Raw genomic sequence first — 72,089 nt, forward strand, 5'->3', positions numbered from 1 at the left:
CTAGCCGTCACATACTCACACATGCTTCACTCAGTTCACTGCTTTAGAGACAAAGACGAGACGTCTCCTCTCCTTGTCACTCCTCAAAGGTGAAACCATCAGTCTCGTCTCCTCTCCTTTCCTTCTCGAACATCCTCGACCGCCGACCGCCGACCGCCGCGTCCCACCCTCTGGGTCCTTCAGCGCCACAATCTCGTCTCCTCTTCTCTCCACTCCTCCTCGAAGTTCAAACCCTCAGCCCCTCCTGTCTCCTTCTTAAACACTGCCAACTGCCGCCTTCCAACCCCTGAGTGGCTCGGTCGCTCCTTGCAGGTCTCGATCTCACTGTCGCGGGTCATCGTCTTCTCCTCTTTGCTGTTCGTCCGCCAAATCGCTAGTCTTCGCTGGTCTGCCCCTCTTCACCGTCGAGTAAGTCAGTCTTGTGGTTTCTGAATTAGGGTAATTAGGTTCTGAGTTTTGAATTTTCTGATTCTGATTTCTAATTAAGGTTGATTTGATTCTGAATTTTTGATTTAGGGTAATTAGGTTTTGAGTTCTGAATTTTCTGATTTTGATTTCTATTTAGGGTTGATTTGATTCTGAAGATCTGAATTAAGGTAATTAGGTTCTGAGTTCTAAATTTTCTGATTCTGAATTTCTGAATTAGGGTAATTAGGTTCTGATTTCTGAATTTTCTGATTTTGAATTCTAATTAAGGTTGATTTGATTCTGAATTTCTGAATTAGGCTAATTAGGTTCTAAGTTCTAAATTTTCTTATTTTGATTTTTAATTAGGGTTGATTTGATTTTGAATTTCTAAATTAGGGTAATCAGGTTTGATTTGAAAAGGGTAGTGCAAGATTTAGTTTTAGAATATACAACAAAGGAAAGAGAGAGAGAGACCAAGCTGCTCAATTAGATATGTCGCCACCACCATCAAGTCTTTCAAGTTCAAAGGGGAGGAAGTTCAGTCATGAAGATTGGCAAGCTGATTTTGCTGCGCATGTAAGGGAGGAATCCGCATTTATTGGTACAAAGAGTGAGTTGGATTTGTTAAATGGAACGGCGTTGAATGGAGCAAAGTTTCCTACTTTGCAAGCTATTGCTAGAGATTTTTTGGCGATTCCTATCTCTACCATTGCCTCTGAATCTTCATTTAGTAGGGGTGGTCAATTTGTTATGCCACATCGTAGTAGGCCCGAGCACATTAGAGGCTCTAATGTGTAATCAAGATTCGCTTTGGAACGAACTTGGCACCACAACTAACATAGAATTTGAGTGCTACACAATTCATAACATTGAAGGAGATGTTGACGTAAATAAACTATTAAATTACATCTACCATTATGTTTTTATATTATTGACTTATTGAGTTATTATATGATTTTAGCTTTAAATTGTTTTCTTGTCGATGTAGGATTCAAGTAAGTCGGAAGCTACCATCACTACCATTACGGGATGAAAGGAAGATTGAGATGGTGGAATTGTGTTTTTATGATGTGATGAACTTTGTTTGGTTGTTTATGAATATGGTTGGTTGTTTATGTTTGTTGTTATTACTATTTAAGTCTTTAAAGACTAGGGATATTATGTTTTTAATGACAATTGAGAATTATTCTTAATTTTCTATAATTTTTTTCATTTTTTTCAATTTTTATTAATTTTTACAAAAAATCAACGGATATCTGCGAAAACCTAGGTCCCCTGCGGATACGGGGTCCCCGTTACCCGTCGTGGGGACAGGGCGGAGACGAGGACAGATATTGGGGGCGGGGGGCATGTCCCCGCCTCCATGGGGACCCGTTGCCATCCTAGTGTTAGCCTACAAATGGCATCCAAGGTGCCATGAGAACTATAGTTTGGAATTGTCGGTGTTTGGAAAGACCCTGACAATTCACTCCCTAAAAGGAATATGTAAATCCCACTCCTCCAAGATTGTATTCATAAGTGAAGTGAAACAAAGAACCAATCTCGACAGGTGGAAGCAAAACTTCGGGTATGCGACTACCAATCTATGAGGGTTTCAGTGGACAAAAAGTCAACATGAACAAGTCTGCCATTTTTTTCAGTCACAACACACTTCGGGACACAAGACTAGCTATTATGCAGACACTAAATATTGAACTTATTGGATCTCAAGACAAATATTCGGGGCTGCTCTCCATAGTTCAAAAATCAAAGAAAACAACTTTCGAAGCTATCAAGGATAAAGTTCAGAAGAGGATTCTAGATTGGAAAAAAAAGTTTATTGACCTCACGTGGCAGACACACGCTATTGAGAGCGGTAGGGGAAGCAATTTCTATTTATACACTCTTGCTTCAAGCTCCCGGACACGCTGTTGACTGAGATTCATAGCATGCTCTCGCAATTTTGGTGAGTCAAAAAGACAAAGCGAATAATGGTATGGGCTAAATCGGGCACAATGACGAGACTGAAGAATGACAGATGACTGGGAATCAAAGACCTAAGGGAGCAAAATTTGGCTTTATTGGGCAAGTAATCTACACTTTCACAAATGCTCAAAGCTAAATATTTCAGATATAGAAATTTCTTACATGCAAAGATAGGTAGCATACCGTCGTGGGGCTGGAGACCTGTTTTTGAATGGCGCAAGGTGAATGAGAAAGGCTTGTTATGAAAAATAGGTTCTGATGCTAATATCCGCATCTTCCAAGATCCCTGGCTCCCACCACCATTTTCCTTTAATGTCCCTCAATCTGCAATCACAATCCAACTGAACCTACAAGTATATTATGTTAGTGTGCTACTAAGTCCTGATAGAAACTAGAACAAAAACCTGATTGAGTCAATTTTTCCAGTTGATATATGCAATAAAAATTTTTCAATCAAACCATCAAAGGAGGAGGATGAAGTTAATTGGTGTTGGACAAAATCTGGTATATATGAAGTTGGGTCAGGATAGAAGATTGCTTATGAGTTCTTTCATTCTCCTACTTCACTGAGGCCTCAGAATATACAATATACAAAATAACAGCGTATTGAATAGCATTTGGGAATTGAAATTACCTTATAAAATTAAGATTTTTTGTGGAAGTCTTCGTGAAAAGCTTTTGGTGTTGCAACAAATCCATAGCTGGTTTGCATCCACCCCTGCCACTTGCTCAAGATGCATGCTTAAAGATGAATCAATTTCTCATGCCTTGTTTCAATGCCCTCTGTCTTCAATAATATGGTGACTAAGCTTAATAACCTTAACCTAAGAGAAGAGGAGACATTTTCCAATTGGTAGCAACGAGGTTCATCTTAGGTAGCGGCTCCAATCGCCGGTAGACAAAAGATCCTCTTCATTGTGGCGCTGTGTTAGAGCACTTGAAAGGTGAAAAATCGGTATGTCTTTAAAAAGTTAATAAGCTCGACGCCAAAAATAGTGCAAGAAGCCAACAATTTACTGTGAACTCCATAACCATACTTGATGGCTGATGCTATTTCCCTTTTATTCTTACTTTACTCTTTCTTAAACTATTTGTCTTCTAATCACGTTTAGTGATGATTTAGAAAACCCAACTTCTTTTGTAATTCCTTATGGAAATACCTTTATTTTGTACTTACCACACAATTTTTTATCACTACCAATCAACGCGGGCTGGATTGGACGAAGTCAGCTTGTCCAATCAACTAGGGCCAGGGCCAGGGCCGGCCAGTGCAATCAGCTAGGGACAGCTGAATGACCTTTTACATTTTAAATACACCAAATTATTTCACATTCAACCAAATTCTTTAAAAAAAATGAAGAGATTTGAATTTAATTATAATGAAAATCTATAGAATTCACAAATCAATTCAATTTTTTTCTCATTAATTCCAAACAAAGAATTTGATTTTGAAATAAAAACAATTCTAATTCCATGGTGTTCCAAACAACCTAAATGATGAAATTGCTTTTTCAATCATAATAAAAGATTGGTTAATTACCAATTGAGGTTTATTCTTGTAGTAAAGTGTCTAGTCCACCGCAACAAGGGGAACCAAAATTCCAATCTTGGCTATGAGAATCGTCCATGTTTAAGAGCCCCATGGTACTCGAAGAGGATGTCACCACTAGGAGTAAAACCTATGAGCAAATAAAAGAATAAAAAGTTAAATCTTTGGACAAAAATAATACACTAAAATTAGTCACTAAAATTAACTACTAATATATTTGTGTATAAATACATGTGTAATTTAATTTATTTTCAATGTATATTTATATTCCAACATGTATTTTATATCAGTGTCTGATTTTAGTGGCTAATTTTGTTGCATACGTAACATAGTCGAAATAAATTAGATCTCTATAAGAAATTTATCGATGGAAGTGAAATGTTCTAAGAAATCATCCTACATCTTATGTACTTCTTGAGTTGGTATCTAAGAAAATTTCTGTTCTTTTCTGTTGAGTAGAGCTTTCTAGGTAAGATGGAGCACATCATTCCAAGTACCTACAAAAGGCAAACCAAAGTTAGTTATACCAAAAATTAATTGTTGAATAATGGAATACGGTTATAGTGGCTATAATCACTAAGGATCATTTTTTTTTCTTTTTCTTATTTTACAGAAGATAATATTTCATTTGAGAAAAACTCATATAATACTTACATATATATAAAAAAATTAGGATAAAATATACTTTTTTTTTCTAGGAGTTTGTTAAAAGTTTAAAATTTAGGAGTATTTTTAGGACAGTGATGCATCAAATATATCTCTGACAGCTAAATTTTTGTAAAATTTAGAACTAATCTAATAATAATGCATGACAATTATGTCTAATTTACTTACGGTAAAAGTTGTTATTGTGAAATTGTTCCTGAACTAGTCCTAAATATTTTGAAAAATTAGTCGTTAAGGATATATTTAACGCAAATAAAAATTTTGAGACAAAATTAAAACAAAATAAAATTTGGAAATATTTTTTAAACTTTTAACAAACTCCTAGAAAAAAAAAAGTATATTTTATCCTAATTTTTTTATATATATGTAAGTATTATATGAGTTTTTTTCAAATGAAATATTATCTGCGTTGTCCACCACTGTTCGTCGAGTCCTTTTTTGTTGAATTTTCTCTTTGAAGCAAACAGTGAATTCAAATTATCAAGAGAAACATTCAAAACCAAATGAAAAGAAACATAAAAAATAAAAATAAAAAACAAGCATTCAAAGAACATCCGAAAACTAAGAAAATGAACATTTAAAACTATTAAAAAAAATCATCTAAAACCTAAAAAGAAAAAAAAACACTTAGTATTGTATTCATTAGCATTGGAGCAGGTAATCAATTTAATTATAGTTGAAATTCAACCATGATTGTAGAGATGGTTGTAGATTTCATTGGACATGAAAACTAAATCAAGAATTCAAGATACATGTGTAATTCTCTCTCTCCTTTCTCTATTCTTTAATGATATTAGAGACAAAACACAAAAAGTCTCCTACATAAATACATTTCTGTATTTCTGATAAAAAAAAGTTACAAGTTTAAAACCATTTTAATTCAACCCCCTTCTCAAAGTTTAGTAAAATCATCAAATAGAACATATTCAATCGCCCACTTTAAACATACCAGATATAATCAAACTAGTAATTGCCATTAAACTTAAACGGAACATAGTCATCTAATTTAAGCATACCAAAATCAAGTCAAGCAAGCTATAGTTAAGTAAAAACTTGCTATCCTAGAAAATTAAACATACCAAAAGAAAGTTAAGCAAATCATAGCTTGCTATCTAAAGAAACACCAAATACAAACTATATATTTCAATTACTACATCACTTAATGTTCAGTGCCAATGAGAGAGAAAACATAAGAATTAGAACTTGTTGAATTTATAATAAGAGTTAGAATCCCAAATAGATATATGTACCTCTATAATTCATGAAGCCAAGTGATTGAAAAATAATATTTGTGTGAGACTTTAGACAGTGTTTGGTTAGTAGATATGTCCATCTAATATATAGATAGGGGTGAACGCGGATCGAATCAGATATGACTAAAATTTCGATCCGATTCGCACTAAAATCATCGGATCAGATCTAATATCCGCAATTTTTTAAACTTGGATATATCGTAAAACATAAAAATATTTTTAAAAACTTATTTTTATTAAAAAATATCAATTAAATTCATTTTTTCTACAACAACAACAACAAAGCCTTGTTTCACTATATGGGGTCGGCTACATGAATCAAACGACGTCATTCAACTCTATTATGTATCATGTCTATAGAGTGATCATTTATATACAGATCTCGTTTGACCATTTCATGGATAATCTTCATAGGTCTTCCTCTGTCTTTCATCCTTTGTCCATCTTCCATCTCATCTACTTTCCAAACTGGGTGTTCTGTTGGTTTTCATTTTTTTTATTCTTTTAAATATGTTTACTCTTAAAATAATATTTAACATACTTTTCTTAAATAATAAATTAAAATAATACAACATATATGATAATTATTAGTTGAAATAAAACATAAAAAGAATATCTATTTATTTATTTCTTTATTTTTGCGGATACGCAGATATACAGATTAGGTATGCGGATACCTACACAAAATCCGCAATCTGATCCTGTTAGTGTGCGGATCAAATCCGATCCGATTCGATAGCTTTGCGGATCGGATCCATATCCGCAATTTTCGGATCGGATTCAGATAAACACACGGATATACGGAATGGATTCGATCCATGAACATGGTGGCACACATCTACCGTTTTGGTTGGAGAGATTTTTTAAGGCTGCGTTTGTTTTGTGTATTCTTTAATACAGAGATATATACACAATAAGACACAAATTTTTAAACTTATTTAGTATACAAGTACAAAACAAGACACAAATCACAATCTTGTTAAATTTCAATATTATTCTTATTGTAAACTATTACCAGTAGCACCACTACAACACTACCATCTCAACCAAACTACCACAGTTAACAATCAGCCACTATCTCAACAACAAATAACCACCAATAATAATCTAAAACTAAATAACAAATTTAATCCAACAAATATCAACAAAAAAATCAATCCAACAAAATTAATACAAAATTATTTAACAAATTTAACAACAAATTCAAACAACTAAAACATTAAATTATACAAAAAAAATAGTGCCAGAATGGAGAACAGATCTGAAACATGGTAACAGAGTACGGATATGAGAGAACGGAAAACGGATCTGAAAATATTGGTAGTGATTGCACCAATGTTTAAAGAAAAGTAATAAATTGAAGTGGAGACAATGATGAAAAGAGAAGAATAATATTAATATTTTAATATAATTGTGATTTGTGTCGTGTGTTATGTATTATTTACCAAACAAACAAAAAAAATTATGTATGGTTATGTCTATGTCTATTTGTATCTATGTCTTATTTTCTTCTACCTATTAACCAAATACATACTCAAATACATACTCGAGAACACACATTTTGTCTAATCTCCTCAAAGGTGGCAGAAGTGTGGGAAGGTGTGGATCTTTCCCTTATAATATGTATATAATGATCAAGACGAAGAATTAAAACACCAAATAGAAGATAACTATATACATACCTCTGTAATTGAACAGGTCAAGTGGTTGAAGGATAATATTTGTGTGAGGCTTTGGTGCTTGAAAACATATGTCCTATCTAATCTCCTCAAAGGTGGCACATGATGGATCCTTTAGCTATCGAGAGAATTAGACAAAAGTGGAGTTAATACTTAAAATAACCCTTGAAATTTGACTGCCAACTCAATTTGATCTTCTAATTTTTAATTGACTCAATTTATACCCTGAAATTTTAAGGCGTGACTCAGATTGGCCCTTCCGTCCAACTCCGTCACCAGAGTGATGACATGGCACGCAAACCTCACCACATGCCTCTCCTTCTTCCTCTTATCATCGCCATCACCACTTCCCCTCTACCAACACTCTCCCTCCCCCAACAAACAACAACATTCACAACCCACCAACACCCACACATTTCCACCGCTATTTATTAAGGGCCTTTCTATTATTTGATCCTTCTCTTTCTCACCATCTTCCCTCTACCAACGTCTTCCCTCCCCAACAAACAACATTAACAAATTGAAGAGAAATAGAAAAAGAAAAAGAAACACAACACCACACTTTAGATCCCTCTTAATAGGAACACAAAGATGGGTGCAATGGGTGAGGGTGATTCTGAGGGTACTTCGAATTTGGGGCAATGGGTGGTGTGACCTGTGATTGATGGTAACATTTGGAATGCATTGTTCAACATGTATGCTAAGTGTGGTTACATGAAAATGGGGTTCAAGATTTTCAACATGATTGTGCATAAGGATGTTATTTCTTGGGGTGCCGTTATTTGTAGCATGGCGATGAATGGTCATGGTAAGCAAGCATTGCAGCTCTTTTCACAAATGGTGGTTCATAATGTTGCCCATAACGATGTTAGGTTCATTGGTTTGCTGTCTGCTTATAGTCATGAAGGAATGATTAGTGTAGGTGTTATGCTCTTCAAAGAAATGGCGGTGAAAATATGTGGGTGTTGGTGGATTGTGAATGCTGTTGTTTGTTGGCGGAGAGAGAGTGTTGGTAGAAGGAAGGAGGTGATAGCGATGGTAAGAGGAAGAAGGAGAGGCATGTGGTGAGGTTTGGAAGCCACGTCATCACTCCGGTGACGGAGTTGGACGAAAGGGCCAATTTGAACCACGCCTTAAAATTTCAGGGTATAAATTAGATCAATTGAAAATTAGAGGATCAAATTGAATCGGTGATCAAATTTCGGAAGTCATTTTGAATATTAACTCGACAAAAGTGTGGATCTTTCCCTTATAATATGTACATACAGTGATCAAGAATTAATCATCAAAGACTTAAATCACAAAGATCTTACACTATTATTTTATCTCATCATGTACACTAATAATTAAGTGTACATGGTGACATCAAAAATTCTAAATGAATCACTCAATCACGTCTGAACTTATAAGAATATTAGGCTTAAACATTCAACCCGTTTTCACATAAACAAAAGCCAACGATCAATAAAAGCCTACCACAATGTACTTTTGAATTTTTTTAATTTTTTATTAATAGTTTTGCTAGCCTAAGTGTGTTTATTTTGGCTATTCTTCCGTAAACAACATAAAATAACTACGATAGGTATATATTAAAATCAGTATAATATAAAATAGGGTAATGTTAGATAACCAATAACTTTTTTGAACAATATGAACAATCACCAATTAAATTAAAACACATTATACCTCCAAATTATTCACCTAAATCTTAATATTAGAACAATCATCTGCACACCTAGTAAAATGAACATCCAATATATTTATTGTTCATATTGTTTAGTATTTTTATTGTTTATTTATACTTTTCTTATATATTAAAAAATACAAATACACAATCAAAATAAGTTAAATTATATATAGACTAAAGTATCAAAACTAACCATAAAAGATTACGACGCTAACAAATCTCTAAAAAAATTAAAATTAACTTGTACCATGAAGGAGTGGTGGCCATTGTTGTCAGCTTTTTTAGAGTGCCGGGGATGAGTCACGAAAATCGGTGATGTTGAAATTGTTGCTATCATTGGTGGTGGTGTTGTTCATGGCAGAATTAGAGTTGAATTTTGGGGAATTCAAGGGTTGAAGGAGGCATTGTTGGTATCCCGCTTTGTGTATGCAGTAACCTATTGATCAACGATAAATTCTTAAATGGAATGCAATACTGCGGCAAATTAGTCTTTGTGAACGGAAAAATACCATGAAAAACCAAAAAATAAAAGTGAAAAAAAACAATGTAAAAGTAGAGGAAGTGGAGTGATGAGAGAAGAGAGGATTTGGAAAAGGAATTGAGAATAATTAGGTTAGTTTAAAAGAGTAGATTGAAAATTTATAATAAATTTTTAGGATTTAGATAATTTTATCTATGAAAGCCCATCTTTTCTTTTTATTAGAAACAGGACCCAAGGCCCAAAAACGAACAACACTAAATAGCAAACTTCCTCAAGAAGCTAACACCCATTTCATTATCTTGAAGATTTGGAATTACAATGTCAGGGAGTCCATATTACCCATCTTTTATGAAAAGATTATAAGTTAGTTTTTTTTTTTTTTATGGTCAGATTTATCAACATTATAATTTTTTTTATATTTTAGTATTATACATATATTTATACACAAATATGCGATAAACATTCAATATTTTTGTTCGATAAAAGTATAATAAAGTGTCATTACGAAATATAAGTAGATTAAAAAATAGTGGCAATCAAAATCATGAAAAAATGCAACACTACCAAATAATATTTTTACTTGGTAACCATCGAAGGCTAATTTTTTTTGTATATTAAAAAAATGTTGGTGTAATACTCAATCATTGGATTTTATGGTGTTTTTTAAAACTGTAGGAGCAGACAATATGTTCCCTTATATTGACAATAAGTCCACAATTTTAAAAAACACCATAAAATCCAATAATTGAGTATTTACACCAACATTTTTCCAATATACACAAAAATTAAGTACTATCGAACACCAAGTTATTCGATAAACAACTATTTTCATTTAACTTAATTTTTCACACATTTTCTCAAACACCTCATCTGCAACACATTTGCTTCCATGGAGACAAGTCTAACATACATCTGTTTGAACTCTACTTTCAAATTCTTTTTCCAGTTATATAAAGATCCAACCTCAAACTATACATCTTGATCCAAACTAAAACTATGAAATTTCAACACTCAGTTCATTTTTCACAAAATTTGAACTTTTTAACTCCTTAACTTAAATCCTTGGTTTCAACATCCATTTTGCTACCCACTCAACAAATCTCGTATTTAAGCAACAACAAGAAATAAATGAATGTTTTTATGCACAGAAATTACCTTCATGTACCAAAGAAGAAGAGTTAGAAGCATGGACGTTGCAAATCATCCTAAACTCCCAAGGGATTTGTATTTTGCTAAGGAGATTTTTGGGGTTGGACTATATAAATTGAAGAAGAAGATGAAGAAGAGAGGTGTTTTATAATGGGTGTGACGTGTGAGTGGCACGGAGGCGTGGTGTTGTAAAGTTTTTGAACAGTTGTTTGACAGTAGTTTTTAAATGAATAGGAATGCTTTTACTGTTTTACAACCATTATGGCAATCGTTTTTTTTTTAATTAATTTGTGTTTATTAAAATAAAAAAAATTAATATATTTTTATATATTAATATTTTTTTAATTTAATTTTTATATTTATATTTATTAAAAATTATTTTTAATTTAATTCATTAAATATAAATATTATAATTTTTTAAAAACTAGTATTAATAAATTATGAAAAAGTATCAATTTAATAAATTATTTTTTTAGAAACGATTGTGAATTATAAGAGGTTGTTGAGGTGTTTTGAGCTAATGTCGGGTCTGAGTATCAATTTTGATAAGTCGAATTTGATCTCGGTGAACTACAAGCAAGGATGGGTTGATCAGGCCTGTGGTGTACTGGGATGCAAGCAAGTTGTCTTACCTGTTAGATACCTAGGGATTTCTCTAGAAGCAAATCCGCACAGGTGAAGACTTGGAAACCGATCATAGAAAAGGTGGAAGAGAAGCTTCGTTTATGGAAGGCGAAAGTTCTCAACAAGGTAGATAAGCTTGTCCTAATTAAATTAGTGTTAAATAGCCTACCAATGTACTACCTTAGTCTGTACAAGATGCCGAAGGCAGTTGCTGATAAGCCGATTAGTCTACAGAGGCGATTTTTATGGTGTAAAGAGGATGGCAATTATGGTATACCTTTAGTTAAGTGGGAGCTGGTTCAGGCACCAAAAAAGGTTGGAAGCTTGGGAGTTGGGGATCCAGTGCTTAGAAACACAGCGCTCCTGTTTAAATGGTGGTGGTGGTTCTCAAATGAGGAGTGCCCGCTGTGAAAAAAGATTATTTGTTCATGTTATAATTTGAACCCGAATGTGATGCTAGCATACCAGTACCTACCGGCAAATAGAGGGCCATGGAAAGATATATGCCAGTTGAATATAAAAGAACAACGAGTACGTCAAAAAATGGTTAGCATCCTGGCAATGGAGGTAGGGAATGGAAGCAGTACCCTATTTTGGGAAGATAACTGGGTTCAAGGCGGTCCTCTGAAAGCGAGTTTTTCAAGACTCTTCTCCATTTCAAACCAACAAGGTGTAGTGATACGGGACTGTGGGTTCTGGGATGGGTTAGAGTGGATTTGGAATTTTTATTGGAGGAGAGAGTTGTTTCAATGGGAGTTGGAACTAGTGCATCAACTTCATGAGAGACTAAGGCCAGTTAAGCTATCAGTGGATCGGGAGGATAACGTTGTGTGGAAGTTTGATAAGAAGGGTGTCTTTTCTACTAGCTCCTTTCTGCAGGTCATCCAATCGAAAAATCTGATCGATGAGATCACAAGTTATAGTTTTACCAGTGCGATATGGAGAAGCGTGGTACTTTCGAGAGTGGAGCTATTTGGATGGTTTGTGCTATTTGGTAGAGTAAATACCAAGGAGCAGTTGAGCAGATTGGGTATTATTCCGAATAGTGATAATGCTTGTGTTCTGTGTAAAAAGAAAATAGAATCTGTGCAGCATTTATTTCTACTTTGTGAGGTTACATGGCAGGTGTGGTGCACATGGTTGAGACATTTTTGTACAGATTGGGCTGTTTGAAAGTTGGACTGGAATGCACTATAGAAAACAAGAGTAGAAGAAGTGGCTGACAAGATTCTTTGCAGTGATCTGGAACATTTGGATGAAACGAAACGATAAAATTTTCAAAAATAAAAAATCATATGTTGTGGAAATACAAAGCAGGACAGTTTTGAGCTACCAAGAATGGGATGATCCTTGAGGGTGTTGACGGCAATACTTGAGAGGCCAAGGGAGTTAATTTCTCTTCTATAGGCAACTTCTTTTATTTTTGGTTAATTTGCTCTACTCTATTGTGTTGAGCTTCCTTTATTTCAAAAAAAAATAAATTATGAAAAAGTATAAAAATTAATGTATATACTAAATAATGCGAATAACGAATTAAAAAAGAAATGTGAAATTAATTTTAAATTTTAGATTTTTAATTAATTAAATACGGTCAAATTTAAAAATTTAGGATTAGCATCCCAAATATATTCATATTACGTACGGTTTCTATTATAGTTGTTAGAATCGAATTGGTAATCGAATCGATCAGACTGTTAGTTTATTAGATTACTGATTGAATCGGTAGATTATTATTGAATCGATAAATCGGTTCTATATAAATTAAAAATATAAAATAGTAAAAAAATTTAAAATTAAAATTTAAAATACACATATTCACTAATATTTTAAGAATAATCAAGTCTCAAATCTAAAATAACTAGTACAAAGATAAACATAAAATTAATTAGTGCTACTACAATAATATCTTAATTTAATACAATAAAAATAATAATCCATAAATTATATTAAATTGTATATAAATTTTTTATTACAAATAATTTTTATTTTATTTTTATTTTTATATTAAATTGCTTATTTTTTATTTTAAAAATTTATTAATTAATTTATATCTATTACATTGTATTATTCATATGTAAATAACCATGTAATTTATTTATTTAAATTTATAAATCCAATTGAAATTGATAAATAAAGATTATTGTCTATAGTCTCTAAAAAATTAAAGGTTTATTTTTTTTGTCTTTTACACTATACATCCATATATACACTCACACGTTTCGTTACTATTATGGGTTCTATAACCTCTTGATTTTAGTCAGAATTCGAACTCTTTTATAATTCCTTGTAAAGCAAGGATTCTAAAAAGATGAAAATCATGAACTTTTTTTTTTATCGATAGATTAGACAACCCCAATCCTAAGTTACACACTCACACACATTAACCTAGCCACTGCTAGGATTTAAACTTGTGTGGCTTTTGATTGAGCTAAATACTTTTGCCACTAAACCACATGTCTCAGCCAAAATCATGAACACTTAAACAAGTCGAACAATAGTGAAAAAAAGCAATATTCGTTGCCCAACTCTGACCAAAAAGAGGGCCCAATTTGATTATAATTGTTTGGCATGTAACCTATATCTAAAGCAACACATATAACACAGTGAAGCCTGTGGGTTTAAATCCCGAGTTAATACTCAAATTGGCTCCTGAAATTTGACTTCCAACTCAATTTAGCCCTCAAGGTTTCAATTGACTCTAATTGTACCCTGAAATTTTGCATCGAGCCTCAATTTGGTACTTTCGGCGTTTTCCGTCACCGGAGAGCTGACCTGAAAAATTTAAATGACACCTGACAGTCTCAAAACGACGCCGTTGTACTGTTGACACCGAAATTGTTAGAAACGACGTCGTATCCCTTAGGAAGGGGTTAAATGAAAATCCAAACACTAACCACTCCAAATGTGAGACTCAGTTGACTCTTTCTTTTCCTCCACTTCCTCTCGTTTTCCTTCCCGTCATAGAAGCACCATGGATGTCACAGTAATGGAGCTTTGAAGCTTTTCTTACTTCTTTTTACCCCATTGTGAAGATTAATTACCTGGGAGTTATCTTTTGAAAAACAGGTTAGTAACAAAATCGATGCTCTCAACTATCGTGCTCTGTTTTTATCAAAATATTGGTTGTGTTGTTTTTCATTTTTTTCACCCTACTTGATCAGTGAAACTTTGGGAGAATGTGGTGGATTATGGTTGTTGATGATGATAGAATTTTTGTATGTTAGGGTTTAATTTTTTTGCATGTGTGTGGCTGTGATCAACCGAATCGTTCAATTTTTTATCCGTTTGAGCAGTCTTTGATTCGTCATATTCCATTTTAAAATAACAATTATACTCCTTCATATCCCATTTTTAATTTAATTGTTGTTTGGATAATTTCTTGTAAAAATAAAATATTTTCTGTGCTGAACATTGTATGCATCAATGACCACCATGAATGTTTAAGTGATAATCATGAACTGAGGATTTTGTATTTTGGCAGTCAGTGCAGTGTATTTAACTTTTGATTATTGTTTCGTTAACAGAGTTTATGCTAATTTTTTTCATTATGTTCGTCTTGTTCTAGATATTCCTTTCTTCCCTTATCCTGGCATAGTTTTCTACGGATCCTTATCACATTAAAAAAGGAGCTTGTTTCCATATTTTTATCTAATGTAGCAGAACACATAAATTGCTAATATAGGACAATTCTTAAACTCAGTTGAACACCATTGTCAACTTATATTATATTGATAAGTTTGTAGATTATATTAATAATAGGGTTGAATATATGCATGTGTGAATTCTATGGATGAATCTTGTGTTTATTTTAGTAGGTGCTTGATTAACATTAGTTGACTTCAACTCTTTGCATATCAGTTTGTTAAATGGAAGAATGTGCTTTTTTGGTAAAAAATATTTGAAGAAGTTTGAGTAAATGGGAATTATACCGTATCTTTAATTTTTTTCTTAATGTTCTAATTTGAATAGTTTCTCCTATTAATCACTTATGATCACTTTTAATATTCCCTTTAAATGGGAACAATTATATATGTAATTATATTTAAATTTTGTTGATTTTACTTGCTTTATTCTTTCATGTTTCATGATTAAGGATTGCATGAGACAAATTGAAATTAGTGTTGTTGTCAATTTACTAAAGTTAGTGTTGTTTTTAACCATTGTCTCCTGAATCTTATTTATAGATGGATGAACATATAACGATTGTGTATCATTATAGAGGCAATTTTGTCACCAAATAAAATGGCAGTTTGGTTTATGACAATGATCACACTGATGAGTTGACTGGGCTGAATAAGGACGTATTAGATGTATTTTCACTGAGACTACTACAAAGTCATAGGTTATGATAACATGGTTGAGTGTTGGTGGCTTATTCCTGGTAGATCTATGAAGAGTGGACTGCGAGCACTAAGTCATAACAAAGAGCTAGTAGAGATGTGCTTCTATGCAAAGAACAATGAGGGAATAGTGCACATATACTATGAGTATGGAGTTTCCCAACCCATGGTAGAGGAAGAAGCACCTGAATTGAGAGAGCTAACACCCAATGCCACTGGTGTAGAAAATGTTGTCGAAGGGACCACACCTAGCCCAAAGAATAATATACCAACCAGTCCATCCCATATCAAATCATCCATCAACAGCACAAGTGAAGGCCCTTCCAATGTATCATCCAAGTTGCGCTCATAGGAAAGCTGATGACCTTGCTAGTGCCATTGTTAATGCAACAGCGACTGTTGTTACAAAAGAAAAAGGTTCTAACTCTGAAGAGGGTACAGATCCAGCAAACGCTGCTACTACTAACACCCAAGCTGCTGAGATTAATGAAAATGCTCCATTAGCACCAGGTCAAGCTGTTGCTGATGCAAATGCTTCAGAGATTGTACTCACCCAACCCACTTACTCACAGCCGAAAAATCAGGAACAGGTAGTGTTTGGTTTCTAATATTTGATTAACTGTTAACTGATTTATATTGGTTTATAATACACGAGTAAATGTTGGGTAGATCTAACTGATTGATACTGTTTGATAATATATTGATTGGTTTTTATTGGGTTGTATTGGTCACTATTTCTGTTCACAATTTTACTAGGTCCCTCTATCAGACCCAACTCCACCTCCACAACAGGTGACAAGGCCTCACAAGTTGCAATTTAAGAGGAAAATAACTTTCAATGTGGACCCATTGTAAGGAGCAAGTTCTGGGACAGCTGCACGCTTGGCAGAGTTTATGACATTCGTCCCCATTCTAGACTTCAAACCACCAACAACAAAATAGAAAACACTTTGCAATGTTGACTGGAAGTTTTTTGTAGAGAGCATTTGATCAAACTATGCTCTTTTGATATTTTGTTACTATGTTATGTAGAGTAATCTGTTTTGGTTTAGGATATTTGAAACTATGTTATCTAGGGTATCTAAGGTATGATACAGATACTGCTATTGCTAATGCTGTGATATTGACAATGATTAATGACTATGAATTACTTAATGAATTACTTATTTCTGGGTCTTCTGTTAAGTGCAAGAACCATACAAGGTTCTATTAGATTTTCTTTTGTCATAACATCTCATCTATTTATATCTTTTTCACAAATGAACTATACACTTAAATTTATTCACTAATGGAAGTGCATACTACATATATAGTTATTAGAGCCAGCTCCTGATCCTGTCTTCATATACAGACTCATAGCAGCTTCAAGTATAATCTCATTTTTAAAGAATTTTTACAGGATATATCATTAGCAAAGAGAACATAAAATTCTATTTCTATTTTCTCATTAAATACATAACAATGCTTCATTCACATAACTGATATACAATTACATATATTTTATCCCACCTAATCCACAAGCTACAATCACAATTTCAAAAATAATAACAAACACAGACAACATAATATTCCACATTTTTAATATTCTAATTTCAGCTTCAACTGCACTAATTTTTCATCCTAGAGATATTTTTCAATGGTCTTCACACTAACTGAACTTTCATTTCTGTCAACTATAGCTTCTTCTTCTTCAACATCTGCCCATTTAAAAAAACCACACCATCTCTTACCGATAGTCTACAACACAAAAAATTCAAAAAAATTTGAGAAGAAGAACAGCTACAAAATCAACAAGCATTTGAGAAATAAGACACACAATCAACTTGCAATAATTCAACCAACTCACATTATAGTTAGAGCATCCATAGAATGGTATTTCTGGATTGGAATCCGTCCCATACCACCGAAGAATAAGACGCAATCCACAACCACACCAATACGGAACCTTCCCACCTCTATCACCGTGTGTGTTCTTCACCCAGTCACTATGCGAACGAGCTCTGGTAGAGCTACCTGAGCTTTGGCTGCTGCTTCGCAACATTCTTCTCACCTCTTGGAGACACTCTTCGATTTGGGGAAATTGGAACTTCTAGGTTTTATTTGAAATTTTTAGGGGTTAAATTGAAGCCTTTAAACATTTTGCCACGTCATTTAATTGCTAGGGTGCCAGGTGTCTACCAAAATTGCCAGGTCAGCTCTCCGGTGACGAAAAATGCCCGAAGGACCAAATTGAGACTCGAGGCAAAATTTTAGGATACAATTAGAGTCGATTGAAACCTTGAGGGCTAAATTGAGTTGGGGTCAAATTTCAAAGGCCAATTTGAGTATTAACTCTTCAAATCCCATCTCAGGAGATTTTGCAAAATCTTGCCGGTTGATCGAATTTTGACCCATTTTTATCCTTAAATGGTCAGAATATTAAACTGATTTATGATTTGGTTCGTCGTTTTTGTCGAATCAGTCAGTCCAATCAAGTTCTTATAACTATGATTTTTACTATTTCACTATAATAGTATTTCCGACTTCCGTTATGCAGCTTTCATAGTGCCCTCGTTGGTCCACATCTAAATTTTGACGCGAAGTATTTGTCCATCCAAAAGTGTTGCTATCCTGCGATATCCATGCAGTCGTTATAATAATCCAAGTTTTTGAAAAATTAAATAATGAATTATTTATGATTTATTATTTAACTTAAAAAAATTATTTTTTTTAAATAATTAAATTAAATTTAATAATACTTTAAATTTAAAATTTTTAAATAATTTTTATTATAATGAGATATTTTAAAAAAATAAAAAAAAATTATTATTGTTATTATTATTATTATTATTATTATTATTATTATTATTATTATTATATATAGGAAAGTTTCCAACGAAAACATTTGAGAACAAAAAGAAAAGAAACATGGCTTAATGCATATGTATATATGTATGACGATGACACATGTTCTCTTTCATTCTATTAAACCATGACACCTAATCTTATTACTAAGCAAATTCCCTTCTCTAATTATAAACCACTATCAGCTACCTCATTAGCTAAACTTACTATTCTTAATTTCATTCCTTTGTGCCGAACCATTAAAGAAAGAAAGAAAGGAAATGTGAATCAAATTAAACCTATGGCACCTTAATTAGGATTATTATTCAATGAATAATTTTCTTGGTTCCTTTCATCACCGAACTCAGGAAGAAAGAAATAAGAAAAGGAGAGACCACATGCTTGCATGAAGAAATCGTGATCCACACAAAAAAAATTGGTTTTGATTTCTTGAGATTAGTAACTTCAATAAAAAATTTAATCTGATAAAAGTATTCATATTTTTTTTCTCTATACGATAGGGGTGTGCATGGGTCGGGTGAAACTGGATTTGATGTGACCCAGATCCGACCCAAAATATATACTTGGCCTATTTGTTAGACCCGAACTCGACCCTAAACCTGATGAAACCTATACACTTTCGGGCCACAATTATACCGGGTAAAAACCGAGTGAAAATCGGGCCGTTAACATTATATTACCTTGATACCTTCTTGTAAGTTAGCATGTAAAAATATCCAAATTTCCAAGACTCCAACTATTATTTGACATGGTAAAATTCACTTAAAAAAATATAATAAGAACCAATTTTTCTCTAAAATTAAAGCATAATCATAAATTCATAATCAATACAAATATTGTCTAATAACACCAAATATTTAAATCAATACAAATAACACAAGATTATGCATTAGTCTAAAGTCTTATGCATTTTAAATATAAAACATTAACTTATAGTCTTATATATAATAACTATTAATACAAAATATTAAGGTTTACAATACTTAAATTTCACATAATAATAGCTATCATTCATCATTAATAACACAAAATATTAATTGTGTATGATAACCGGGCCACCGAGCCGATTTCGGGTGACCGAGTTATGACCCGGACCCGACCCGAAATAATGATCGGGTCTATTTTTGAAACCCATACCCGACCCTAGACCCGATGAAATCATACCAAATTAGCCCCAAAAGTGTTCGGGTCCGGGCCGGGTCTTCGGGCCGGGTCGGGTCATGCACACCCCTACTACACGATGACGTTACTTTTGTTTGGTAGAAGCCAACAGTGACGTAGCTCCTCTTTTCTTTTAATTTGGCTAATTGGAGTTTTAGGAGACACAGACAATTTCTGACATTTTTCTCTTCAGCAGCTCGGTTAGAAAGCTTCCCCAGAATTTTCGTTGATTCTGATTTTATATGGAAGTAGATTTTTTTTAATTATAAATTTTTAATTCATGAATACTCAAAAGCTTAATGAGTAATTACAAATAATTTATGATTGCCTGAAATGGTTGAATGACGAATTTGTGTTGAATTTGTGACTGTGAAAATAATTGAATTTGATGAATATGTGTTTTTTATTTCTTGAATGTTTGAGAATGCTAAAGATTCTGATTTATAGCTGATTGTGATGAGAATTGTCGAAACTGTGGCTATAAATAAATTATGTGTATGTTTTGGTAAAATGATATAAAAATTGAGAATAATGTATGGATTGAGATAAGTTAAGGAATGATAAAAATGAGGGAGCCGTGAAGGTGGTGAAGTATATTTTAAAGAGAAGTTCTGCTAAGTTCTTGTAAAAATATATGAAAAAGTGATTTTATTTTGGAAATCTGATTTACAAGCTTATTTTGAGAAATAATTCTATGTTAGAAAAAAATTTGGTTTATATATTTACTCATAATTGAGAAAAAAAATTTTGTATTAAAAAAATAATTTATTGAAAGTGATCTTTAATAATTAAAAATGGATTTATAATTTTAAATTTGATTTCTTTGAATTATTAAGAAGGGTTTTTGAGAATTGAAGATAGTTTGGTAGGGATCTTTGAAGGGTGGCAAAGTCCGAATTTTAGAGGAAATACTGTAGAAACTTTTATAAAACTTCAAGGCTTGTTTAAAGCATTATTTAAAAGAAATTTTGATTTAAGAATCGTATTAATGGATTTCGATTTGTTAAGAAAAGATTCTTGTTTTCAGTTCGATTTATTAAAAGAATATAATATTTTAAGTTCAATTTATTGAAAAAAGATTTTGTTTTAAGTTAAGAATTTGAGTTTGATTTATTAAGAAAGTGACTTTTATCTTGATCAAAAGTTAAAGAAGTTTGGATATTTAGAATTTAAAGGTTTTGATACTAAAATTGAAAGTATACCTATGAAGTGATGTGGAGGTAAGAGTAATTGATTATTTGGTAATACGGAGGTATATATAATTAAGCGGTGATGCGGATATACGTTTAATAATATAAGTAATGCGGAGGTATGTGTATGTAATTAGTGATGTGGAAACATAATAAAGAAGAATAAAATGAGAAGTCATGTATGAAGGAGATAGCCTAAAATTGTTAATGCGGGAATGTCCGCCTAACTGATAGCATATTGTATGTTGAACGGGTCTTTGTGCCAAATTGCTAATGCGAAAGTACCCGCCTAACTGATAACTTGAGGTTGCTAATGCGGAAATGTTCGCCTAACTGATAGCCTGTTTCTATTATGATGCCAAGATATTCTAACTGACATGGGTTCGTCCATGATGATAATTGTGCCTAACTGACACGGTAAAGAAATCATATTCGGAGTTCGCCCCGAGTAACGTCGGATTGTAGGTAGACAACCGACGCGTGAGCTCATAGCCTGCTTATGACAGACATGCATCATATTGTTTGCGCATTTGCATTTTGGTTGTGTTTTGCTTGTTGTATTTTCTCTGTGATTGTGCTGGTTGTCTTATTCTGCCTTGCTTGTGTGTTCAATTGAATCTCTGGTACTATTGATTTATGTACTGAAGTAATTAAGAATTAATGTTGTAAATGAGTTTTATTTTAAGTTAAAAAATTTTAAAGAAAGCAATTAATTGTCTAAAGTAAAATTTAAAAGTATTTTCAAAGGCTTGATAAAAGAATAATTTTATCGAGTAAAGTCAATTATTTGCATTTCGTTCATTATTTTTAAAAGTCAATTATTCGCATTTCGTTTATTATTTTTACGGCATTCACTTTTCTTATTGAGTACATGTGAGGACGATATTCTTACCCCTACAGATTTCTCTTTCAGCAACAGGTTCAGGAATCATTAACACGGAGGCGCGACTGAACATCAGAGCTTTATGTATATATGCATCCGTATTTTTTGTATTTGGTTTAATCTTAAACTTTTTCCTCGCTATTTATTGTCTTTAATTTTTTTTTAGAGGGTTACGAATTGTATTTGAGAATTTTGGAATAAGTCTATGTAAATAATGCTATGTGAATATATATGTTTTTGTGATTAAAAGGTTTAAAGTAAAGACCTTTCTTTTTTTTTATTAAAATTCTGATTCGTATTCGCAAAAACTCAATATTAAATAAAGATGGTATAAAATAAAAAAGGTATTATATTATGAGGTGCTAAAAGTTAGGATGTTACATTATGGTATCAGAGCAGTTCATTCCTGTTAGAGCCTTGGGAATAGACTGACTATACGTCACTGCATACTCTGAGTGTTTGTCATGCAGTAGGACTTGTCCTAATGACAAGAGTTTGAGTTTCAAATGCATGACTGTCTATTGATTAATGCTGTTAGTCGACCGTTGCATACCTCATAATATCAAGTCTGGCCAACTTAACACTGATGATTTGTGTATACGGAAACACTAATGGATTGTCATAAATGAAGTAGAATTAATAGGTGATGTGAATCATGAAGTTACATTTTAAGGATTAAATTCAATTCGGTGTATACTCTCTATTCGTGAAATGTGACTTGGTGCCACCTCTTCTTTCAATATTTTTATTGGAATTCTTTGTTTTGGATTTTCCTTCTTAAGATGTGATTTGATTACTTTTTTCATCCATATCTTATTATTTCTGTATATCTTTGTTTGCCTATAAATTTAATTGCCTACCTGACTTCATCGCACATTCATCATCACAATGTACTTTTCTTTAATAATATGAACATGTTAATGAATTTAGGATGATGATTATAAACTAGGGCATGCCCTTGATTAAATTCTCAATCTCATAGGTAAATTTGACATAATTCTATGAATGCGAGAGAAGGAAAAGCAAAGAACATATGCTTATATCAAAATTGTGTAGCAGGATTCTTTTATAGAATAGGGAAATCAAAGTTCTAGCCATATGTATATTCTTTCATTCTCATATACACCAAGTATCCTCAACTCTCCTTTACCAAATAGAAAGTTAAAGAGGACTCTTGTTCCTAAGACTAAGAAGTTACACCAATCTAATATTTATATGGAGGGAAAGCATCTACAATAAACTTCATCTTTCGTATACTTTTTAGAATAATATTTCAATTTTTTGTAATTATTTTTATTTTGTACAAATAACTTTTTGAAAAAAAATTGGTCTTGGAATATTAAAAGTAAAAATGTATTATTACTAACTCTTAAAGTAATAAAATAATATGGAATAACAGACTCAAATATGGTTGATCTGTGATGAATAATTACTGAATACTTATAAGTTATTACTATATTTAATTATTGTGTAAAATTAATATTTAATAACACCTTATTGTATACACCAAATTTTTTTGCTACTTGAAGTTCCTTCATTATGGTACCTTTTTTTTTCCCCTTAATTATGGTACCTTTTATCTTTACCACACTCAGCACTTGAAAACCACAAGTTACACAACACAAGCCCAAACTTAGAAATAGTAGGACCCCATTTTTAAAGAAAGCCTTTATGTGTTGGTGGATTAGGTAAAAATGTAAAATTACTTTTTTGAGTTTTATACGTCTACGTCAGATATATTTTGAATATGATATTCATTCGGAATTGTCAATATGCTGATTTTCATATTTAATCATGTTTAAATAAAAATAAAAAAATTAGATATATTTAGACACACATAAATATTATTACGTACTAATATATTAAATTTTATTATTAATATATATTTTTAAAATAAATTTAGATATATATTATTATTTATTAAATAAAAAATTATTATAAATATTTTATATAATTAAAAAAATATTAAAATAATTAAAAAATAATTTATATTCATGTGTCTTATAAAAATTAAAAAATTGTGTAAAGGTAGTATTTTAAAGATCTAATTCAGCCACTCACATGCACATAACCCCACCAATTTTTCCAAACTCCAGAGACCAACACCCTTTGTGTGTAGCTGTATATATATTATTCAAAACACTCCAAATATCTTTCTTCCCTCTTCCTCCATTATCTTTCTTTCTCTCCTCCTCTGTCTGAACCTTTTGGCTCTTTCTATACCCTTTTTCTTCCTCCTTTCCTCTCCATCTCCCTCTTCCTTTTAAGATTCTCAAATGGCACTTCAATCTCCAGCATCTCTTCTTCATTTCCTTGTCCTCTTCATCACAACACTTTCCCTTCACTCTAATCTGTCTTTCTCAGCTTTGCTACTAAGTTTAAGGCATCACCATCAGCACTTAAAGAGTGAGAGACCAATGATTCATGCAAACCAAAGCAACTGTGCATTGTTTGTTGGAAACTGGGTTCATGATGATTCATACCCTCTTTACCAATCTTCAAGCTGCCCCATGATTGATCCTCAGTTCAACTGCCAATTGTATGGTAGACCTGATTCTGATTACCTCAAATACAGATGGAGGCCCCTCAATTGTGATCTTCCAAGGTAACATACAATATCAGTGTTCTAAAGATACCATTTTTATGTTTTTAATTTATATATTCTCACAGCAAAACTAGGAGCTTAGTGTTTTGAAGTTGCCCATTTTGTTCTGTTATATCTTTTTATGTTTTCACTGCAAAACCATAAAATTAATGTTTTAAAGTTATTATTTTTATGTTGTATCTTCATATATTTTCACTGTAAAACCAGAAGACTATTATTCTAAAGATACCCATTTTGTTATTTATTTTTATTTTTGTGTATATTTTTCACTGCAAAACCAGAAGTCTAGTGTTTGAAAGATACCATTTTTATAATATTTTTTGTGTATTTTTCTTGCAAAACCAGAAGACTAGTGCCTTAAAGTTGCCATTTTTAATTCTGAATTCTCAGTCTTTTCTCAATGCATGTTTGTGAATTTAAGAAAAGAATGTGCTATCCCTCTCTGAATGGTTTTGTAGCATGTTGTTGTTGTTGTTGGTAGGTTCAATGGAGGTGAATTTCTGATGCAAATGAGAGGGAAAACAGTGTTGTTTGTGGGTGATTCACTTGGGCATAACCAGTGGGAATCATTGATCTGTATGCTATACACTGCAGTTCCTCAGTCTCAGTCTCAAACCCAGATGGTTAAGGGAGAGCCTCTCTCAACCTTCAGATTCTTGGTCAGTCTCATGAAACTTCTTAACATTATTTCCAATGTTGTCCCTCGAGATTTGAAAATGGCAAATTCGTCCTCACTGTTTGTAAAAGAGTGATATGTTAGTCCTTTCTTGAAAAACTATGAAAAATCATATCACTTTTTCTGTACACGTCTTTTGTACACTTTTTTTTATGGTATAAAAGACAAATATTTTATCTTTTCTCACTTCTTATCAGTCATTTTTAATACCAAAAGTGGAAGATATACAAGAGAGTTGTACACAAAAGTGGTGTATAAGCATTTTTCAAAAACTATTATGTCCTCATTTTTATTGGAATGGTGAGGAATTAACTTGTGTGTTGAGATATTGTCATTTTCAAATTGTAAGGGACTATTTTGTCATATTGGAGTTTTCGTTGTGATAAAACTGTAGGATTATTCGTTTGATCCATGTAGCCGATTCCATCTAGTAAGGCAAGACCCTTGTTGTTTTTGATGATGTTTAGTTACGTATTTCATTGAGTAATGTTATTCGAATCGACCAATGTGTAGAAGACAACAAACAAAATATAAGAATAGAAAATAAGAGTTTGGTTATGGGAGTGGGATCTACACCAAAATCTTAGCTGGAATGAGTGTTGATACAAAGTACAATGTTTGGATGTTCAACAAATATATTTTCTAGTCTTTTTGGCAAAAGAAGATTTCAATTTTAGTTCACAAGGGAAAAAGAGAGTCAGCAAGTTGAATTTTTTTTCCAGCTGCAGAAACAGTTGATGTTCTTTGTTAAGTTCCATTGGATTTGAGAGGGGGATGGGGTTCATGATATTTTCAATAGGACAAGGAATCTGTTGGGAAAAGTTGTCAATGAAAGTGTGAATGGGACCCAAAAAGTACTGTTAAGCATTATAATTTGGGCTAGTTGAAGCAAACTGGAACTGATTCATCTTCATTATGCCTTTTGGCCTTTTGGGAATAAGAAATTAATTCAATGTTGTTTTAGCACTAAGCTAAATTATAGGGTAAATATTCAAATTGGTCTCCGAAAAAAATTTTATATCGAACATTTTGGCTCCCAAAAAATTTTTATTCTCTAGAAGTTTTCGAAAATTACTATCATCAGAAAAATTGTTCCCTTCTTTATTTTCAATCAAATTTTTAATATGCGTGGTGGACGTCCTTAACAAATTTTATTATAAGACAATTAAATTAAAAAATATCACTCTTACTCCCCTTCAAAACTATCAATCTATTTGACGATTTCTAGAGAATAAAAATTTGTTGGGGACTAAAGTATCTGATTTGAAATTCCTTAAGGACCAATTTGGATGTTTATTCTAAATTATATTATGAGTTTTTGTAGAATAATAAACCGTTACTATTTAAAGGGCGAAAGGCAGAGGAAGACCTAAGAAGACCATCCATGAGGTGGTCAAACGAGATCTACATGTAAACGGTCTCTCTGTAGACATGATACATGACAGAGCACAATGGCGTCGTTTGATTCATGTAGCCGACCCCACTTAGTGGGACAAGGCTTTGTTGTTTTTTTTTTTTTTTTTTTTTACTCTTACACGGGTTACCATGTTCATACTTTTGTCAGCATCATAAAAGCACGTTTATAGAATTGTTTTGGCATTAAAAGTTGCATTTTACAGCTGCAAAAAGAGAGGGTGGTCCTAAATGAGTTTTGATATGGTATGTGCAGGACTATGGTGTAACCATTTCGTTTTATAAATCTCCATTTTTGGTTGAGGTTGATGTGGTGCAAGGGAAGAGGATTCTCAGAGTTGAGGAGGTTGATGGCAATGGCGATCCATGGAGGAATGCCGATGTGATTTCTTTTAACACCGGACATTGGTGGACTCATGAAGGCTCTCTTCAAGGGTAGGGAAAACAACCTCTTCCTCTTTTATTTTGTTTTAGAGAATTAGACATTGTTCATCAAAAAATCTAAACAATGCTTATCTTTCTAATTTCTTTTTACCTAAAATTTTTATGTAGTTTAAGTTTGCATTGGTGATTTTTGAAAGAGAATTAATGTTTTCTTTTTTAATTTGTTTAATTGGTTAAAGCATTGAATTTTAGAATTGCGAGTAAACATAAAATGGTTAAAATGGTGATTTTTTTATGTTTAAGATTACAATTTTTTTTTATAAAAATCATACAAAAATTAAGTTTTCAATATATTTGTTGTATATTTATTAAAGTAAAATATTTAAAAATTTGTCAATAGTAATCTTAATATTTGTCTCTATCCAAAGACACATGTTAACTAAATCTTATTTAATATCAATTTAAGAGTAATTTGGTATTGTGAATTTAGCTAATATATATCTTAAGAACACAAATTAAAGTTATAAATTAAAAAAGCTCTCATAAAAAAGTATAAAACTGAGTTTTTAATATATTTATTATGTATTTATTAATATAAAAAATTTAGAAACTTCTATTAATAATAATAATCTTAATCCGTACCCGGATATCTAAACCCTTATTATTAATATTAAGTGCAGATGGGATTACATAGAATTAGGAGGGAAATACTATCCAAACATGGATCGTTTGGCAGCTTTGGAAAGAGGACTAAGAACATGGGCTAATTGGGTGGAAACTAATATTGACAGAACCAGAACCAAAGTATTCTTCTTGGGAATTTCTCCTACTCACACCAAGTAAGTACCCTCTTACTCTCTCACTTCTTTCTATGTCTTTGTTATTGACTTCAACTTCTCTCTCTTACATTATTGTATGTGTGTCAGTTTTCTTGTCTTTGGGTTGGCATTTTCAATACTTAGATTTTTTTTTGTTTGGAGGTTGTCTACGGTATTCTCTAGTTGACTAGTTCGACAGGTCAATGATTAATCTGTCGCGAATTTGAGTTCCATTTAAGGGTTTGTCGCTGGCGAATTGTTACATGTACAAGACATAATTCGAACCCTGACACTTGTTTAAGCAGACGAGTGAGTTGATCACTCGACTAACTTAAGTTGATTCAATACCTAGATATTTTACTTACGGCTGAAGGAATTCGTGGGCGTTTTTTTGTCGCTTGGTCCAATCTATCTTTATCACTCACACACACTCACTAGTCATATGATAATGGTAAGCAATAATTTTTCGAACAAGTTAAATAATTAAATGCTTGGAATTACGTTATTTGAAAATGTTATATCAAAAAATGTTACTTTTTAGCAACATTTGTCCCAAACTAACCAATACGGATATCTTGTTTAATAGTCTATATTAATACAAAATAATACATTTTGTTCAAAGTTAATTACTATATAATATATATAAAAAGAATTTCAAAATGGGAAGGTACCTTTTGTCGCCTTCATGGCCACTCATGTGACATGAAGTGCTGGATCGTGTTGTTTTGATACAATGTCCTCAAAAAAGTTAAAAATTATTTTCTTTTTCTATTGAAAATCTTGTCGGTGAAACAAAACACTTGCATCATCCAATGAATATGACTTATAAATACAAAAACCGCGTTTTTATATATATATATAAAATATATTATATATATTTTGATTGCCATAGTATTTCCCAATTTGACAGGTCGAGGATCTGAGCTTCATTTATATAAACATGTTACCTCTATTAATTCATTTTTAATTAATTAAATGTATATAGCAATGATAAATGTGAAGTTCGGGAAAATGATAACTACATTTATTTCAATTAAAAGGTTTTGGATTAACTTGTTACAAATAACAATTTTTATGAATTATATATGACAAATAGTATTTTGAAAAAGAAAGTTATGCACCGAATTTTTTTCATATTATTATTATATGTATAGTAGAAGTACATATTAAAATTTAAAAAATAATTGTTAGTGGCTGTCTCTCTCGAGCCACCCCATTTGATTCAAAGCATATTTAAATGTCATAATGTCGATGTAGCTTTTTTTATTTTATTTTATTTTATTTTATTATTTGTTTATTGATTCAAAATGTTGCACAATTTTTGTTATTAGAGGGTTTTGACTTATAAAGCTATTAAGCTCTCTCATAGGCATATGAAGGAACATTCACTATAAAAAAAAATTTCTTTAATGTTTCATTTATTTTGTCACCTTCCATTCATTAATATTTATATTTGTAAATAAAAAAAGTCTTTGGATGAATCTCATAACATGTCTTTAATGTGATTACCTATTTGTCAAACAAAAAATAGGACATGCATGATGCAACCACATTACTAGCCTAAAATTCTCATCTCCCACTTACTTTCTTTTTTTTTTCAAATATTGTTTAAAAAAAAAACATGCATTCTTATTTATCATTATAACCAGTGCTAAAGAAACTTATTAATAATGTGCAGCCCAAATGAATGGAACAATGGAGTAACAGGAGTGACAAGAAAGAGTTGCTATGGCGAAACAGAACCAATAAGTGCAACATCAGCCACTGCATACCCAGGTGCTGAATATCCTGAGCAAATGAAGGTTATTGACATGGTCTTAAGAGACATGAAGAATCCACCTTCCCTTTTGGACATAACATTGTTATCCGCATTTCGAAAAGACGGCCACCCTTCTATCTACACCGGCGATTTGAGCCCTCAGCAACGGTCTAATCCTCTTTACTCCGATTGCAGCCACTGGTGCCTCCCCGGCCTGCCAGATACTTGGAACGAATTGTTCTACACTGCTTTGTTCTACTAAACATTTTTCAGCCGAAACCACGAAAAACCATAACAGGTATCCTTCACAGGAGGCAATGCCGTTCGAGTTGAGAATATCTGCATCTTTCTGGGGTTGGCTCTTCGGATGAGAATGTTTTCCGGCGCACAAGACTCGGAGCTTGGAGCCGAGACCCCGATTAAGACGAGAATCGAGCATGTACTACTTGAATCAGCCCTGGTGGTTAACTAAATTAGTTATATATGTTTTAGAAGCTTAATGATTAACAATACATTTTCCTTAGCTTCATTTTTTTCTTTTTAAAACTTTTAAATTTGTAGGTAAATGCCATTTATTTGGATGGTTGCATGATGGATAACTGTTTAATCTGTACAGATATTCTAGTGAAATGAGATAATTCTTTTTTCTTCATTATTCTATATTTCTATTCTGTTAGTGTAAAGAGAAAATCTCAGCATAAAAAAAAAGAAATTCAAGTGCTTCATTGCACCGTTATGATGAAAAACATATGCTTCAACTAAGTTTTATTGGTGATCCATGTTACTCAAATAGTTGGACTTGCATTCAAGATTAACTAATAAGAGAAACACAATCTTTTCATCAAAATAATACATAGTATACATTATAATAGTGTTCAAAAAGGATAAGATATATAGATGGCACAACACTTGGGATCTCTTGGCCTAAAGCCTTATACAACAGTATATATAGCAACTGCTTGGACAAATTACATTGCAGGCAATGCAAAACTCTCATTTTGTGTTCACTACCACATAGGATCTTTGGTGTTATTTAAGAAACAAAATATCCCCTTGCCATATGGATCCTACTAGCTCTGAATGGCAACTCCAAGTGGAGAAATCTCCATCTTAGGTATGATCTTCTCTGGTCCTACGGCGGCTTTGGCCGAGTTGATTTGGTTCTCATAGGCCGAATTGTGAACCCCAAGCGCGGCTCTTCCGGAAGGATCAAGGTTGTTAGACCATGCAGCATCCCACTCCACTGCTTTGGCTGTGCTACACGCAACACTCGCTCCTCCGGGAACTGTGAGCCTAGCCGAGTTCTGCAAAATTGAATCAAACAACACAATACAATAGATTTTCAATTAGCCCTTGTTGAAATCAATACATTTCATGGTGTCCCCTAGCATCAGGGTTGATGGGGAACCAAATTAAGAAGAAATCTCGAATCTTATTCGTTCAGGAGATTCGATATATCAGTTACCTGAGGGAAGAACCTCTCAAAGATCATCCTATAGTAATATGCTTCTTTGGTGTTTGGTGTGTTGTGGGGGAAGATATTAGCAGCATTGAGCATCATCTTATCAGTCACCTATAAGAAAATATCAAGAACAATTAAATTACATGACTTAACTCTAGAATTTTTTATTAAGGATTTCATGCATATAGCATAAGATTGGATTCATATTTACATGTTTTGCAGCATGTGCTTTAAGGCCATCAATCCAACTATAGCCAACTCCATCACTGAATTGTTCTTTCTGCCTATATAAAATGTGCTGCATGACATTCAAATTTCATATGTTAGTTTAATAAATAAGCTTTTCCAAAGATCTATGGAAACTTCATCAGATTGCAGATATTACCTTTGGCAGATAGGGGTGTTCTTCGTCGTCAAAGGCCTTCCTCAGAACCCATTTTTCGATGCGTCCTTCCTCCGGTTTTATCTGAAAAGGTCACACAATAAATCCACTTCATAAAAAGTTATGTAACTTTTTTAAGTGATCATGAGTCACAGCATTCGTTGTGCGTACCATTTTGTTCTCAGGATCTATATTCATCGCGACATTGATAAACTCCTTGTCCAAAAATGGTACTCTGGCTTCTAGACCCCAAGCATATGTTGATTTATTGGCCCTCAAGCAATCATATTTGTGAAGTGCCTTAATCTGGATTAACCAAAAAGGTAAAAGAACAACATATATTAGTTAATCCTTTAACATCATGTTCTTGAAAACTTGATATATTCATAACTCATGAACTTGTTCAAATTTCTAAAGCAACAGATATTTTGAAACAGAGGAAATATATCGTTTATATTATGATGACCTTGCGGCACGTTTCTTGGTGGAACTCCTCCTTGTTTGGTGCCTTGTGAAAGTAGAGATACCCTCCAAAGATCTCATCAGATCCTTCTCCAGAGATCACCCATTTGACGCCCAGCGATTTGATCTTGCGCGACATAAGGAACATGGGAGTGCTTGCTCTGATTGTGGTAACATCATAAGTCTCAATGTGATAGATAACATCTTCAATAGCATCTATGCCATCCTGCATCCACACCAAATATTATGATTGAAACAATAATTCTTTGCATAAATTGAAGACACCACAAAATTCTTAAGCATGGAAATATTTATGAATTATGATTATATATATACCTGGACAGTAAAGTGAAACTCATGATGAACTGTGCCTAGATAATCTGCAACTTCTTTTGCAGCCCTTAGATCTGGTGCTCCCTACTCAAAATAAGATAATATGATTCAAGATTAAAAAATGGAGTACTAAAGTTTCAATGTCTGTCATAATTTGAAAGAACAAGTACCTTAAGGCCTACACAAAATGAGTGTAGTTTTGCTCCCCACTGCTTGGCAGCTTTCGTGCCGGCTAGGTGGCGAGCCGTGATGGCGGCGACTAGGGAAGAGTCCAACCCTCCGGATAGCAGGACACCAAAAGGCACATCAGTCATCAACCTTTTTATGACAGCCTGAAATCGAAATCCATTTCATCAATACACGATACCAAAATTAAAAACATGATTAATCTTTTTGTGGATGATATGTACCATTTCAAAGGCATTTCTCAAAGCTAGAGGATCATAAGGTGCTGATGGAATACCCTCAGAGAACCATGGAGGGTTGTACCATCTCCTAAATTCTCTATCTTTGCTTGAATACAAGTGACCCGGTGGAAAAGTCTCGAAATGTTCGCAATCATCATTCAATCCTTTCAGTTCAGACGCAATCCAAACAGAACCTAAAACATATATATATTATGAAAATCGTCACAATTCAATTCAATTCGAACCAATTCAGAAAAAAAAGGGCAATCTCATGAAATTTACCATCTAGACCCCAACCAATGTACAAGGATGTGACTCCAATGGCATCTCTTGCAACAAGAAAACTGTTGTCACGAGTATCCAACAAAACAAAAGAAAATATTCCATCAAGCATGTCCACAAAACCCTCTCCATGCTCCTCATACTAGAGAAAAAAGCAAACAAGTCGATAAGAACAAGAAAGTCTAGTTTAATCATTGATTAATTAACAATTAACAATAATAAATAAAGATGACTAACCAGGTGTGCAATAACATCACAGTCACATTCGGTTCTGAAAGTGTGATTAGGAAGCTGTTTTCTAAGCTCTTCATGATTGTAAATCTCTCCATTCACCTGGTTTTCATTGGATCATATAATCATAAAAGGGGTTAGAATCATGTTAGTGATAGAATTAGAAAGGGTAATAAAAGTAATTACCGTGACAACAATGGATTTGTCTTCATTGTAAAGAGGTTGATCACCAGAAGCAGGATCAACTATGGCTAACCTTTGATGAGCCAAATAGTTGTCACCATATTGGTGGAGCCCACTCCAATCAGGTCCACGGTGCTTCAATCTGTTACAACAACAACTTCACTCTCTTAAACATCAGACATGCAATCAATTTTCATTTCTAATCATAGAAAATTTTAACGTTTATAATTTTACACAAACATCAGAGAACTGATATTTTTCTCTTGTATTTGAATTAGTATTAAAAAAAAGTGACTCGTTGAGTAACTTTTTAGATAATAAAAATTTAGATACAATTAATTTCATATAATATTAATAATTAAAAATTATTAAATAATAATTTAATTAAATTTATCAAATTATTTAATAACTTTCATTTGCACCTCATATCCTTTTTAAAAAAATCGTATCAGTCCGTCTTATCCAGTCTTGTCAAAGCTCGCGAATTTAGCAAAACAGGTTTAGCAGATTTTTTTTACTGGTGGATTCAAAATCTCAAATTCACCCATTTTTTCGACCTATTTTAACCTATTATTTTAAGCAAGTTTAATCTCTTCTATTTTGACTTTTTCCACCAAAATTGACCAATAATTGCATGGTTACTTTACTTGGACCCCACACACCCCCACTTGTTTCTATATATCCTTACAGTAAGTAAGCAATAAAATTAAAATAATAATAGTACTCTTTCATAGTTTTCAGCTTATCTTATCAAAGTCTTATAATAAGTTAAATCAGAAAGCTGGGAATCGAGTCCCAGCATATATATTGGAAGAGTATCAATAATAATAATAATTTTACAATTTCATTTCTGACGTATATGCTTAGCCTTTTACTTTTAAATATATTCCATGGGGTAAGAAGACACCACCATGACAGTTAAAACAAGGAGAAAATTAATTAATCCAAATTATTAAACCCCGCACCTTGACAAGAAAATAAATTAAACCATCAGTTTCAATTCTTCGCGTATTTTCTTACTTCATAAACTCATATAATCTTTTTCTTTAGAACACTGTATTATCCAAAGTCGCGACCACAATTCAGTGCACTCAATCATCATGAACTTATATATAAACCCAAAAACATTAGAAAACTCTTTCAGGGTTCGGACATCAAACATTTTACAGAGTATTTAAAAGAATTTATTCACGTGAAAATGAAAATAACTAAGATTTATTTAGATAAATATTATATTAAACAGTTTAATCAAAATTTGTATAATTAAAAAAGTATAATATAATAAAGTGTATATGCATGGAGAAGATGGAGAAAGAAGGATTTATTGGCATGCCTGCGAGAAAGCTCAAGAACCCGAACCCTCTTGGCTTGGGAGTCATCGGAGCAACCAAGAACAGCAAGGATGCCACACATTCTGAGAAAATTAAAGAAAGAGAGAGAAGAAAATGGGAAGAAATTATTGAAGGAAAGAAAGTGAGAAAGAGAGGGAACAACGGAGAACAACAACTGATAGCACTGGACGCAGTTTATTGAGTTTAGTGTATTTCGCATCATCAGCCACGTATTTATAATGCAACCCCATGGGGAGGGTTCGCATAAACGGCGTCGTTTTTCTTCTATTCTTTTTCTTTTTTTGTTATTTTTATTTATGCACCGTGCATGCATTGATTTATCATTTATCTACTTTTATTTTTGAACCGTTTTAGAAAAAATATAATAACAAACTACAGTATAAATAATTATAAGCTAATTTCTTTTTATTTTTAATTTTAAAATTTAAAAAATTATAAGATAATAGAAAGTTTTTTTTGTAATAAGTCTTTTTTCAACTAATTGACAGGTGATATAATTATTTATATAATTTATTTATTTAAATTTTTTAAAAAATAATTTTATAATATAATATTAGACAAATTTAAAATTCGTTCTTTGTTATCTTTAAAAGAACAAATTAAAATAGCATAAATAAATAACAAAAAAATTTCTATACAAAAATTTAAAAGAAATTATTGTATAAATAAATATGTTATAGAGATATAATTATTCATTTACTTTTTTATTAGTATAAGTTTTTTTTGGTAAATTTTAAGACAATAATTAATTGGATTCAAAAGAGATTTAATTTTATACACAATTTGAAAGGCTTGAACATATATCATTTACTAAAATTAATTAAAACAATTGCTATTATTTAATTCTACTTTTGTTATTATTATAAACGTTTAATAACATTAAATAATTACATTTTTAATTAATAACTTATTAATAGTTAAATCTTTTACAAACACATAAAATTAATTACTAAATTATGATTCAATTACTCATTTCATACTTATTAATTTATTGATTTGAGGTATTACATCATTCTTTTTTGTTTGAAAATTAGTTCACTACATCATCATTACTATAAGATGTAGCGTATATTCCAAATTAAAATGGTGAGTTCTATAATGTTTTTGTTATGATGTTTAAATTGTCTAATTATCTTTTAAAGTAAAAAGTAAAATATTTAAAATAAAAAATAAATTATATAAAATTTATTAAATATTATTTATTTATTTTTTTTAATAATTTAGGTACAATGTGTAGGGATCATAGCATTTACCAATTAAAATATGAGTCATGCTATTATTTGATTATTATTTCTCTCGTTGAATATTTGTGTTGCTTTCTTCGCAATGGATTTTACCGGCAACCGGATGGTCCCTCCAGACTCGACACCGGGACCACCGCCTTTTCCTCTTGTGCTGTGCCACGTGCCGTGACGTCGTTCGTTGTTTTCTATGAGATTCTTTTTCTTTTTATAATTTACTCGTTAAAATGTTTAACATAAAAATATTTAATTATTTTCAAATATATTTATTAAATAATTAAATTTTATTATAAATAAATTTAATAATACCTTTAGTTTGTTTTATTATTTGATTTTCTATTATTATTGTTCTCTTATTGTTAACAACTTATGGTTTTAAAAAATATAAATTTAATTATGTTATTAAAGAATATTTGTTAAACTATTTAATTATTTTAAAAAATTTTATTGTAAAAATAATTTGTTATTATGAATAAATTTAATATTATCTTTAGAATAATTATTTACAAGAAGTTTCTTTTGTTTAGTTTTCTATTATTATTTTTTCTTGTTGTTAACAACTTATGCTTTTAAAAAGCAAAGAAAAAAAAAAGATTACACCATTCTTTCTGTTTGACACGAATTTCTTAGGATATAGTAATTTTTTGCTCATTGAGATATTTTGGAAAGCTAAATTTTAATAATTAACTGTCCCATTCAAAGTTTACAAGTTTAAACTCATGTAGTCTCTCTAAATTTTTCTTACATAAAATGTACTTTATTAATTGAATAATAAAAACGAATTCACTTTTTATAAGAACATTGTATTCACCACCAGTGATTGTCTTTAGCCAATGCATTTGTTTGGTAATTTTTTAAAGAATATTCATTTATTAGAAACGAAAATTAAATTATAAAATGAGAGAGTATTAAGAAATTAAAACAAATACATAGAAAGTAATAACGAGGTTTAATTTATCCTTAATTCTTTTTTACTTTGGGATTAGAAACAAAACCAGAGTATATGATAAGGAAAGAAAATAAAGATTGAAATTGAATAAAAAATATATATTAAAATTGAAATTGAAATAAAAAATAAGTTAAAATTAAATATAAAGAGAATTATTTCATTTTTTATTTAATTTTTTGAAGTAATAAAAAATAAATTTTCTCAAACTAACTTATTCATACTATAATTTGAGAATTAAATCGAAAAAAATTATTTAATATTTTATTTAATTTTTTGATATCATAAAAAAAATTCACTCAATTTTATTTGTTTATATTATAATTTTATCACAAATTAAAAAAATTCAAAATTTTAAATTATTCTATAATAATTATAATAATTTAAAAAATATTTATAATTTCTTGTTAGGGTTGTCTTTTTTCAAGCGAAACTTTTATAATAAAAAACGGGGAAAAAAAACTTTCGAAATTACCTCAATTATCAATTAGGAGAAAATGAAATATTTAGAAAAAGAAAATAAAAGTTGAAATTTGATTACGAGAAATAAAATTAAGAGTCAAAATTATTCGCAGCATATTTTCAACAAAACCAACGTGGCATTTGCTTGACATCCTTATATATCCTTACTTATTATCGACGTGGCTTTAATCATTTCTTATTGGTGACTTGTTTTGGTCAAATTTGAAATTTTAAACAGAATAAACTTTCACTGGATAGATGCTATCTACACAACTGAAACTTTGTGCCTATGCCATATATCTAGCCTAGATTATTGGAATGAAAAATGTAACAAAGTGAGCGGAATTTTGTTTAGCTCATCCTCTTTAATTTACAGAGATAAAAGATAAAAATATTTAAGTGAACTAGATAATTTCAATAAAAAATTTATATATATTGATGGGATATAAAATAGTGGATAAATTATTAAAATTATACTCGATCTTTTTTGACACGTTAATAAAAGATAACTCTTACTCTTGATAATATCAAAAACCTCTTTAAAATATTTTAAAAAACGATAAAAATATTTAATATTAAATATATATTTTTAAAAAATATTTTAGTGACTGAATTTTAATAAAGTTTTTTACAAATATACATGATTAAGAAAATGAGACAGTTTTATCTTAAAAGTTTAGTGGTTTTTACATTAACTAAATTTTTTTATAATTTTTTATAAATAACTAAGAATATTTTAAAAAAATAAACAATTTAGAAAATAATTTTTATATTTTTAAATAATTATTTAAATATTTTTAAAAAATTTTGGATCAAATATATAAACAATTTGTTAAATAAAAAAATCGCTTGTTATTTAAAAAAAATATTTTTAATTATTTTTGTCGTGTTTTATAATATTTGGAGGAGAATTTTGTTGTTATCAAATGTAACAGTTTTTTTTTTCAGTGTTCCAAAAAAAAAAACACAAATACAGCTTTGGTAGCTTATCCTAAAATAATTTTATACAAATATCTAATTATGTATTATCATATATTATCAAAAGTAATTAATTTTCATATTCATCAGTATTTAAAAAATTATCTAAATATATAAATTTAATTAAATAATTATTATATAAAATGCTTTGCTTATTCGATACCTCAAAATTAAACTTATTAAATTATCCGAAAAGATATTTAAATGACAAAAAAAAAACATTTGTGAATGTGAAGCTTGTGAATATTATAAAATTACACGTAAAATTCATTTTGATAAAATTTATTCTCACTTTTGCAAGAAAAAATATTCTAATTCTTTACAAGTATAGAGTAGCTTTTAAAGAACATAAAAGGTTAAGATGTTATATTGATTTAAATTTAAGAAAAAATGTTTAACATCTTATAAAAGATAACATGATCTTCAGAAGAAAAGTGATGGGAAATAGTAGTCATCACATCAGAGGACCAAAATCAATTACCCGGTTTTGAATTTTTTTAATGTTATTTCAGCTTGATACTTTGATGTAATCATGATATGTGACCTATATATTTAACTAATTGAGATTTATGAAAAATTATATTTTTATTTCAATTTACTGACAATACAGAGTTAGTTAATTTAGTTGATTTTTTTCTGCTTATAATTAACTGAATAAAACCTAATTTTGTTTGAAAGTAATATTATTAAAACACAAGCTAGAACAATTATATTATCTAGAGGGCATAATTTTTTCAGCTACACATACTTCAACCAAATTTTTTAAATTTTAATAAACAATTTTTTAGAAGAAAATATATAAGGGATATATAGAAATTGAGTTTCCAAGTTACTTTCCTGTTTATTATGTTTAAATTTTTTTTGCATGATATATTTATGTTTGAAATTTTAAATAGCAAAAGCTACTATACTTTTCTTATTATATAGTTTTTATTTTCTCTCACATTATTTATTATATCCAAACATAAACATACCCTCAATGAAATTTTCATCAGCACTGAAAATTAAATGATTTCACTGTCTAACCGTGACGATATATATATATATATATATATATATATATATATATATATATATATATATATATATATATATGGCTTATCATATTTATAAGGAGACTCATAATTATTCGATGTGGAGGGACACATAAATATTTTATTGTTTTTTTATTTGTACAATAATTTTTTTATATATTATTTTGGTTAACATCATTCATGAAAGGGTAAATTAACATAGTACTACAAAACTTCCGCTTCCTGATAAAGAGAGGCAATTTCACAAAACATCTAGACGATAACAAAAACTTTATTGTGAAGTAAAATAATACACCTTGACTATTAATTTTTATTACCAAAATCAATTATCAAAATTAAATACTAATTTATTTGTGTATAAATAAATATGTTGTTTAATTTATTTTTAATGTATTTATATTTTAATATGTATTTTATATTAATGCTGATTTTGGTGGTTAATTTTAATATACACTTAATATGATTGTTATTAGATTTATTATACATGAACACATTTGTTAGCCAATTCAACTACACTACACAAATAGATTATGATATCATATTAGAATTTTATAAATTTATTTTTTTCATAAATTAATTTAAAAAGTAAAAAATGCTCTTCACTCACTACAGGGGCTATAGCACAGTTGAATAATAACGACATTTTTAAAAATTTTATAATAATTTTAAATTATTGCTAAATAATTCTATTTCCAATAACTGTTGGTGTAATCACTGCTAAACAGATAACTAATTTGTGGCAATTTATAATCAACATTATTTTTATGATTGGTTTTATAAAATAAAGTTGTAGCGGCGGTTATGAGAACCGCCACTGCAATATGGCAAGTGTGACTTAATACTTCTAAAAACATGGGACTTAATTGTAATAGATATTTTAGATAGTTAATATAAAATATCATGTAATGAGTAAAGACACATTATATTCAAGTAAAAACATCTATCTCCTCAACTTAACACACACATAAACTTATTGGATGATTAACTTATTCCACATCTACCGCCATGATACATGTGTGGTAAAATATAAGAAAATGTCACAAGCTACGTCGTGCAGCACATTTTATTATTTTTTATGATACAACATCATTATTTTGCATTTATTAATATTATCTGTATATCAATATATTATGAATAAAGTACACTTTTTAGGTAAATAGATGAAATATGTATGTTAATTTGTCTTATTCGAAGATGTCAATAATGAATCTCAACTTTATGGCCATTCGATGTGTATTTGCCGCGTTTGCTTACGTGGAAGTGGATAAGAACATTAGCCAACTGGATTACAAAAAGGAAAAGTAAAAGGAATAGGGAACAAGTTAACTTAAATTCATTACCGTAAACAAACGAAGCCAAATTAAAAACGAAACAAGTCCCTTTCAAATTGGAAAATGTCAAGTTGCTTAGTGCTACTATACACCTAAGATTTCTCACCACTTAGCTTGTTGGTTATTAATATCTTCTTCATAACATTGGAAGCTTCAATTAATATATATATTTATGAGATTATTATTATTATTATTATTATTATTATTATTATTATTATTATTATTATTTTGGATTGTTGGATCTTATATGAACGTTTAAGCTTGTATTTATATTATATATATGGTTGTATGATTCATATTTAGTTATTGAAAAAGATGATAAAAAAGTAAACTACATGTTAGCTAATAAAATAAGTTTGTTGGTTAAGGAAAAATTGGATACTTTTTTTTAAATTTGTGAGACTATATATATAAAATATATTAGTTTATGTATGCATCATTTATTTATTCGAATATTTATGTGCGTAAAAATTTAATGAACGTAAAGACAATTTTATTAAAGTATATATAATTTTATAAATACTGAGGTCCCTATAATGAAGGGCCTCAACGACCAATACTCTAAATAGTGTCATGTCTGATCAGGTCAATAAATGTGCATGAATTTATTTAAAGATGTACCAGCATTTGAAGATTTCCAACTAATCAGAAAATATACCCTCAATTCTTTTTTAGAATTTTTTTGTGATAGACTTTATTGATTTGTATGCAAATTAATCGGTGGTTTTTGTATTTGTCAAACAATCATACTCTTCGGTTGTTCGCGGGTGTATGGCAGTTCAGGTGGAGTTGAGATTAGAGCAACTAATTGAGATAGAGGATTTGGACTTGAGCACGAAAATCGTGTATATAGTGATTGGCTAAGTCGTCGGTGGGTCGACGGGTGGGATCACCTGTAAGAACACTCCGATGCTAAAGTTAGGGTTCATACAATAAGACGGCTAATAAGGATAAGAAGGTGACGTACCTCTGAAGAGGGGTAGGTTTCTCTTTATTTATACTATGAATTCGGGTAGACCTTTTCTCTTGGGATCATCCACCTAAAAGCTTCTGCTAGTTATCCAAGTCTTCTCAATAGGATACGAGGTGGCACACGGGTCGCCTTCAGGTTCGGGTCGAATATCTGGCGGGTCGGTGATCCGTAATTGGACCTATGGCCTGTGTTGGACCAAGCCGGAATAGTGCCCTCAATGTACCAAGCCGTGAAGCTCAGAGCTCGTGACTGGTACATTCGAATTATTTGCGTTTTCTTGGGTTAGGCCAGCTCCGTACCCTAGGGACCCGTTGATGAAGCTCATACCTTCAGTGCGCGTGTGGTGTTCCCAACCATTACTTGGAGTGTCGTTTCGATTTTTGTGCCGTGAGAATTAAATGCTATATTGCTATTCATGACTGATTTGAAAGTAGAAAAAAATTCTATTTTGTCCCTGACTCTTCGCACTCTCCATAGACGGTGTCAATATTCAGTTGCTCGAGTGTATGGCGGTTTGGGTGGAGTTGGGACTGGAGCAACTAATTGAGATAGAGGATCTGGACCTAAGCGTGAGCCTCGGGCATAGGGTGATCGGCTGAGTCGTCGGTGGGTCGGCGGGTGGGGTCACCTGCAAGCACACTTCGATGCTAAAGTCAGGGTTTGTACAATGAGGCAGCTAATTAGGGTAAGAAGGTGATGTACCTCTGAAGAGGGGTAGGTCCCTACCTATTTATACTCTCAATTCGAGTGAACTCCTTCTCTTGGGTCCATCCATCTGAAAGCTTCTATTAGTTGTTTAGGTCTTCTCAATATGACATGAGATGGCGCGCAGGTCATCTCCGGATTTGGGTTGAATATCCGAAGGGTCGGTGGTCCGTAATTGGATCCATAGCCTGTGTTGGATCAGGCCGAAGCACATACTAAATATATATTAAAATCAATAATTAAAATTAGTTATTAGTATAAAATAAATATTAAAATATAAAATATTCATTAAAAAAATTAAACGACATATATATTTATACACAAATATATAATATGGATAAGTTTAATATATAATATTAATAATTTTAAATGTTTAAGTATGATGTTTTTACAACTCCATCCAATTGTTCAATTTAGATTTTGGATATTACCAATTTTAAAATCTAAAAATTAGTGTATAAAATAAAATAACAATTTAAAATTTTTGTGTGACCTAGATCTTTGATGATTAAGGTCTAGTTATTATAAATATCATTATAAGAAAAAGATTTATTATCTCATTTATTTTTTTTTTATTATCTATAGATTCATCACATGACTATCTCGTTAGGAGATAAGATAGAATATATGTTTTTAAGTATTAAATTTATGAGAAAGTATGAGGAGCTAATGTATGTATTATATAATATATACAATGAGGATTAAATTGTAATTAAAATTAAATTATAGTCAATTAATTAATTTTAAATAATTTCTAATTTTAAATTTGAAACAAATTAGGATTGTAATCAGTTACATCAACACACAGACTCTCTCTCTATATGGTCTTACCCTCTCTCTCCCTTTCTCCTCAGTTATCCCCGCCGTGCGCAGAGGTCACCCTCCACTATTACCTTCCGGTCATGTGAGTTGTTCTCGCCGTACCACACCATGACAGCGACTCCAACCAGCACTTTTCTCACCGCCGTGCGCAGAGGTCACCCTTCACCATTACCTTCCAATCGTGTGAGTTGTTCTCGCTGCACCGCACCATCGCAGCGACTCCAACCAGCAACCTGATGTTCATTTCAGTATGTATTTGGATGGTTAATTTATTAATCAAAATGCATGGTCATTTTGCGTATATGATACCACTTATTGATTACATGATTATCTTTACACACAAATGTCGGATGTTCACAATTACTATACGTGTGGATGGTTGGTTTTTGGGCGCGAGGAAGTTCGATGCTTTAGTTCGCGTCCTCCGCGATGATTCAACCAGGTCACAGTCGGATGTTCAGCCGCGTTTGGTGCAAAGCAGTTCCTTCCTACGAGGGGGTAGGAGCCCAGTTCGGGTCGGAGGAGTTGCATGCAGAGGCTAGGCTATAGTCACGATGGGATGTGCAGCGGTGACGGTGCGAAGGAGTTGCGGCCACTGAGGGAGGATGCTCGCGAAGAAGGGTGGGGATGCGGGTCTGCTAGGCGCAGATGCAAGTTTCAGCGCACACGGTGGGGCGGCATGTGGGTTCTGTGAAGCGAATAGGAGGGGTTTTTGGGGAAAAGGGTAACCGTGAGAGCAAAAGGGTTAATGAAAAAAGATTGGAATTACGGGTAAATTGGTGGTAGGATAAACTGAAACTGATCAGGCCATTTAAAATTAGGGCAAATAAGGGTTAATTTGTTTTTTCTAATTTATATTGGGCCAAATAAACAGCCCATTGTAACAATTGTATAGATACCTCATGTGTATACTTCCACCATTAAATGCATAGGATAACCAGCTATAGCTGGGTTTCGAACCTGAGATGTGGCTTCTGTGAGGCCAACATATTGGCCATTGGTGCAATGCCTCGGCCATTGAGAGTTGTGTGTTGGGTTCATCAATGAACCTATATGTATGTTGGGCTTGGGCTCAACTTGGACCCGATCCAATCCGTTAGCATTTTTAGCCCATTTGGCCCAACTTTGGGCCATATCTTTAAAATTAATGCCTGATTTTTCATTTCTAATATTTTTCTAAGATTTTTGACTGTTTTAAATCTTTCTCGCACAGTACCGGGCAAACTTAAATCGGTTTGAATGCCGGTTCACGGTTTTTTTCGGTTTTTTACAGAAAGTACATTTTCTGACTCAAAAAAACCTACTAAGTTCAAAAATCACATTTAAATCATCTAATTCTCATTCTAAATTTTCAGATCCTATTTTGGACAATATTAATTATTTAATTAAACGGTTAATTAGTCACGATTCTTACAGGGCGGGGATCCTAGCTCGAGTCCCCACGCCTGCCTCGGAAAAATTTTGTCCCCTATCTCCATCCCCACAAAAAAAATTCTCTACAGTCGGATCTCCATTCGGGATAGTCCCCGCAGGGATCCCTGCGTTTCAGAGAGTTTTACCATCCCTTAATCAGTGACCGGGTATTGCTTCTTCTTAGGGAAGACATTGGTTTGTTGGTGCAGCAGGAAGCAGACAACAGTGTCGTGCTCCTCTTCAAAAGCAGAATACAGAGCGATGAGTCAAGCAACGCATGAGGACCAATGGCTGGTGTACCTTCTTAAGGAACTTCAAGCAGAGCATCGAGCTTCGTTTGCTCTTTTTTGTGACAATCAGTCAGCCTTTCACATAGCAGTTAATCCTTTTTTTTTAACGGACAAAGCACCTCAAGGTAGATTGTCACCTAGTCTGCGACAAGGCACAGGAAGGAATGGTGAAGCTGCTCCCCATCATGACAACTTAGCAAACAACAGACATTCTTACCAAAGCATTATCACCAACACCCTTCAATACTTGTCATAGCTAGATCGATTTATTGAATATGTATACACCTAGCTTGAGTGCGGCTGTCACGTTAGTGGTATGGTGGTTAGTCATTAACTTAATAACACTAGTTTCTTAGGCTCTTTTGTCTTTTAGTAATTAGTTTAGTTAAACACATTTTATATATATATGAGTTAAACTCTAAAATGGTCTCTGAGATTGGCGTTTTGCACTAAAATTGTCCCTGAGATTCCAATTGCACCAATTACATCCCTGAGATTGAAAAAATGCACCATATTAGTCCCTGGCCTATTTTTCATTAACGACGTGATGACATGGCATGATGATGTGGACTGTATGTGACACGTGTCACTTCATGATTTAGCCACGTGTAATGATATGATGATGTGGTGACCAGTGACACGTGACATGCTGACGTAAATGTTTGTGCCGCGTGCCACAATTTTATTTGGCCACGTGTCCGGTTGTGACACGTGTCATAACAGTATTCGTCCACGTGTTATTCATTATGCCATAGTTGTATATGCACCAAATTAATCCCTCACTTTTCATTAAGTGACTCATTTTAGTCCCTGAAATTGAATGTCGTGCACCAAACTAGTCCCTTCACAAATTTTTTCTCATTTTTTAAATTTAAAATTTTAATATCTTGGATACACTAATTTCAATTCTATTTTTTCATATATCGTTTAAATACGAGTGCTTTTATAAAAATTTTTAAGATTTTAGTTTTAATTATATAATTTTTTTAATAATTTAACATTGGTAAATTTTGTAATATATAAATATGTTATTATAAAAAAATAATTATATGATTGATTAGACACATTTTTTTTCATAAAAAAACATATTTTTAACAAGAAATTAATAATTAAAATAAACATTTTTTTTCGTATGAAATACACGTTTTCGTTATGTATAAATGAGCTAGATTAAAGGAATTTCAAGCACCCTCACTACCACCTTTGACCTCTGCAATCTAGACGAAAGAGGTCATAAATGGTAATGAGGGAAGCTTGAAATGCCTTCATGTCAACTCCAAGACGGCGGCTATTAGAGGTATCTGCAAGAAAAAAAAATATTTTATGAAAGTACTGAAAGAGGTCGGAGATGGTAGTGAAGGTGTTTGAAAAGCCTTCACGTCAACTCCAAGTCGGCGATTAGGGTATTCGCAAGAGAAAAAATATTTTATAAAAACACTTTTATTTGAAGAACATGTGAAAAAATAGAATTGAAATTAATGCATTCAAAAATATTGAGAATTTTGAATTTATAGAAAAAATGAGAAAAAACTGGTGAAGGGACTAGTTTGGTGCGCGACATTTAATTTCAGGGACTAAAATGAGTCACTTAATACAAAGTGAGGGACTAATTTGGTGCATATATAACGATGGCATAATGGATGACACGTGGACGAATACTGTTACGACACGTGGCACAACCGAACACATGACCAAATAACATTGTGACACGTGGCACAACCATCCACGTCAGCATGCCACGTGCCACTGGTCACCACATCATCCTATCATTACACGTGGCTAAATCATGAAGTGACACATGTCACTTACAGTCCATGTCATCACGTCGTTAATGAAAAATAGGTCAGGAACTAACATGGTGCATTTTTTTCAATCTCAGGGACGTAATTGGTGCAATTGGAATCTCAGGGATGATTTTAGTGCAAAACGTCAATCTCAGAGACCATTTTGGGGTTTAACTCTATATATATACACTCTATGATAGCAATTGAAAGGTCTCTTTGTCATTTCACATATTTCAGAATCACAAACTTCTTTTACGTTCATCTTTTCTCTCTCTCGAACTCTTTCCCTCACGTTCATCATGCTAATAGCTTGAAAGCTTCTTTATAGATTACATCTCAACATAACCTAAGAAATTTATACATTATTTTCTCAAGCCTTCTTAGGTCCAAGAATTGCTTAAAATTAGATTGCAACTCAATCTAAGAATTTTAGATATTTTCCTGACCTTTTTAGCTAAAAACTCATATTGAATATCTTACCAACCAAAAACCTTAGATATTCAATCGATCTTCTCATGCAAGACTCGGACTAAATTGTTGTATAACCTAAGAATTTTAAATATTTTACGACCTTATTATGTAAGACTACTCGAGGTAGGTCATGGTCTAAACTACGAACTTTAGATATTCTTTTCGCAAGCTTTCTCAAGTCTATGAGTGGCTCAGATTGGATACTCCATCAATCTAAGAAACTTAGATATTATTGCTTCAGACATTCTCAAGCTAAGAAATAATTCGACTTGATATCCCACCAATCAAGAACCTTAGATATTCAACTAACCTTCTTAGGCAAGAGTCAGATTAGATCGTAACCTAGCCCAAAAATTTTAGATATTCTTTTCTTAAGTCTTCTTAAGACTAGAGATCGTTAGCAAATCATGATATAATGAAGAGGAAAAAAAAGTACAAAAACACACAGTCTTAACTAGGTTGCTGAGATACATAAAAGCTTAATAACTCAATTCTCAAGCATGTCCTGGTTCTGAGATAGTTCAAGGATATCGTTTAGAAAGACCAACATATCTCAAATGTACTTAGGTACTGAAGAGTAGTACTAGTACCCACAACATTGCAAGGACATTGTCGAAATTTTTAACTCTATATACCCTCCTATTCTTCTTTCTCAAATCTACATACTAGTAATCTACAGTAGTAGTGTACAATTTCAATCTAGATTACAAAAGGTGTTTTCTAAACTTTAATTTCTTAAACTTATATGAGTCTAAAATTTATGAGTGAAGAGAAGAAGATTATCTACAAGTTGATCTTTCAATGAATATTCTTTTCTAGACCTTTATCGCTTGTAAAAGATTGAATGCTTTTCTTATATAGTCTTGAGATGGGAAAAAGACGTTGGAATTCTGTTATAGTTGTTGTCTTGGTGTTTCTTTAAAGGAATACGGTAATGTGCCTTTAGCTTGTGTTAGCTTCCGTATTTTAAGGCTTTGAAGTGTACTTAGCAGTAAAAAAGCGAGAAATTTTTTGAACTATTTGACTTGCTCAAATTCAAAAGATGGAGCCAAAGTGAATCATCTCATCACGAACTTTCTAAAATAGACACTTTTAGAAAATTTTCAAGTATATATCGGTATATGTTTCAATGATTTTTAACCGTTGATCTTAATTATATAAAATATATATATAATATATATAATTAAGATCAAAAGTTAAAATTTACTAAAATACCAATATACCGATATACTCAAAAGCTTTCCAACACTTTTTGCACCTTCAGCTATTTCAAACTTGAATTCTGTTTTAATGTTCTTGTAATGGCTTAGTTGCTTGTTTAAGTTGTGATAAATTTTTATTTTGTTAGTTTAGATGAGTGAAGACGTGATACCCATATTTCACCACGGTGGAAGCTTTGTGAGAGACAACAAGGGAGTACTTGTGTACGTCAATGGGGAAGTCAAGAAGTTTTTCCCAATGGACATTGATCTGATATGTTTCTTTGACTTGAAGAAACTTTTTTTGGACTTGGGTTACCATGACTATAAGGCAATGTTTTGGTATGATCCGACTGCTACTGACCTGGAGTCTGGTCTTCACCCAGTTCATGGAGACAAAGAGATCAGAGATCTTCAAAAGAATAAAATGCTAAATGAGGACACTGATGAATTCTACATCTACTTTGACCATCCAATCATGGAAGATATAGAGTTCATTGATGATGATGGTGTTAGTGTTGAGGAAGTGGAAGTGCAAGAGGCTAGTACTGAGGATGATGGTGTTGACAATGATGTAGATGTTGAGAGTTCAGATAGTGATGATGGGTATGAGTCAACAGAAGATGTATTATACAAGCCCCCACCTTCAGGATATGGTTTTTCGGATTCAAGTTCAGAGGAAGAGTTAGTTGGAACTGGGAAGAAAGGAAAGAATAATGGGAAGAAGAAATCCAAAGTTAGTAAGCCTGTTAATGGGCCAGTTGGCAAGGGCAATGGCAAGCCAAAAAGGGCAGCCATTGGAAGAGAAGAGGTAGCTGGAGCATCTGTTCAGAGAAAGAGTCATGGTGGGCCTGGCAGGCCCAATAAGAGTGATTATGGGCATGCTGAAAAAGACAAAGTAGTTAATGGGCCTTCTAGTGGCAAAAAAAACAAAATTACAGCTGCTAGTGCCAATGAGAGACCATCGAAGTCCAAAAAACCTGCTACATTTGATGAAGAACTTGGTGTGGAGTTGTTACCTGAGTCAGACATTGAATTTGAGTATGAGTCTGAACAATTTTTGACCCCGAATGACTCAAGTGATGATGGAGGAGATGGGTTTAATTGGCCTCAATTTAATCCGAGTGCAGAATTTGGGGAGGTCCAATTTCAGCTGAACATGGAATTTGAGTCACTTGAACAATTTAAGCAGGTTCTGAAGGACTTTACCATATCAGAGGGTAGAAGGATATTTTACATGAAGAATGATAAGAGAAGGGTTAGAGCTGCTTGTATACATGGAGGCTTCATGCCTGGAAAAGAAGTGCAAAAAGTCAAGGCAAAGGCAAGAAAAGCAGCTAAGGAAAAGAAAAAGTTACAGGCTACTACAGAAGCTAATGAAAGCGAGAAAGCTAAAGGGGTGATGGAAACAAATAAGGCTCATCCTTAAGGTGAGAAAAACAATGAGGGACATACAACCAATGAGGTAGAAGCACAAGCTAATGCAGCAGAAAATGCAAAATGTGGAAATGAAGGTGAGAAAAATGGTGAAACAGAGAAGCATGACTGTCCCTGGCTTATATACTGTGCACAGAACTCACGATCAGGTAGATACCAAATAAAGACCTACAATCCAACTCACACCTGTGGAAGAGAGTTTGGCAGCAATATGGCAGATCAACATTGGGTAGCAAGGAAGCTAGAAAAGATATTGTTGAGTCAGCCACGGTTGACACATGCAGAGGCATGGGATCACATGAAGGTTGATTACAATGTGATACTCAGTGATAAAATGATGTACAGAGGACTTCGGATGGCCAGGAAAAAGTATGTTGGTAACGAGAAGGCGCAATATGGCAAGCTACGTGACTATCTGAACGAGATACACCGGTATGAGATTATTTTATTTCAAAGACAAATATTAGAATATTATTAGTGAATTGATAAAGAATATTATTTTTTTACATTTTATGTTAATTCTTGTGATATGAAAATACATTAGAATATTGTTAGTGATCTTAGTGAATTCTGGTGTAATTCTGGTTTACACAGGAGCAATGAAGGTTCATCTGCACTGTTGGCAGTGGAGCCTATACCTCAATCTCCTTCATTATTTGATAAATTGTATATTTGCTTAAACGCCTGTAAAAGGGGGTTCAAGGCTGGATATCGCCCCTTGATAGGTTTAGATGGATGCTTCCTGAAGGGTTTTTATGGGGGACAATTATTGTCAGCTGTAGGACAAGACGCAAACAATCATTTTTATGTGATTGCGTATGCAGTAGTTGACAATGAGACGAAGGCAAGTTGAAAATGGTTTCTGCAGTTGTTATAAGATGATCTTGGGCAATGCACTGCCGATGGTTGGAACTTCATCAGGCGATCAACAGAAGGTATCCCTAAATATGTATTAGTGTTTGTTATGTTAACTAAGTAAATGCATTGTATTCTTCATGGTTTAATGACTGTTAACTATGTTTTTTGTTATCATAACAAGAATTTTAATGCCTATTATTTTCTGGTCTATTGGAACTATAATGCAGGGTCTTCTGCCAGCATTGAAGGAGGTTATGCCTAACGCCCATCATAGAAACTGCGTTAGGCACATCTGGAAGAATTTCACAAACAAATACAAGGATACACAGCTTAAGAATGTGGTCTGGGCTTGTGTCAAAAGTTCAACCGTTGCAGAGTTTAATGATAATATGCAAAGGCTGAAGAGAATAAATGAGGACGCGTGGGCTTACCTTGCAAAATTGGATCCAGGATGTTGGACTAAGTCAAAATTCAGCCACTACCCTAAACTGGACAATATCACCAATAACATGACAGAGGTGTGGAATGCCAAAATAGTACACTATAGGGGAAAACCTATACTCACAATGCTTGAGGAGCTCAGATGTTACATTATGCGAAGGATGGCACAACACAAAAAGGCCCTAAGCATGTACACTGGTGTAGTTGCTCCTGTACAACAAAAAAGGATGGAAGCCATTATGAAGCACACCAAGCACTGGACTACTTAATGGACTGGCGACAATGCTAGACAGGTTTTTGAGGTGCAAATGCACATCAAGAAGCTGGGGTGCACTTAGGTAATAACACATGTACATGTAACATGTGGCAACTTACATGTATAACACTCCAACTTATGCATTTTTAGTTATTATTCTTACGAACTGTATATCTGATTGTTGTTTACAATCACTTATAGGAATTCCATGTGTGCATGCCATGGCTGCTATTGCTAAGAGGGGAGACAGACCAGACACATATGTGCACAAGTGGCTGAAGATGGATGCCTTCAGAGCAACATATGGTCATTCCATTAGCCCCGTCAACAGTGAAGAGTATTGGGAGAATTCTGGAGAAATAAGCTCAATCCCTCCCAAGATTAAGAGGCCAATAGGGCGTCCAGTAAAGAGAAGGAGACGAGATCCAGTAGAAGACAGAGCAGAGGGTAATAAGGCAAAAAAGACCTTTCGAGTCACATGCGGAAAATGTGGAGAGACTGGCCACAATGCTAAGACCTGCAAGGGAGCTTCTAAGGATGGAACTAATCCTAAAGGAAAGGTCAAAGGCAAATCCAAGGAAAAGTCAACTACAACACAAGAAGAGGTTCAGGTTTCTCAATCGGCACCAGTAACTGAGGTATACATGAATGATACTTACATTCTTATGCTAAATGAATTACAATGTGCAGCTTGATATGTGTGATAACATACTTAGGATTCAGGTTTTTGACATGAATTAGTTCTTGTGTTATAGAGACCAACTTGACATATAAATTAGTAATTAGGGACCTGTTTGACTTATACTAGCATTTCTAAAGGACCTATTTGACTTATAAAATACATTGTCAAGGGTTTAATTGTCCTAATAAATTTGCTTACTTATGAGGTTACCTAACCTGAGGCACCAACAAATCATACTGTACCAGACATAGGAATGAATGTGAATGCTGCAACTGTAAGTATGCTTCATAATATGTTTCACTATTAATTCCTAAACATTACTGACTAATATCTTATTTTAGAATACTCATAATTGTTTATAATTCAATCAGGGAAGACAAATTCAGCCTCAGCAGCCTAGTAGACGTCCAAAGCAGACAATAATTAGGCCCAAGAGACAGGAAAGTGAGTGTTGAGACAATGACAGCTGCAAGTAGTGGCACAACCTCCAGAATGTTCAAATTTATTCCAACGCTCGGACTAAACCACTCTAAGAAGAAATGATGCTTTGGAAGAAACTTATTGTGAAATGGACCTGCTAGTGTTTACTCTTGTTATTTTGAAGAAAATAGACCTGCACTTATAATACTTTTGAGCACCACTTTACATCAGTGTGTGTAGAAGGAAATAGACCTTCTTTATTTTGCTAACATTTTGAAACAACTTTATGTACATCCTCTATGTTATTTGAATATTCCTCTTTGGATTATATACTATTTTTGGTTTAATCCACTTTGCCAAATTACTTTGCATACTTTGAATTCGATATAGACTAGCTTCAAGTTAGCATCATTATCAACTTTTTATATTCATTTAACTAAAATGAGCCATTCAAATACAATATTTTTCCAACAAAGATACAAGGCCAATTGCTTAAATAACCACTACATAAATACAAAACATAACCACAACTACAAGTGCACCTATTATTACACTACTAAACAAGCTTAGAACACTGTCCTTCTTGACTTTCGAACTATCTTCATTCCTCTTTATTAACATCTCCTCCAATTGTTTCACTCTCTCCTCCAAGCAATAATCTAAACCTGCACCAAATTCTTCACCCACGCATGTCTCCACAGAGGCCAATCTATGCCTATCAACTATATCATCCACCAAATACCCAAAGATCTCATCAAACCATACAAAAAAATCACAATATCCTTGCTTTTCCTGCAATTAGAATAACAGAACATAAATCATCACATTAGTCTTAGTCCCCAATTATCAAAACTACAGCACCACAAAAATCCACCACTCTAAAGTACCTTGAAGTGAGGACAGCCAAAGAACAGCCTATTCGGATTTTCTGTTGTGCGAGATCTGGATATTATGGCATATGTCTTGCACTTACACTTTGGATGTTCTCCTCTTCAAATTCGCCCCCTTCGGACGCCAGTCGAACCGCTGTCAACACTGAAGACATCATCCATAGTTTTCCGACTGTGTCTCCGACTTGCAACTGACGTGCTGCTTCCACTCGACATTATCTTCTTCGAAGCCAAAAACTCTCTCTCACATACTAACATACATGGGTTGGAGGCACAGGGGGTAAAAAATGAAGACCTAATTTCATGATCATCCCCTTTAAAACAGCGATGTCTTGTCCCTCTTCAAACGCTGCATTTTAACACATTCATGTCATAAAGCTTGGGGACTAATCTGTCCAATTAAAAATGACGTCGTTTTGATAAGGCCTTAAACGACATCGTTTTGGCTACGTGTACAGGGACCAACGTGTCCTGAAAGCCTTTAACCTGACACGTCACACTCAACACCTCCACGTAGGAGAGAGAGTGTTCATTTAACCGGCTAAACCTGGAGCAAGGACATATATGGCACATATTTAATAATTTTGGAGACTGGGAACTTAGTTAATTTTTCTAAAGGACAAATCTGTCGTACGGCCAATTCCTTGGAGACCTATTTAGGGTATTACTCCATATATATTTTTTAGATAAATAAAACAATTTTTGATGTAGTCATGTTTCGTCTTAGCTCAGCTTGTGATATTCTTTTCATTTAAGTTTCAACTTACTCAAATTTAAAAGGTATCAAGTTTTCTTTTATTACTTAAGGTGAAATTCTTAATACATTATTGACACATTTGAGTAAACGTTAGATAATGACATGTTAATAAAATTGTTAAATTATCTTTAATTTTGTTAATTATCAAAACTCTGAATTGTCATGGAGCTAACAATTTGAACCATTTAAATTTATGTATATTTAACAAGTACTACAATTTTTTTTATTTATCAAATAAAAAAACTTATAACTTCAATATATTAATTTATGTAAAAATATTTAAAAAAATAGAAAATCAGTCTAAATAATCTAAAGTTATCTTGTTTTATGTTTTTTAATGACCGTTTATCTTATTTTATATTTTTTATTACTGTTAGAATAATTGAATAATATTAAATATAATAAATATATAATTATAAATATAGTATACATAAAATTATAAATATTAAATAAAATAAAATAATATAAAATTATTGTCTCCTTAACTTAACTCTTTGTGAACCATTACTTAACCAATTGAATTTGCATTGATTAGTTTTAAATGGCTTTTAGACATCTCTTAGGGATCATTCTCTATCTATATATGCATTTGGTTGCTCTATATATGTATGTGAATTTAGATACACTAGTGTTTCTTTTGGAATATATATGGTACGGTATAAGAATTTGAGATTCATTCATATAGTAAGCGAACATTTACGCTATAATAAAAATCGTTTTTAGCGACACATTTTTAATAACAATAACACAATAACTACTATATTTGTTATTCAATTTATGTTTCCGTAGTAATTATATATTTTTTTGTTATTTTTATATATTATAATAACAATTATATATTTTTTACAGTTATTAAAAAAGTCTTTTTGACGTACAATTACATAATTATTGTTAAATTTTTTTAATAATGAAACACAAGACGATTAATATTTAGTTATCGATAAATATATTAAAAGTTATTTGTATTACCGCTAAAAATAAAATAAATAGCCGCTAATAATAATTTTTTTAGTAGTATTTAATTAGTTGTATTATTAGAGAATAATTTACGTATGAGAAAATTTTTGTCGAATGTACCTGAAAAATAACTTAGCAGATTCCTACTTTTTAACACATAATTTTGTTTTTTAAAAAATATTTTTATCATATATATTTTCTGATAAGAAAACTGAAATTTCTACTTATTTATACATTAAATTGTGTGTCTAAATTACAATAAAGACTCAATATCATATCTTTTTTTTCTGGCCAAGAAAATACTAAATTACTATTCATTTAATTATTTGGTAAAATGTTTTTTAATAATAATAAAAGTTATTGATTTAATAGTGATGAATTTATAGTCCTTCACTTATTTCTAAATTTATAAACTTCGTTATTTTAAAAGATCAAAATTTATAATCAATCTTAAGTGGAAAACATCGCTTCAGAAAAAGAATGTCGTTCTTTTGCATCCAAATCTTTGTGACTTTTAGAAGCTACATAGAGTTATTACCTTTTGTATTTAGTGACAAAATCGTTATTCGTTGTTTTACGCCCCTTTCAACTAAGCTTTATACATACATGACTTTTGATATCTCCGTTAAGCCAAGCTTCCTTTCATTTATTTTATTTTTTTTTTTCTTTTGAATTCTTTTGGTGTTCCCTGATACTCATTAGCCAAAAGCTTTCTTGATATTGACTAATAATTTTTTTTAGAATAAGTATAAGAAATTAATTTTTAATTATTTAATATTAGTCTATTTTTTTATTGTAAAATTACTTTTTTTTTTTAACTCTCACTTTTAAAATATGTAGAAATTAGGATTCAAAATTTAAAAGATTTAAAATTTATAAATTAATATTTAGAGTGGCTGACAGTGGTGGCCAACTAGCGGTGACGAAATTGTGGTGTTGGGAGAAATAGGAAGAAGAAAGAAATAAATGAAAATAAAACGATAATTTTAAAAATATTGGCTAATATTGGGTAAAAAATAATTGATTTTGTAGTTGAATTGATTTTTTTAATCTACTTGCATATTAGTGGAATGTATGATGTTCTAATTTAATTATTTGTGATTTTCAATATTTCATTGTTTTCCTTATGGTGGATTCAATCTATTTATACGAATAAGAATAAAAATGTCTACAAAAAATGAATTTCATAAAACGTAAACTCATTATAAAAATCTTACTTTCTGAAATAATTTTTTTAATGTATTAAATAGTGTGGCTAGCTATTAATAAAAACATTGATTAAAAGATTATACAGCTAGGTACATAGACATCCAATAATATATATTAGCACATCAACGTACACAAAGGTTTTTTTAAGATTATTTACTATATATTTTAAAACTGTTATATATATATATATATATATATATATATATATATATATATATATATATATATATATATATATATATATATATATATAGGTAAAAAACGTAAATAAGTCAAGGGAGTTGGGAAAATACGCAAATCTGCCAAACTGAAAATTGTTTCACGAATGAGTCAAAGCACATTTCTATGTAGGTTCGAACTCACTTTCCATGTAATTCGAATAGGTTCGAATTACAGATTTTAACCCATATCAACATAATTCGAACCAATTTGGTTCGAACTCTAACTCAATAATTCGAACCAATTAGGTTCGAATTACACACATTAAGTAATTCGAACCAACTTGGTTTAATTTACACAGACCATATTTCGTACTAGGCTGGTTCGAATTAGTGAGGACCAGACCTGTATATATATGGTGTGAACGTGAGTTGCTATCATTAGAGGGGAGGTAAGATGGCTAGTGAGGAGAGTTTCATAGTGTTGGTTCACCACAGAGGATCCATTAAGAGGAAAACTCGTCCCGGTGTGAAGTTCACTAATAAGGATCCTCTCTGTATTATCGTCAGGCCTACGACGAGGTATGAGGACCTTGTTAGCTCTGTACTGCTGAAACTTGGTCTAGAAGGTGTGAAACGGGTTAAGAAGTTTTTTTATCGAATTCCAATCATGGTGCTCCAGGAAACCATGAAGTACGATTGTTTCACAATCGGGAGTGATGAGGACTTGCATGTCATGTTTCATTGTCGCCGGCAGTTTCCAGAGGTGAGGACACCAGAACTTTTGGCAAAGTTGGTTGACGCGGTGTCCAGCTCGGGGGGTTCAAACTGGAATACCACCACTTTAGCCACGGTAGCCGGTTCTAGCTCCAGACCAGCCGTTGCATCTTCCTCCGTCCCTGCGTATGAGCCACCCGTCCAACCTGTCGTCTCCCCTTCGTTCGCTGTTGATCTCAACGGCAGTGTAGGCGACGAGGTCGGAGAAGGGGGATATCTGCGTACCTCTTTACAGTGTGATGTACCGGCTGGGGTTGGAGATGGATTCTTGGATGATCCAGAGGACGATGATGTCGAGCCGGATATGATTGCTGATGACAGTGGCGATGATGTTGGAGCAAGTGAGCCTGCTGGGGCGGGCGGTGGTTCTAGCTCTGGCACGCAGCAGTACCCTCCACATTTTTTCTCTTTGGACTTGGATGCCATGAGGCAGGAGGGGGTTCCTGGGCAGCCGGCTGAATTTGGCGCTAGAGATGCTGAAGAGTCTGCAGGTCTAACAGAGTTTCAGGTTGGTCAGCAATTTCTGGATAAAGAAGAGGCCCTCTTAAGTATCAAGACTTACAGCATCCATCGAGGGATACAGTACAAGGTCGTGGAGTCTGACTATCACTGGTATGTGGGCAAGTGTTCTGAGTTCGGCAATGGGTGCACATGGTTGATTCGGCTTAGTCTCCGACAGCGAAAGGGAGTTTGGGAGGTCAAACGTTACAACGGACCGCATACTTGTCTCGCCACCTCCATTTCCAGCGACCACAGGAGTTTGGATTACCATGTGATATCGGCATTCATTATGCCAATGGTTAGGGCTGATGCATCCGTCAGCATCAAGGTGCTCCTAAATGCCACCGCCACACACTTTGGGTTTAGGCCGACTTACAGGAGGGTCTGGTTGGCGAAGCAGAAGGCTGTTGCCCTCATCTATGGTGACTGGGATGAGTCGTACAACGAGCTCCCAATGTGGGTGTTAGGAGTCCAGTTGACGATGGCTGGTACTGTTGCAGTCCTAAGGACGAGCCCTGTTCGTGTCGGTGGACAGTTGGACGAGTCTCGAGCTTATTTTCACAGACTATTTTGGACGTTTCCACCGTGTATCGAGATATTCCGTCATTGCAAGCCCCTAATTAGTATTGACGGGACCCATTTGTATGGCAAGTATGGGGGAACGTTGCTTGTCGCGATTGCACAGGACGGGAACTCCAACATACTCCCTGTTGCATTCGCATTAGTCGAGGGTGAGAATGCTGAGTCGTGGTCCTTCTTTCTCGCCCACCTGCGTGAGCATGTGACACCGCAGCCGGGTCTGCTGGTTATCTCGGACAGGAATAACGGCATCAAGGCCGCGCTTGAGGCTCCTGACAGAGGCTAGTTACCTCCGTCTGCATACCGGGCATTCTGCATTCGACATGTTGCGGCAAATTTCGCCCTCACCTTCAAGGGCAAAGACGCAAGGAGGCTACTTGTGAATGCGGCGTACGCTAAGACCGAGGTCGAGTTCCATTACTGGTTTGACATTCTTAGGTCTGAAGACCCGGCGATGTGTGACTGGGCGAACCGGATTGAGTATTCATTGTGGACACAGCATTGTGATGAGGGGCGTAGATTCGGACATATGACGACGAATATATCAGAGTGTGTGAACTCGATCCTCAAGGGTGTCAGAAATCTTCCTGTGTGCTCGCTAGTGAAGGCAACATACGGAAGGTTGGCCGAATTATTTGTTCGCAAAGGGAGAGAGGCTGAGGCGCAGATGGGAACCGGAAAACAATTTAGTCAGCACTTGGTGAAGTGTATAGAGGCCAACTTGAAGACGGCTAGGTGCTTTATGGTTACTGTGTACGACAGGGATAACTCCGAGTTCACCATCGCAGAGACAACTCTGACTGGTTCTTTCTCACTGGGTAGCTACAGAGTCTCGCTTGCATCTCAGACATGTGACTGCGGATACTTCCAGGCACTTCATTTCCCCTGTCCCCACGCACTGGCATGCTGTGCCTACTCACGGCTTACATGGGAGCCTTACGTCCACTAGGTGTATCGTCTTAGTTCGGTCTTCAGTGTGTATCGGATGGGTTTCACACCTCCCATTCCGGAAGGTTTCTAGCCACCATATGACGGGCCGACTGTCATCCCTAACCCCAATAAGAGGCGTGCGAGAGAGGGTCGTCCGAGGTCCACTCGGATACGGACCAATATGGACGAGGTAGATCCGAACCGGCCAAAGAGATGTGGGCTTTGTAGGCAGCCCGACCACACACGTCGGAGTTGCCCACAGCTCGGAGGAGCAGAGCACACACAGGGACATGATTAGGTGTATTTGTGGCTTTGGTACTTTTGTTGTTTCAATTTCGCATTTAGATTCCACTATTATCGGTTTTCTTACTTGTAGTTGGTGACTGATAGAATTTGTTAACGTTAGTGCGATGTACTTTGAATGGGATTTTAGTTAATGAATATGTTCTGTCTCCGCATTTTTAAACGAAATGTATGTCTAATGCACACCGGAATAAATAACTGTACGAGTTTTATTAAGACATGATGCAGAAACTATGTTCGTAACTTAAATTGCTGTGGGGAACGAATTCTTAGTAATTCGAACCAATTTAGTTCGAATTACTTGGTGACTATTTCTTCATTGTAATTCGAACCTAATTGGTTCGAATTATGGAGTTAGAGTTCGAACCAAATTGGTTCGAATTATTTTGATATGGGTTACAATGTGTAATTCAAACCTATTTGGTTCGAATTACATGGAAAGTGAGTTCGAACCATGTTGGTTCGAACTACATAAAAATGTGCTTTGGTTAATTGATAAATCAGATTTTACTTTGCCTTATTTGTGTCAAATTATTCTCTCCTTGACTTGTTTATGTTTTTTACCTTTTATATATATATAGTAAAACTCCATATTTATTAAACATATTTTCTCTAACGAATTCTTTTAGCAGGATTTCTTTTTCCATGTTAATACGTATATATGATTGCGACTCTTAATATTGTTTTATTGAAAATTTGAATATACGATTAGATTCTAACGAAAAATGGGATAATACTGAAGAAATTAGTTGTTGGTAGTTGCACATGGGGCCAACAATAAATTATTGTCTCGTTGTATGAATAAAATTAAAATCATTATCCGACGAACATTTTAATTATTGAATCCAAAAGGCAAAGGGAGTTTTTTTTTAAATTTTAATGAATAAGACAAATAGATAATGTTTGCTAATGTAAGTTCTGGTGATTTAACAAAACTAAGTCAACTTTAGAATAACTAATTGGTGTTATCGTTTGTAATATTATGAGAATATACTTTTTTTTAAATTAGTTAGTTTTATCTTAATATTATAGGTCAAAATAGAAAAGTTTTATAAAATTAAATTATTTAAAAAAAATTCGTAAGAAATAAAAGTTGTTACCAGTTAAGAAAATAAAAATTTTTGTAGATAAAAAAAAGTGTTAAATTTTTTTAGTTATTATTTTTATATAAAAGAGTTTAATTTTTTTCTAATAAATAATTTTAATATTTATTATTTAAATCTTAAAAAATTTGATGTGTATATTTTTATATTTGATTAGATATTATGTTTGTTATATAAATAAAATTAATTAATTTTTATATTTATTATTTAAAAATAATATTTTTTTCTTTTTATATATATAATTAGACATTAGTATAAAAAATTTTATATTGATAGTTATAAAGTTAACACAAAATTATTTTTTAAATCAATTAAATCTTGATTCTAATTATTAATCACAACATTAGTATTTTCTCTAAATTATATGTAATAAATATTTGAAGAAAGAGAAGTGAAAATAAAAATAAAAAAATAATCAACAAAAATTTAAAAGTAAAAAAAAAACTAAGAAAATATATACATATAATAATAATATATTTTTATGTAAATAATAAGATAAAATTATTTTTAATAATATTTAATTATAAATTTAATGTATTCTTTATAATTTTATGAATTTATTTAAATTATATTATTAATTTTTTTTTATAGAATAGAAATGTAAAAGAGAGATAGAGAATGAGAGAGAAAAAGAGAGAAAGTTAAGAGAAAGAAGAAGGAAAGAGTAAATTTGTTAATTTTGAATCCAAGAGAAAAAATTTATTTTAATTTTAATGAAAGAATATATCGTGACACATTTTGGTTTATTAAATTAGTAATAGAAAATTAAATTATAAGTTATATATAAAATGAAAAAAGTACAAAGAAATAGAGAAGGGAAAAGAGTTAATTCTAGAGAAAATTAGTTTATCTCAATTTTAATGAAAAAATATCATGTAACATATTTTATTTATTAAATTAGTAATATAATATAGTTATATTTTAATTTTAATTTAATTATAATTATAATTAAAGAATATCATATTATATATCTTGATTGTTAAATTTATAATTCATTATTAATAATTAATAATGATATATATAAAAAAATAGAATGAATAAAAAATAAGAAAGATATTAAAAAAAAAGAGAAATTCTTTTAATTTTAAAAAAATCGATTTTAATAATAAAAAAATAATATGTGATATATTTTTATTGTCAAATTAATTTCATGATATGGTATCAAAATTTTATGTCCAAAAAGTCAAGAATTCGATTTTTGGTAAACTCCAACAAATAAAAGAATAACAAATCAAGCAAATTTAAAAGAGAGATTCTTGTTTGAAAGAGAATGATAAAAATATAATTATTAGTATTACCTTCTCCTATCATCTTAAACTTTTGGGATAAGTGGTTTCTATCATGTACGGGTGTTCGCGGTGCGGTTTGGTTCGGTTTTTGAGGGAAAAGCCATCCGATCCGATCGTTTAATTAAAGTGCGGTTCGGTTTGGTTCGGTTTTTTTGTCAAGGTCATCCGAACCAAACCAAACCCATTAAAATCGGTTTGGTTTGGTTCGGTTTGTTCGGTTTTTTCAATCAAAAAAAATTTCTACCATACTATTATGCAAAGTCGTAACATTGAAATCGACAAACCAAAATACACAATAGCTAACAAAGTCTTGATCTAATGAAATTTAACGACAACAGAATTCAAATACGACAATTAAAGAAGTTCAATAGTTCAACAGTCAACACAACTGAAAATAAAAGTAAATTGTCATTAAACTGATAGCAAAGTTACGGTGTCTTCTCCAACAAAATAGCTAAACTTCTTAATGCAAACCAACCTGAAATAAAAAAAAAAACAATTACATAATAAGAACAACAACGACAATAATAATAATAATAATAATAATAATAATAATAATAATAATAATAATAATAATAATAATAATAATAATAATAATAATAATAATAATAATAATAATAATAATAATAATAAGGAGAACAATTACTACCATAACAAGATGTACTCAATCAGACTCAACACCAGAATCTTCTTCATTGGGATCAGGAATGGGTGCAACTTCTACAAAATATATAAATCAAGAAATAATCATAACAAATAATATATATTAATAAAAACCAGATTAAAGTAAAGAAAATTATAAGTAGAAACAATCAGGAGGCAATGCTGTCGGAGATCTGATGCTTGTTGATTCATTCGCAAGAGGAACTGGCGGCAATCCGGATTCACCCATATTCTCATTGGAACTGACGTCAAACTACATAAATAAATACAATAAGTCAAGGCCATCAATAAATACAACAAGTTATCAACCAGGAGCAATCCAGCAATACAATAAACCAGCAACAATCTATCAATACCAATTACCAAGTTATCAACATTCAACAATAAATCAATAACCATATTAAACAGCAACTATATTATCAACAAGAAATAACCAGCAACTATATTAAACAGCAACTACATGTGCATTCATTCATATCATATATACTTGCCATTGTTATTATTTCCAATTTCCAGAATGTCAAAAGTTAAGGGGTTTGATCTCTCTCTCTCTCTCTCTCTCTCTCTCTCTCTCTCATACACATACACACACAAAGACACATACTTACTTGGGGCTGGAGTATCTTCTGTTTGTTACTGGCTTGAAATGAACGCAATTGCTGCCTCTTTCAATTTAAATAAGAAATGCACTCATAGGATTAGGTAATAAATGACTCGAACTGCTTACATAATACATAATTGAATATTTGAATATATTATATGAATGGCTAATACGTCAGTAATATCTTTCTAAATGTATATTCAGACTCTGAGTATTAAACAGCAACCATGTTATCAACTGGTTTAAATTAAACAGCAATAAACAGCAAATTAAACAGCAACCATATTCAGGAATAAACAGCAACCATATTCAGAAATCACCAGCAAATTCAACAGCAATAAACACTTAAACAGCAACCATATTGACTTGGAATGGTTCAAATTAAACAGCAATAAACACTAAACACAGCAACCACCAGTAAACAGCATATTGACTCGGGCTCCATGTTGGAAGTAAACAGCCACCAATAAACAGCCAGTAAACAGCAATAAACAGCAAATTACCTGAATCGGTGGCTCGGGTTTCATGTTGACTTGGGAGAAGGCTGACTGGGAGACTCGGAAGTGCTGCCGTGCTGCCGTGCTGGACTGCTGGGAGTGGGTTGAACCCAGAAACACTGCTGGCGTCGTGCTTGGGGGGATTTGGAGAAGAGAGAGCGAGAGCGACTGAGAGGTTAGGGATTTGGGGGGTTAGGGTCACTGGGTCAGGGAGACAGGGACGGCTGGGGTGGGAGGGGGCGCGCGGTGGGTGGTTTGGGGATTTGGAGAAGAGAGAGCAAGAGTGACTGAGAGGTTAGGGATTTGGGGGGTTAGGGTCACTGGGTCAGGGAGACAGGGACGGCTGGGGTGGGAGGGGGCGCGCGGTGGGTGGCTGGGGTGGGAGGGGTGGCGCTCTCAGAATCGCGCAGCGCAGAGCAACTCTGTCCGTTTGGGGGGTGGGGGTCTGGTCTGGGGGGGTGGGGGTGGGGTTAGGCATTTTAGGGTTTTTTTTTTCGAACCGATTCGGTTCGGTTCGGTTAGGGTTTTCATATTCAAAATCGAAAACCGAACCGAACCAAACAAAAAACAGCAAAATGAGTTTTTTTCGATTTTTTCGGTTTTCAGTTATTTCAGTTCTCGATTTTTTCGATTTGGTTCGTCGGTTTAGTTTGGTCCGGATCGGTTTTGAACACCCCTACTATCATGTATAATAGATAATATAGAATATATAATGACGACATATTCAACAATGCAAGCTGTGTAAACGAAAGCATATTTTTTATATGCTCTATAAATATAACACACATACAAGTGATATACACAACACAACCGAACGAGAAATATATATCCAAAAATAAATAAAAAAATAAAATAAATAGATGGGGATGATGGCTGGGAAAACCCCAACAATTGATAGATGACAACACTCCATGTGAAACATGCTCCCTAACTTGCAGTTGTTGCAGTTGCAGTTGCAGTATGGTCCCATTTTTGTTTTATTTCCTTTTAGGCTTTTAGCCCCATATATATCTGATATCTCTCTCCCCTCAAAAACAGTACATTTTTAAAAATTAAATTATACTTTTATAATTTTAATTTATTCTTAACTTTACCTTTATTTAAAACCCTAATAGTTTTTTTTATTCAATACTCCAAAATTTTCAATAAAATTACTCAATAAACTACTCATTTTAAATAATTTTATCAAATTAATCTAATTTTTTATAAATATTAAATTACTTGATATTCTTTTACTTAGAACATTCAGCGTTCAAATTTTTTGTTGTATGAAATAGCACTTATGATTACTAGATTATGATGGGATGCATGCACAATTGCAGACTCAAAAACGTTAACTTCTGAATTTAACTCCTGAAAATTTACTAGATAATTTGAACCTTGAGTTTTAAAATTTTAAAACGGAACATTAATATTATTATTAAGTTAACTGTTAAACTTCTAAAATGGTAGTTTCTAATAAATTAACAAAACTGGTAATCAGATAAAAACTTAAAAACCAAATTGAGATCTTCTTTCTTTCTTTCTTTCTTTCAATTTTTCCCATTTTTTTATTCATTTTTTTCTTCTTCATTTATAATAAAATCAGACATAATTAGTCGGTTTAATTAAATTAATTAAAAAAACAATCACTAATTTTGTTCAATTTAGAACGAAAAAGTATGTAAAAACAAATTAGTAAAAAATTAGTGAATTCATTGACTCATAATGATATTTTAGTAACTAACTAGTTAAAGTATCAATAAAAACTAAAATATTTTAATTATATATAAATATATTATTTTATTGTGATTACTATCATAGTTTTAAGAATCGGACTGAATTAGTTAGTTGGGTCTAATTAATCAGAAACCAGCTAGCAAATTAGTCCTATAATTAAGTAAAACTCGCATGACAATAAATAATCGATTAAAAACCGAATAAATTGGTCAAAAATTAGTTAATCAATCAAATTGGTAGAATTTTTAGTGATTAACTAGTTTAAAATAATAAATAAAAAGCAATTTTTTAAAAAATTATATATTTTAAATATATTATTTTATTATATTCAATTTAATTTTAGTTAAATTTCGATAAAAATTAAAATTTCTAACTCAATTAGTTCAATGACCGATTCAATTTTTAAAATATTAGTTATTATTCAACTTCAGTTATATTTATGAGTTTTAAAGATTCAATAATCAATCTAATTTACAAACGAGTTATAACTTAAATGATATAATCTCTTTATATTCATCTAGAAATCGCGAGTTCAAATCTCTCTACCTTTAAAAAAAAATAATCGGTCTAATTTTCTAACCATGATAAATACAGAATAATCAATTTCAATTAAATAAATATTACGATGAGGTTATTAGTCCAAAATGGTGCGTGGCACTTCTAGGCAGTTATGGCTATATGATTATTTTTGCTAACAATAAAATTGTTAAAAAAGGTCGTTGCAAAAAATGTAATTTCTAATAGTATAATATCATTATTGATATACGACTCCATAATTATTGTTATGTACTTATGTTGCAGTAGTCCACCATGTCATATATTCATCTCCTAAATCCACCAATTTGAAACCTAACACCATTATTTCAGCCTACCTCAGAAAAACTAATTAAGTGGTGCATTAACCTTTATATATATATATATATATATATATATATATATATATATATATATATATATGACTTCATTGTTTTTCTCCATCTTATTAATTTGCTATGTGATACACGAACACTAACTACATCTGATGATGCTTTCATACAAAACTAATTTTTAAAATAGACAAAAAAAAATAATATTTTACAAAAAGGTGGAACAAAATAGTGTAATACAAATATATGGACATTGAGAATAGGGACAAAAACAATTTTAATAAAAAAATATTAAAATAAAATATAATTTTTATTCTTAAAATTTATTAAAAATTTTAAAAATATTTTTAAATTTTATTTTGCTTTAATTTTGTTCTAAAAATTTTCGATTTACATTAAATAAATTTTTAACAACTAATTTTTTAAAAATTTACGACTAATTCAACAACAATAATTTTACAAAAATAACCATTAATACAAATAAATCAAAGATAATTGTTATACATTATTAATAGATTAATTCTAAATATTTTAAAAATTTAATTGTTAAAGATATATTTGATATAAATTAAAAAATTTTAAAATAAAATAAAATTTAAAAATATTTAAATTTTTTTAAAATTTTTAAAAATAAAAATATACTTTACCCAACTTATTAACTTTATTATTGTTGACTCTGTTCACTTTGACCTAAAAAGTAAGGGTATTTATAAGTCGGGTAAAATTAGGTTTATTCTGACCTAGATCCGACTTTAAATATATATCGGGTCTATTTTTTAGACCCTAACTCGACCCTAAACCCAATAAAACATAAATATTTTTGGGTCACAACTATATCTGATCTAAACCAGGTAAAAATCGGGTCTTTAAAGTTTTAACAATAATTTATAAAAAAAATTTATGTATAAAAATTTTTATTTACATGCATTTGTTTATAAAGAAAAAATTTGTTATCGAAAAGTTGATATCCATATTTGAACTTAAATTTGTCCATGAATTCTAATTTAATGTTTTTTTGATCTATTTTCTAATTCAACAAATGTTATTAAAAATAAAACAATAAGCTTATAATTAATATAACAAAATATTGAAGTTAATTTAAAATATATATTTTTTTAGTTTCTTTATATTGCACATAAATCAGGTGAAGTTGGGTTCACTTTAACCTAAATCCGGCCTAAAATAATAATCGGATCTATTTTTGAGACTTTTACCTAATTTTAGACCCAATAAAATTACACCAAATTAATCCTTAAAATATTCGAGATTGAACCAAATCATCCACACCCCTGGTAGAAAGAATATTTCGTTTATTTGCTCTCACATGTGTCAATCATATAAAGCATGACAATTTTTAGATATCTCCGCTCATAGTTTTTACCTATTAAAACTTTTCATCCTAAAAAATGGTCCATCTACTGTACAGATGCATTTTTGTACAGATTTATAGATTTTGATTTAAAAAGCGTATCACTAAAAGTGTTGTTTAAAGAAAAAGTGTTACCTTTAATCGTTAACTTGGCTCTGATACCAATTTTTAAAGTCGTCTTTTTTTTTAATTTCTTTTTCGAAATTTCTATTAACTCTTCGAATAATTTGCCAATTCATAATAAAAAGTATTGACCGTATTACTAGTATTTATAATTCTGATTTTTATAGTTTTTCAATCTTGTTTTAGTTTATAATATTCTTTTTTGCATGAATTATTGTATATAAAATCTTTTATCTGTTTGTCTTTTTCTTTAATATAATTTCTTAAATCCTCAAAAATTTCTTTTATTTCTACACTTTCTGTTGTTTCTAAATATCTTTTTAATTTTTCAACTTCATTTTCCATTTTTTCTTTTAACAGCTTTAATTCTTTTAAGTCATAATACGGTTTTCCAGGCATTTATAAATTTTTTAAATTTAACTCCAACTTGTTTATATTTATTCTTATTTCTATCCTTTTTATTATAAGGTCATCAATTTCGATCTGAAGATTATTTAATTCCCTTTTATACTCCTTTATTTTACTTTTTAATTTTTTTGCCCTTTTCCTTTTTATTTTATTTTCTGGTCTTTCAATCTTTGTATGCTTCATTATTTATCTTAGAATTTCTGCAAATTCTATCATCGATTCATCACTATTTTCTAGAGATTCTATTAATTTTTCTAGCTCTTCGACTTCTCTTTTTAACTTGTCATAGATTATTTTTAGAGCTTCAAATGCTCTTTGATTTATTTCAGAAAACTGTAAATAATTCAACTGATTTTCTCTTTCAAAGAGCTCTTGTTTCTTGTCTTGATAAGTTAGATATATTTTTTCTTTATTTATTGTCATAATTTAATGTTTAGGGTTTTATTTAATTTTTCGACCTTTTTTGTTAATTCTTTTATTTCAGAATTTTCTTCTTTAATCTTTAACTTGGATAAACTTAAAGGGCTATTAATTTTAGATTCTCTTATTTGAAAATTTGATGAAACTAATTTTTCTGATGGTTCTTTTAATAATAGAACTGGGTTTTCAATAGCTTTATATTTTGGTATTTCTGTTTTTACAATTTTCTGAAATAATTCATCAACATAAATTTTTTCTCTGTTTTTAAATATTATACTATGATGGCTATTTGTTAAAGCATAATTTATTGCATATGTAATTGAAAAAGGTTCATCGTCTTGTTCCATTAGATTCTTTCTATGAAATTTATAAGCCAAACTTATAGATCTTCCAAGGTTTTCAGTTGATAAAGGTATAACATATCCAAGATGGGCATTGAATTTAACATTTACGTTTGCCAAGTTTTCATGAACAATTCCAATTATTTGATCTATTGGGTCATCAGTAATTCTTTTGTCACAGATTGCTAAGCTTATTGGTGAATTAATTCCTTTCATATATGTAGATTTGATTAAGACTTGTATAGTACTAATATGAATCCATCCAATTTTAGATCTTTTTTGTTGATCCTTAATTTTCTCAATCTGTTTACTCAATTTTCATCATTTATCAAAGCTATTTCAAGTTCTCCATTGGCAGATTTTATCTTTATAGGGGCTTCAAGTTGAATTTTTCCATAGTATATTATATTTTTTCTATTAAAAACTTCTTTTAAAAGATTTTGTTTATTAAAATTTTCATTTAATTTGAGATTTAATTCTGTTTTTAGAACAGCCTGTTTTTCATTATCTAATAAAGCAGTTAATCTATAATAATCAGATTCTTCTGTTAATTCTAAGCTTTCTAAATAATTCATAACTAAGAGATTAGGATAAAGGCGTACCTTTCTAGAGAAAAACTTCCTTTATTTAGTATATTTTACATAAGATGTTTTTATCTCTAGAGGGGAGATTGTAGATACTAACTCCAGAGGGGAGTTTAGAATTGGTTTTCCCTAAGGGAATTCTTCTTCAGACTATAGAATCGCCTCGGCAGCTTCCTCCTTGCTCTCCTAGCATATGAGTACTCTTAGCCTCCTGCTTTCTATTGTCTGATCCCTTCTACAATTGCCTAAGCAACCTATTTATAATAGTTGGGTTTGATGGACAATTCCCATCCTTACCCTTCTTATGACGTCATTGCTTACGTCATTGTTTGCTATCTTGCACCAGCTACATTGTTGGTGCTTTATGACCTAAGTGCTTACGTCACTATGCAATAATGTTGAGAGATGCTTCAGATGTGCTGTCCTCCTCTTTCATCATGTGACCTTCAGATGCGTTGTCTTCTTCCTTTATCATGTGGGTTGATTCTGTTTTATTATTGCTTTCTTCATATATCTCTGAGGCACATAGCTGGCACTTGTGGTCTTCTCTGTCTTTTATTAAATAGCAGAGATTCCTCTTTATCCCTTCAGGGAGCTTTTCTAAAAGTCCAGATAAGTTGTAGAATGCTGATTCAAATTTCACCAAGAGTCTCATCTCTCTTTCTTCAATTTCATTTCTTTTACTGAACACAAGCAGAGTATTTCGACTTTTATAATTAATCCTTGTGTGAGATTCCTTCGTTATTTTTTGAGTTCTTTCAAAGACCCTTACTAATGTGCTGGCTAGCCTTCCTTCATGACTGTAAATTGTTAAATCTTGAATATGATCAATTGATTGAAAATTTCCTGGGAAGACGGACATGAATATTACTTGGTGTGCTGGAACCAAGCATTCTTCTTCTTCATTAAAAATAGGTTGACTGTTTGTAAATTTTAGGGATATATCCCTTGGATTTACATTGTCAATCATATTTTTAAATCTCTTTACTGCATCAATGAATCCTGCAGGAAACTCACTAATAATTTTTAGATCATTAAAAATTAAAATTGTATCAATTAATCTATACTGGAAAAACTGATAGGTGTCAGATGGGGAAGCATCTGGAAATATAACCAGCTTTGTTACCTGTTTTTTGGCAATAGGATAATATCCCAAGATTGCCCTTTTTTCTTCAGTCCAATTCAGGACTATGTTAAGGGTTTCTCTGAGATTTGATCTACAGACCCTTTTCTTTTCCTTGATTTCAGCCCTTGTAGGAATGTTTCTTATTATCCCTGTTCTCTGGGTTTGAATTGGAGCTTTATCTGCTCTTTTTAGGGTTTGCTCTGGATGAAGAGTTTCATATTCCCTGAAGGATTCCTTTGCTTCGTCCAGTGTTAAAAACCCTCCTTTATGAATTATCCTTGATTGATGTGTAAATGGTGCTGCTTTTTCCCAGGCATCATATACTCCCTTCATGGGGCCATTATAAATTACATAATATTTTTTTATCTTGGGTGGATTTTTGATAATTTCAGCAATTGTTTAATTTTTTGAAATTTTTTCTTCACCTGATTTGTCCACCACGCTTAGCTGGCTGAACTCTGATGGTTTTGGTTGTTGTGTTGATTTCATTGCTTCGATGGCCTTCTTGAGGGATTGGATCTGTGTCCTTATTTGCTGACAATGCTTGCATTTTACGAGTTCTTGTTCATATTTTTGAATTTCTTGATCTAATGCGTTGTAGACGAACTCCATTCTCTTGTTAATGTATCTGCAATAACATTTTTGTCACCCTTAGTATTGGATATTGTAACAAAAATAATTGCCATCTTACCAATCGTCCATGATTATAATCAACTTTTAAATTATATCGTATGAAACCTGTTAGGTAACTTGAATCTGTCCTTAATGTAAATTCTCTGGGTAGTAAATCAATTTTTCATTTCTTAAGAGATTTAATTGCTGCCAGAGTTTCCTTTTCATGAGTAGTATATCTCTGTTCTGTTGGAGTAAAAGTCCCTGAAATATATCTGCAAAGTAATTCCTTTGGGGAATATTTAGAATCTAGTGATTCTTTTTCTTGTTCCAGACTTTTTATAGCTTTCTTAGCTTTTAGACATTATGACCAAGTTATGTCTGAAGCATCTGTTTCTACTATTAAGTAATCATTTTCTTCTGGAATATAAAGTTCTGAAAGTTTTTCACATAATTCTTTAATTCTTTGAATTTGCATACTATCTTTTTCATCCCATTTCCATACTTTTTTAGTACTTATTTTTGGAAATAAGCTTTTAGTGTATTCTGTTATATTCTTTAAAAATCCTTGATCAGAAACATAATTTATACACCCTAAAAATCTTTGTAATTGTTTTCTATCTTCTATTTTATTAGGAAATAAATTTACCTTTTCTAGAACATTTGGTTGAAGTTTTAGCTTTCCTTGAGCGGATAGAATCAATCCAAGAAACTCTATTTCTTGTTTTGCTATTCTTGCTTTCTTTTTGCTAAGAACTAATCCTTTTTCTTTACATCTTTCTAAAACTATTAATAATTTTTGAAGATGATCTTCTTTATCTTGTTTTGTAAAAATTAGTATATCATCAATGTACACTAAAACAAATTCATTTAACTCTTTTAGATTTTCTTCCATAAATCTTTGATAAATACCTGGGGCTTGTTTTAATCCGAATG

General features: G+C 32.0%; 3 protein-coding genes and 2 long non-coding RNA genes across 6 annotated transcripts in view; 2 read left to right on the forward strand and 3 right to left on the reverse strand.

The window, feature by feature from the left end:
* LOC112792419 (uncharacterized) overlaps positions 1 to 11,009 on the reverse strand; it is a 12,377-nt gene extending 1,368 nt beyond the window's left edge. Inside the window, exons 1-6 of one of the 2 annotated variants that reach the window (XR_011881544.1) lie at positions 10,844 to 11,009; positions 9,455 to 9,643; positions 4,323 to 4,419; positions 3,914 to 4,052; positions 3,008 to 3,670; positions 2,557 to 2,720 (exon numbers count right to left, since the gene is read on the reverse strand). This is a non-coding gene — a long non-coding RNA (uncharacterized lncRNA). Of the gene's footprint in view, positions 1 to 2,556; positions 2,721 to 3,007; positions 3,671 to 3,913; positions 4,053 to 4,322; positions 4,420 to 9,454; positions 9,644 to 10,843 lie in introns of those variants that run through there. The other variant, XR_003197426.3, reaches the window with a different exon arrangement.
* Positions 11,010 to 23,978: 12,969 nt separating this feature from the next.
* LOC112792434 (protein PMR5) lies at positions 23,979 to 30,189 on the forward strand. Its single transcript, XM_025835680.3, has 5 exons — positions 23,979 to 24,484; positions 24,966 to 25,143; positions 26,830 to 27,008; positions 27,638 to 27,796; positions 29,454 to 30,189. Exons 1-5 carry the CDS (start codon positions 24,156 to 24,158, stop codon positions 29,794 to 29,796), a joined length of 1,188 nt encoding a protein of 395 aa, XP_025691465.1. The 5' UTR covers positions 23,979 to 24,155; the 3' UTR covers positions 29,797 to 30,189.
* Positions 30,190 to 30,345: 156 nt separating this feature from the next.
* On the reverse strand, positions 30,346 to 34,921 carry LOC112792425 (asparagine synthetase [glutamine-hydrolyzing] 2). The gene is made up of 13 exons (XM_025835668.3): positions 34,610 to 34,921; positions 33,280 to 33,418; positions 33,100 to 33,195; positions 32,863 to 33,004; positions 32,584 to 32,774; positions 32,344 to 32,505; positions 32,177 to 32,257; positions 31,845 to 32,066; positions 31,550 to 31,684; positions 31,382 to 31,462; positions 31,208 to 31,294; positions 31,000 to 31,107; positions 30,346 to 30,838 (listed from the first exon to the last, which is right to left on the reverse strand). Exons 1-13 carry the CDS (start codon positions 34,828 to 34,830, stop codon positions 30,605 to 30,607), a joined length of 1,899 nt encoding a protein of 632 aa, XP_025691453.2. The 5' UTR covers positions 34,831 to 34,921; the 3' UTR covers positions 30,346 to 30,604.
* A 15,004-nt stretch (positions 34,922 to 49,925) lies between these two features.
* Positions 49,926 to 52,010, forward strand: LOC112794601 (uncharacterized). The gene is made up of 5 exons (XM_025836619.1): positions 49,926 to 50,146; positions 50,309 to 50,558; positions 50,800 to 51,211; positions 51,471 to 51,907; positions 51,960 to 52,010. Exons 1-5 carry the CDS (start codon positions 49,926 to 49,928, stop codon positions 52,008 to 52,010), a joined length of 1,371 nt encoding a protein of 456 aa, XP_025692404.1.
* A 10,065-nt stretch (positions 52,011 to 62,075) lies between these two features.
* LOC112802817 (uncharacterized) lies at positions 62,076 to 64,038 on the reverse strand. The gene is made up of 4 exons (XR_011881545.1): positions 63,592 to 64,038; positions 62,635 to 62,740; positions 62,474 to 62,544; positions 62,076 to 62,302 (listed from the first exon to the last, which is right to left on the reverse strand). It is a non-coding gene; the product is annotated as an uncharacterized lncRNA (long non-coding RNA).
* Positions 64,039 to 72,089: the final 8,051 nt, after the last annotated feature.

Source organism: Arachis hypogaea, chromosome 1 (genome assembly GCF_003086295.3).
Source record: "Arachis hypogaea cultivar Tifrunner chromosome 1, arahy.Tifrunner.gnm2.J5K5, whole genome shotgun sequence".
In the NCBI taxonomy this organism is placed as follows: Eukaryota; Viridiplantae; Streptophyta; class Magnoliopsida; order Fabales; family Fabaceae; genus Arachis; species Arachis hypogaea.

Coding starts and splice junctions, on each gene's coding strand:
- LOC112792434 (XM_025835680.3), top strand. CDS start 24,156: ATGGCACTTCAATCTCCAGCATCTCTTCTTCATTTCCTTGTCCTCTTC. Junction 24,485..24,965: donor CTCAATTGTGATCTTCCAAG/GTAACATACAAT, acceptor TGTTGTTGGTAG/GTTCAATGGAGGTGAATTTC. Junction 25,144..26,829: donor TCTCAACCTTCAGATTCTTG/GTCAGTCTCATG, acceptor TGGTATGTGCAG/GACTATGGTGTAACCATTTC.
- LOC112792425 (XM_025835668.3), bottom strand. CDS start 34,830: ATGATGCGAAATACACTAAACTCAATAAACTGCGTCCAGTGCTATCAG. Junction 33,419..34,609: donor GTTCTTGAGCTTTCTCGCAG/GCATGCCAATAA, acceptor TTGTTGTAACAG/ATTGAAGCACCGTGGACCTG. Junction 32,775..32,862: donor CATTGGTTGGGGTCTAGATG/GTAAATTTCATG, acceptor TATATGTTTTAG/GTTCTGTTTGGATTGCGTCT.
- LOC112794601 (XM_025836619.1), top strand. CDS start 49,926: ATGGCAGATCAACATTGGGTAGCAAGGAAGCTAGAAAAGATATTGTTG. Junction 50,559..50,799: donor TAGTTGACAATGAGACGAAG/GCAAGTTGAAAA, acceptor ACTATAATGCAG/GGTCTTCTGCCAGCATTGAA. Junction 51,212..51,470: donor GGCCCTAAGCATGTACACTG/GTGTAGTTGCTC, acceptor AATCACTTATAG/GAATTCCATGTGTGCATGCC.